The 72,089-nt window shown below is 38.2% G+C and overlaps 4 protein-coding genes and 1 pseudogene across 4 annotated transcripts; 3 read left to right on the forward strand and 2 right to left on the reverse strand.

Annotated features, from left to right (window-relative positions):
• The first annotated feature begins 404 nt into the window (after positions 1-404).
• LOC102415690 (olfactory receptor 51V1-like) lies at positions 405-1,346 on the forward strand. Its single transcript, XM_006039761.4, has one exon. It carries the CDS (start codon positions 405-407, stop codon positions 1,344-1,346), a length of 942 nt encoding a protein of 313 aa, XP_006039823.3.
• Positions 1,347-23,764: 22,418 nt separating this feature from the next.
• LOC123329604 (olfactory receptor 52A5-like) lies at positions 23,765-25,063 on the forward strand. The gene has a single exon (XM_044928979.2). The coding sequence runs from the start codon at positions 23,765-23,767 to the stop codon at positions 24,713-24,715; it is 951 nt and encodes a 316-aa protein (XP_044784914.1). The 3' UTR covers positions 24,716-25,063.
• A 4,998-nt stretch (positions 25,064-30,061) lies between these two features.
• On the forward strand, positions 30,062-31,010 carry LOC112579348 (annotated as a pseudogene).
• Positions 31,011-49,264: 18,254 nt separating this feature from the next.
• On the reverse strand, positions 49,265-50,218 carry LOC123329605 (putative olfactory receptor 52P1). Its single transcript, XM_044928980.2, has one exon. The coding sequence runs from the start codon at positions 50,216-50,218 to the stop codon at positions 49,265-49,267; it is 954 nt and encodes a 317-aa protein (XP_044784915.2).
• Positions 50,219-68,232: 18,014 nt separating this feature from the next.
• On the reverse strand, positions 68,233-69,195 carry LOC112579349 (putative olfactory receptor 52P1). Its single transcript, XM_025265709.3, has one exon. The coding sequence runs from the start codon at positions 69,193-69,195 to the stop codon at positions 68,233-68,235; it is 963 nt and encodes a 320-aa protein (XP_025121494.3).
• Positions 69,196-72,089: the final 2,894 nt, after the last annotated feature.

Consider the following 72,089-nt stretch of genomic DNA (forward strand, 5'->3'; position numbering starts at 1 on the left):
CTCTGACTGCCTTGGCTCAAGGACTTGGGATGGAGAGAGTGTGCATAGGCTTCTCAGGAGCAGCAGAACAGACAGCACTGTGCTCTCACTAACTGCAGTCACTGTCATCTGCCTTGTGTGCTGCTAGTCTCTCAGAGACTGAAAGGGAATGAAGTTTATGACTCACTCTGCCTAAAATCATCAGGATCTTGATTATCTTCTCTAACTTCTCAGACTAATACCAAGGAGGTTCCCTATGAAGTCATCTTGTGCTGTAACTTCTAATACAGAGTTGACACTCCCTGGGATTCTACAATCAGCTTTCCCTGGGTGATAATCCAAGAGGGTGTGTTATATCTGACTATTCTTAAACAAAATTGTGAATAAATATTTATTTTAACTTGGAAATTATTTTTCAAATATTCATGTCTGCTTCTTCTGCTTCCAATATCAACTCTTCGATATTCATTCTCACGGGGTTCCCTGGCCTAGAACAATACTATCCCTGGTTTTCAGTTCCCTTTTCTTCGATCTATGCTGTGGTTTTCCTGGGAAAATGCCTGGTGCTGCATGTGGTTCATACTGAGCCGAGCCTGCATGAGCCCATGTTCTACTTCCTGGCCATGCTGGCCCTCACTGACCTGTTCATGGGGTTGTCCACAGTATACACGGTGCTGGGGACGATGTGGGGGCTCAGCCAGGAGATTGGTCTAGATGCCTGCATTTCCCAGACTTATTTTGTTCATGGACTATCTTTCATGGAGTCTGGAGTCCTTCTTGCCATGGCTTTTGATCGCTTTATAGCAATTTGCAATCCTCTGAGATATACATCCATTCTGACTAATAGCAGGATCATTTACTTCATGATGACCATTTTGACAAGAAGCTCTTTGTCTATTCTTCCTGTCATCATCCGTTTGAAGTCCTTTCCTTACTGCAGACCCCACATTCTCTCTCATTCCTTCTGCCTGCACCAGGATCTACTCCGACTGGCCTGCTCTGACATTCGCTTTAATAGCTTCTATGCCCTGGCTCTGGTGATTTGTACCTTGTTGTTGGATGCTGTCCTTATTCTCATCTCCTATGTTTTCATCTTGCATACAGTGCTGGCAATTGCATCTCGAAAAGAGAGACTCAAGGCTCTGGAGACCTGTGTCTCCCACCTCTGTGCAGTTCTGGTTTTCTACATTCCCATCATTGGTCTCACTATGGTACACCGCTTTGGAAAGCATCTCTCACCTTTGGTTCATGTCCTTATGGGAAATATCTATATTCTCTTTCCTCCCATGATGAATCCAATAATCTATAGTGTAAAGACCCAACAGATTCGAAGCAGGATGAAGAAGTGGTTTTCTCTGAAAATGTAGTGCAACTCTTTGTTTTTATCAGTAAGAATACTATAATGTCAACACAATATGCTAGTTCCTATTTGTGCAACCATTTACACGTTGAGTATTATTTTCTATAACTTTTTGTTCTTTTTGAGGGCTTGAATATAAAGAACTTATGTCTTGCTAATCATAAAGGTGAGAATTGAGTTTTTCTAATCTACGTTCCATGATAGTCTTCTGAAATTTGCTGTAGAATAATCATAGTTCTTATGAACATGACAATGAATGTCTCTACATTTTATGGACATATTCTTTAAGCATGATTATCATATAAAAATTGTGTTACCCTGAATTCATCAATATTTTAATCATCTAGACCTATTTCTAATTAATTAAAATTTTGAAAATACATCTATGGCTTAGACTTTTATGTAATGTTCATGTCAAAACCAGAGAAGGCAATGGCAACCCACTCCAGTACTCTTGCCTGGAAAATCCCATGGACAGAGGTGCCTGGTAGGCTGCAGTCCATGGGGGGTCACTAAGAGTCGGACACAACAGAGCAACTTCACTTTCACTTTTCACTTTCATGCTTTGGAGAAGGAAATGGCAACCCACTCCAGTGCTCTTGTCTGGAGAATGCCAGGGACAGTGGAGCCTGGTGGGCTGCCGTCTATAGGGTCACACAGAGTTGGACACAACTGAAGCGACTTAGCAGCAGCAGCAGCATGTCAAAACATATGATGCAGTAAAATTGGGTTTCCCTCATTTCTAGTGGTGATGTAAATATCATCTGAAACTGATGCAGAACCTTCCCTTTCATCTAGTTATTTTTCCCCATTAGTGACCTTGTAGAAGTCTATTGAAGGAATTTTGACAAGAAAATTGATAATTTCTCTATTGCAAAGATTGTCTTCTTAATCTCTCTCTATGCTCTTAAGATGACATTATTGCATGAATAAATTTCTACATTTTTACTAAATATTTTTTTGAAAGTTAGTTCAGTTCAGTTCAGTCACTTAGTCGTGTCTGACTCTTTGTGGCCCCATGGACTGCAGCATGGCAGGCTTCCCTGTCCATCACCAACTTCTGGAGTTTATTCAAACTCATGTCCATTGAGTCGGTGATGTCATCCAACCATCTTATCCTCTGTCATTGCCTTCTCCTCCTGTCTTCAGTCTTTGCCAGCATCAGGGTCTTTTCAAATGATTCAGCTCTTCACATCATGTGGCCAAAGTATTGGAGTTTCAGCTTCAACATCAGTCCTTCCAATGAATATTCAGGACTGATTTCCTTTAGGATGGACTGGTTGGATCTCCTTGCAGTCCAAGGGACTCTCAAGAGTCTTCTCCAACACCACAGTTCAAAAGCATTAATTCTTCAGCACTCAGCTTTCTTTATGAAAGTTAGTAAGTGGTTTTATTTTTGAAATTAAAAAAATTATTTAAAATTTTTATTGGAAGATAATTGCTTTTCAATGTTGTGTTGGTTTGTGCTATTGAACAACATGAATCAGATATAAGTATACATATATCCCTCCATCTTAAGCCTCTGTCTCACCCCTCAAGGTCATTGTAGATCACTGAGCAGAGTTCCCTGTGCTGAAAAGATGCTTCCAGCTAGCTATCATTAGGATTTCTGTATGGCATTGTATTTTTAAGATATTTAAAATGTACATCATGATGATTTGATGAATTCATTTTTAGTGATTATCTTATATTTTATTTTATTTTTTAAGAGATCGAGTATTCTTCTTTTTTTTTTTTTTTTTTTTTTTTTTACTTTACAATATTGTATTGGTTCTGCCACACATCATCCTCAATACTACAGTTAGCCATGAGTCAGAGGCTACTGTCAATACAAGTTTTATTTAAAAAACAAATGAATAAATGAATTCTGAATAAATCTACTGGCACAGTTACATATTTCTTCCCATGCCTTTTTGTATTTCTAGGAAGAAAATGAGCTTCATATTTGTGGTGAATGAATCAAGTCCATCCTTGTTTATGGGGCACAAAAGCACTAAGTTGGCATGGGCTTATCCAGAATAGTCTGCATTTTGACACATATGGAATTTTCTTTCAATTCATATAAGCAGTGGAATACATGATTGCAATTTTTATCTACATAGACAAATAATTGGCTAACTGCTTTTCAATGAGTGTATTATTTTTTTTCCTTCTAGATAAGGACTATGCTAAATAATGCTCTCATCATCTGCCAAGCAAACCCTAAATATCATCCCATTGCAGAGAGAATTTGAGTCAGTAAAATCATAGCACCATAGGTCCATAAGGGTTTCTAGTCCCATTATATAACAACATTGAATATATTATTTGAATTATTTATTTTTTTCAAATTGAATCTTTAAGATTATGCAGAAATATTCTATATGTTTCTTTCATCCTTCTGCAACCTTTAGCCATTTCCTGTAGAAGACATTTCTGATTCATTTCTATGTTTCCAGTGCTTTAGAATCCAGTTACCAAGATCTCTGAAAATACCCACTTCACCAATGGTCCTATGTTGATATTACACCCACAGACAGACTGCTACCAGGATTTAAGTCATCAAATTCAAAGTGGTGGTGGTTTAGTTGCTAAGTCGTGTCTGACTCTTGCAACCCCATGGACTGTAGCCTGCCAGGCTCCTTTGTCTGTGGGATTCTCCAGGCACGAATACTAGAGTGGGTTGCCATTGCTTTCTGCATAGGTCATCAATATAATTTCTACAGGATTAATCTTGCCCTGTTTTCAAAACAGCAACTATTTCTTCAACTGACTGTAAGATATCTCTGTATTAGTTTTCTAGTATCACTGTAACAAATTACTGAAAATCTGTTGGGCTGAAGCATAGATTTATTACCTTACTGATTTGGAGGTTAGAAGTCTTAAATGGGTTACCAGGTCCCTGTTCTGCTGAAGAGTCTAAGTAGGAAGCTGTTTCTTTGCCTGTTTCAGCTTTCAGAGACTGTCTACATTCCTTAGATTGTATTCCCAATATGATTCTGCTTCTGTTGACCCATTACCTTCTCTGATTTTGACCTTCAAAAGTTTCACTATTAATCTCATCTGGATAATGCATAAACTTCTCTATATGTCAAGATGCTTAACTTAATCACATTTGCAAATTCCCTTTCAATATGTAAACTGATATATTCACAGGTTCTAGAGATTAGGACATAAACATCTTTCAGTTCAGTTCAGTCGCTCAGTCATGTCTGACTCTTTGCGACCCCATGAATTGCAGCACGCCAGGCCTCCCTGTCCATCACCAACTCCCGAAGTTCACTCAGACTCACATCCATCCAGTCAGTGATGCCATCCAGCCATCTCATCCTCTGTCGTCCCCTTCTCCTCCTGCCCCCAATCCCTCTCAGCATCCGAGTCTTTTCCAGTGAGTCAGCTCTTCGCATGAGGTGGCCAAAGTACTGGAGTTTTAACTTTAGCATCATTCCTTCCAAAGAAATCCCAGGGCTGATCTCCTTTAGAATGGACTGGTTGGATCTCCTTGCAGTCCAAGGGACTCTGAAGAGTCTTTTCCAACACCACAGTTCAAAAGTATCAATTCTTCGGTGCTCAGCTTTCTTCACAGTCCAACTTTCACATCCATACATGACCACTGGAAAAACCATAGCCTTAACTAGATGGACATTTGTTGGCAAAGTAATGTCTCTGCTTTTGAATATGCTATCTAGGTTGGTCATAACTTTCCTTCCAAGGAGTGTCTTTTAATAATAATAAATAATAATGACTGTGTCATGGCTGCAGTCACCATCTGCAGTGATTTTGGAGCCCAAAAAATAAAGTCTGACACTGTTTCCACTGTTTCCCCATCTATTTGCCATGAAGTGATGGGACCGGATGCCATGGTCTTCATTTTCTGAATGTTGAGTTTTAAGCCAACTTTTTCACTCTCTTCTTTCACCTTCATCAAGAGGCTTTTTAGTTCCTCTTCACTTTCTGCCATAAGGGTGGTGTCATCGGCATATCTGAGGTTATTGGTATTTCTACTGGCAATCTTGATTCCAGCTTGTGCTTCTTCCAGTCCAGCGTTTCTCATGATGTACTCTGCATATACGTTAAATAAACAGGGTGACAATATACATCCTTGACGTACTCCTTTTCCTATTTGGAATCAGTCTGTTGTTCCATGTCCAGTTCTAACTGTTGCTTCCTGACCTGCATACAAATTTCTCAAGAGGCAGGTCAGGTGGTCTGGTATTCCCATCTCTTTCAGATTTTTCCAGTTTCTTGTGAGCCACACAGTCAAAGGCTTTGGCATAGTCAATAAAGCAGAAATAGATGTTTTTCTGGAATTCTCTTGCCTTTTCTATGATCCAGTGATTGCTGGCAATTTGGTCTCTGGTTCCTCTGCCTTAAACATCTTTCGTGGGTCATTATTCAGCCTATTAGAATCTCCATTTTGAAATGTCTACATTGAAATTATTTTGATTTGGAATCCATAGGGTTTCCTTGATTGCAGTTTAATAAAGTATGTGATAAAGAATTTTTTTGTGATGGTAAAATATCCATAAGACAAAACTTACAATTTTAGCTATTTTTCAATATACAGTTCAGTGTCATTAGAATAATCACATTTTTTATGTAACCATAACCACAACTTAGCTCCAGAACTTTTTCATTATCCTACACTGAAATTCTGTTCAGTTCAGTCACTCAGTCATGTCCGACTCTTTGCGACCCCTGCAGCACTCCAGGATTCACTGACCATTACTAACTCCCGGAGCTTGCTCAAACTCATGTCCAGAGAGTTGGTGATGCCATCCAACCATCTCATGCTCTGTCGTCCCCTTCTCCTCCCACCTTCAATCTTTCCCAACATTAGAGTCTTTTCCAATGAGTCAGTTCTTCACATCAGCAGGCCAAAATATTGGAGTTTTAGCTTCAGCATCAATCCTTCCAATGAATATTCAGGACTGATTTCCTTTAGGATTAACTGGTAGGATCTCCTGGCAATCCTAGGGACACTCAAGAGTCTTCTCCAACACCACAGTTCAAAAGCATCAATACTTTGTAACACAGCTTTCTTTACAGTCAAAATATCACATGCCGGGGTCCACCCCCAGCGGATCCAGGGTATTCGAAGCGGGGACGGCGTTGGCGAGGGTAAGGATACAATAGCTTCAATTAGATATTAATTAAAGATATAAAGAGTAATAGAATGAGGATAGCTCAGTAGGAAAATTCAGTGGAGAAAAGAGGCTGAGTAGCTTGGTTTACACGGGAGACCAATAAAACTTCAAGACAAGAAGTTTGCACCACTTACGTAGGCCGCAGGCATCCTTCCGTTCTCCCAAAGGAGAGGAGACGCTGAGGCCTCCCCGGTCGGATCTCAGAATCCCAGGCATAATTAGCAAGCATGGCGGGTTCCGCACTCCAGATGGAGACTCAGCCAGAATTTGAAAGAGAGAGCGACATGGGGAGACCAAGTTTCGGTGAACAAGGCCCGCACTTTACTTTCCAAAGTAGTTTTTATACCTTAAGTTGTGCATAGAGGATAATGGGGGAAGGGGTGGAGTCATGCAAGGACAGCAGTTCCTGGTCCTAATCGAAGCCAGGCTTTCAAACTTATCATATGCAAAAGTTCAGGTGAATTACATCATCTTCTGGCCCGGAGGCCTGTTAACATTTTAAGAAACTTATTTTTCTCTAAAGGTAATTATTCCAAAGTCAGGCACCAGCCTCCAAAAAAGCATTGGACAAAGCTGCATTTTACATTTCTGTACACCCATTATATCAATCAATACACCGCCAAGGACACAGTAGGTAAGGAGTATGGAGACTTAGCAGCAAACATTGGCTCAATAAGTGAAAAACCCTTCACCAATACAATTTCTAATCAATCTTTTAACTACTCAAAAGAATCTGTGTTTAGACAGTTTAGAACATCTCCTGCCTCTCACAGTTGGGAGGCTCTGAACAATCACGTGTGGCCGGAAAAACCTATTCAGGCAGGCTAGAGGATTTCCAAAGGAGTTTGTAGGTTGAAACAGTCACACCCAGGAATTATTAACTGGAGCTGTAAGCTAACTCTTTTTTCAGAGATAGGTAGTGGGGGACAGCCCCCATAAAGTCAGAGGTGTAGGTGAGAGCACAAAGCCGAAAGTAGGCAGACTCTGGTTTTGGGGGTAGATGCTCGAGAATTTCCAGGGGGACTCCTGAGGCTCGATCCCGCCTTTGTGTATGCCGAGCCTCCTTCCTCATGACCTTTGCCATGGGCGGAGCTCCTTCTCCTGGCAGTGATAGAATTCCAGTTGAGCTATTCCAGATCCTGAAAGATGATGCTGTGGAAAGTGCTGCACTCAATATGCAATATGCCGACTCCCGGCAATCACATCCATACATGAATACTGGAAAAACCATAGCTTTGACTAGACGGATCTTTGTTGGCAAGGTAATGTCTCTGCTTTATAATATGTTGCCTAGGTTTGTCATAGCTTTTCTTCCAAGGAGCAAGCAAGTGTCTTTAAATTTTATGGTTGCTGTCATCATCTTCAGTGATTTTGGAGCCCAAGAAAATGAAATCTGCCACTATTTCTATTGTATCACCATCTATTTCCCATGAAGTGATGGGACAGGATGCCATGATATTAGGTTTCTGAATGTTGAGTTTTAAGCCAACTTTTCACTCTCCTCATTCACTTTCATCAAGATGTTCTTTAGTTCTTCACTTTCTGCCATAAGAGTGGTAATTATCTGCATATCGGAGATTATTGATATTTGTCCTGGCAAACTTAATTCCAGCTTATGCTTCATCTAGCCTGGCATTTTGCATCATGTGCTCTTCATGTTTAACTTATATGATATACTTTGCATATTTAACTCTTGAGAGTCCCTTGGACTGCAAGGAGATCCAACCAGTCCATCCTAAAAGAAATCAGTCCTGAATATTCATTAGAAGAACTGATGTTGAAACTGAAACTCCAATATTTTGGCCACCTGATGTAAGGAACTGATTTATTTGAAAAGACCCTGATGCTGGGAAAAATTGAAAGTGGGAGGAGAAGGGGATGACAGAGGATGAGATGGTTGGATGGCATCACCAACTTAATGGACATGAGTTTGAGTAAACTCCTGGAGTTGGTGATGGACAGGGAAGCCTGGTGTATTGCAGTCCTTGGGGTCACAAAGAGTCAGACACGACTGAGTAACTGAACTTAACTGAACTCTACATATAAGTTAAATAAGCAGGGTGACAATATACAGCCTTGATGTACTCCTTTCCTGATTTGGAATCAGTCTGTTGTTCCATGTCCATTTCTTTCTTTTTTTTTTTAATTTAATTTTATTTTTAACTTTACAATATTGTATTGGTTTTGCCATATATCAACATGAATCCGCCACAGGTATACATGCATTCCCCATCCTGAACCCTCCTCCTTCCTCCCTCCCCATACCATCCCTCTGGGTCGTCCCAGTGCACCAGCCCCAAGCATCCAGTATCATGCATAGAACCTGGACTGGTGTCCATGTCCATTTCTAATTGTTGTTTCTTGACCTGCATACAGATTTCTTAGAGGCATGTAAAGTGGTCTGGTATTTCCATCTCTTGAAGAATTTTCCACAGTTTGTTGTGATCCACACAATCAAAGGCTTTGGTATAGTCAATAAAGCAGTTGTTTTTCTGGAACTCTCTTACTTTTTTGATGATCCAACAGATGTTGGCATTGTGATCTCTGGCTCTTCTGCCTTTTCTAAATACAGTTTGAACATCTGGAAGTTCATGGTTCACATACCATTGAAGCCTAGCTTGGAGAATTTTGAGCATTACTTTGCTAGTGTATGAGATGAGTTCAACTGTGCAGTAGTTTGAGCATTTTTGGCATTTCCTTTCTTTGGGATTGGAATGAAAACCGACCTTTTCCAGTCATGTGGCCACTGCTGAATTTTCCAAATTTGCTGGCATAATGAGTGCAACACTTTCACAGCATCATCTTTTAGGATAGCTCAACTGGAATTCCATCACCACCTCCACTAGCTTTGTTCACAATGATGCTTCCTAAGGCCCACTCGACTTCACATTCCAGGATGTCTGGCTCTGGGCGAGTGATCACACCATCATCATTATGTGGGTCGTGAAGATCTTTTTTGTATAGTTCTTCTATGTACCCTTGCCACCTCTTCTTAATATCTTCTGCTTCTGTTAAGTCTCTACTATTTCTGTCCTTTATTGCATCAATCTTTGCATGAAATGTTCCCTTGGTATCTTTAATTTTCTTGAAGATATCACTAGTCTTTCCCATTCTGTTGTTTTCCTCTATTTCTTTGCATTGACTCCTGAGGAAGGCTTTCTCATCCCTCCTTGCTATTCTTTGGAACTCTGTATTCATATGGGTATATCTTTCCTTTTCTCCCTTGCTTTTAGCTACTCTTCTTTTCTCAGCTATTTGTAAGACCTCCTCAGACAAACATTTTGCCTTTTGCTTTTCTTTTTCTGGGGGATAATCTTGATTATTACCTCCTGTACAATGACTCGAACCTCCATCCATAGTTCTTCAGGCATTATGTCTATCATATCTTCCCTTGAATCTATTTGTCACTTTCACTGTATAATCATAAGGGATTTGATTTAGGTCATACCTGAATGGCCCAGTGGTTTTACCTACTTTCTTCAATTTAAGTCTGAAGTTTGTACTAAGGAGTCATGATCTGAGCTACAATCAGCTCCAGGTCTTGTTTTTGCTGACTATATAGATCTTCTCCATCTTGGCTGCAAACAATACAGAAAATTCAATTAAAGACTTACTGATCATGGCCCCACCCATCAGATCAAGAGCCAGTTTCCCCCATAGACAGTCTTTCCCATCAGGAAGCTTCCATAAGCCTCTTATCCTTATCTCTCAGAGGGCAGACCAAAGGAAAACCACAGTCACAGAAAACTAATCAAATTGACCACATGGACCACAGCCTTGTCTAAATCAATGAAACTGTGAACCATGCCATGTAGGACCATCCTAGACAGACGGGTCCTGGTGGAGAGTTCTGATAAAATGTGGCCCACTGGAGATGGGAATGGCAAACCACTTCATTATTCTTGCTTTGAGAACCCTAAGAACGGTATGAAAATGTACAAAGATATGACACTGAAAGATGAACTCCCAAGGTCGGTAGGTGCCTAATATGCTACTGGAGAAGATTGGAGAAATAACTCCAGTAAGAATGAAGAGACAGAGCTAAAGCAAAAACAGCGCCCACTTGTGGATGTGACTGGTGATGGAATTAAAGTCCAATGCTTAAGAACAATATTGGATAGGAATCTGTAATGTTAGGTCCATGAGTCAAGGTAAATTGGAAGTGGTTAAGCAGGAGATGGCAAGAGTGAACATCCACATTTTAGGAATCAGTGTCTTAAAATGGGATGGAGTGGGCAAATTTAACTCACATGACCACTATATCTACTACTGTGGACAAGATTCTCTTAGAAGAAATGGAGTAGCCATCATAATCAACAAAAGAGTCTGAAATGCAGTTCTTGGATGCAATCTCAAAAATGACAAAATGATCTCTGTTCGTTTCCAAGGCAAACCATTCAATATCATAATTATCAAAATCTATGCCCCAACCAGTAATGCTGAAGACAATGAATATGAACGGTTCTATGAAAACCTACAATACACCCCAAAAGATATCCTTTTCATTATAGGAGACTGGAATGCAAAAGTAGGAAGTCAAGAGATACCTGGAGTAACAGGCAAATTTGGCCTTGAAGAAGAAAATAAAGCAGGGCAAAGACTAACAGAGTTTTGCCAAGAGAATATACTGGCCATAGCAAACATCCTCTTCCAACAACACAAGTGACGACTCTACACATGTATATCATTAACTACATTGCTTTCAGACAAAACTGATTTAAGATCAATGAAAACTATCACAGATGAATAGGAGCACAACATAGTTCAATTTGTTACCCAAAATTAATATTCAGAGCTTTTTATGGTCATGTGTGGACATGCTCAGAGTATGAGAAACTGTACGTGTCCCAGCTGGGGTCAAGCAAGGTAATATTCTTCCTTTAAGTTTCACCTCAAATACTGTAAATAAATGTCCTCTTCATGATGTATTTTGTACCATGATTTAAACATTCTTGTACTTTTGGTGATAATTTGCTGTTTAAAATGCCTCCAAACATAGTGCTGTCTAGTGTTCCTAGGATCAAGAAGCTGGATGCACATGACAGACACAGTGTATGTGGTACACAAGTTCTTTCAGGTGTAATTCATAGTGCTGTTGTGAGTGCAGGGTCAGTGAATCCATGATATGGTATATCCAGAAAAAAAGAAAAAGAAAATTCCTGCATCCTTATGTGAGGACCCTCTAGAAGGTGCTAGAATAACATCTATCATACATGATGAAGCTTAAAGAAAAGGAACAGAAACTAAACTTATGAATTCATGAGATGACAACTGACAAGAACTACATAGTGGAATCACTGTTATGTGGTTGAAAGCCAAAAAAATTAATGCAAATCTCAGATTCTAGTGATTGGTATGAAAAAGAGCCAAAACTTCTTCAGAAAATGGATGACTCCAAGGCCAGGTTAGTGAAAGTACATTGAATATACTGTTGTACCAAAAAGCAAAGAAATTATCAAAGAATACCAAGCACATGTCAAAAATATGCCAAAGCTAGATTATGGTGCTCCCACAGGCCTAATCTGGAACAAAATGAATGTTAAAGGGATGATAGTGGCTACTTATTACCTACTGAAAAAAAATATGGAACAAAGATAATGTAACAAATCTGTATAATTTCAAAGTTTCTCCCACGAAATACTAAATACCAAAGGAAAATATATAACTTAACTGGGACAAACTCTGGCAGGCCCTATCTTAGTTAAATTATCAGTGACAGTGATCAGTAATAAGGCAAATTCATACCAGGAATAACCTGAACAGATACATGGGAGGGAAAGAGCCTTACTTCCATGGCATTCCCAGATAATCTGATATAACCATGAGGACTCATCAAACAAACCTCACTCAGGGATATTCTACAAAATAATTGGACTGTAATGGTCAAGTTTGTGTCGTACAAGAGAAGAGAAAAGTGAAAGTGAAAATCATGTTCGATTCTTTGTGACCTCATGGACTATGGAGAGCCTTTCCTCTAATCTAATTATTTCCCCACTAGTGACCTAATGAACAATTATTAAAGGATTTGGGGATAAAAAATTTATAACCCCTATGTTGCAAAGATTGTCTTCTTAATTTCCTTTTATGCTATTAAGATACAATGTTATTACAAAAAGACTTATTATTCTACATTTTCACTAAGTATTTTATTATTCAGTTCAGTTCAGTTGCTCAGTCATGTTCGAATCTTTGCGACCCCATGAATTGCAGCATTCCAGGTCTCCCTGTCCATCACCATCTCCCGGAGTTCACTCAAACTCATGTCCATCAAGGCGGAGATGCCATCCAGCCATCTCACCATCTGTCACCCCTTTTCCCCCTGCCTCCAATCCCTCCCAGCATCAGAGACTTTTCCAATGAGTCAACTCTTTGCATGAAGTGGCCAAGTACTGGAGTTTCAGCTTTAGCATCATTCCTTCCAAAGAACTCCCAGGGCTGATCTCCTTTAGAATGGACTGGTGGATCTCCTTGCAGCCCAAGGGACTCTCAAGAGTCTTCTCCAACACCACAGTTCAAAAGCATCGATTCTTCAGTGCTCAGCTTTCTTCACAGTCCAACTCTCACATCCATACATGACCACTGGAAAAACCATAGCCTTGACTAGAGGGACCTTTGTTGGCAAAGTAATGTCTCTGCTTTTCAACATGCTATCTAAGTTGGTCATAACCTTTCTTCCAAAGAGTAAGCGTCTTATTTTTAGGATTTCTTTATGACATTTTTTATGCTTTTGAACTATGGTATTGGAGAAACTCTTGAGAGTCCCTTGGACTGCAAGGAGATCCAAACAGTCCATCCTAAAGGAGATCAATTGGGTGCTTTATGGAGGGACTAATGTTGAAGCTGAAGCTCCAATACTTTGGCCACCTCATGCAAAAAGTTGACTCATTTGAAAAGACCCTGATGCTGGGAAAGATTGGGGGCAGGAGGAGAAGGGAACGACAGAGGATGAGATGATTGGGTGATATCACCACTCAATGGACATGAGTTTGGGTAAACTCTGGGAGTTGATGATGGACAGGGAGGTCTGGCGGGCTGTGGTTTATGGGGTCGCAAAGACTTGGACACGACTGAGTGACTGAACTGAACTGAACTGGTGGCATTTTTGTTCCTCATAAAATGTTCTGGAAAAGAGTTTAGTTTAGGCCCTGTGGCAAAAGCACAATAGGGAAATGATGGTGGCCTCAAAGTAGTGATTTTAGAATAGGAATGTGATAACAAATACGATTATTATTTAAGATATGTGAGTAAAAATAACTGACTGTGTATTGGTGAACAGATGGAGCAGTTTCATAAAAGTACACCAAATGATAAATCTATTTTATCAGTTTGAGAAATCATGAAACTTTCCCAAAGCTGCTGCAATATTTACGTGCCTAACAACAACATCTGATGGTTGACATTTCTCCAGAATCATATCACCACTCATTCTCCGTCTGTTAAATTTAGCCATTCTAGTAGATGTAAGTTATTTTGTGGTTTGGATTTGCATTTCCTTAGTACTCTTGCCTGGAAAATCCCATGGTGGAGGAGCCTGGTGGGCTGCAGTCCATGGGGTTGCTAAGAGTTGGACACGACTGAGCGACTTCAATTTGACTTTTCACTTTCATGCATTGGAGAATGAAATGGCAACCCACTCCAGTGTTCTTGCCTAGAGAATCCTAGGGATGGGGGAGCCTGGTGGGCTGCCATCTATGGGGTCTCACAGAGTCAGACACGACTGAGGTGACTTAGCAGCAGACTAATATCTAGCTTGGAGCTGGTTTGTCAGTTGTTCCCTGGCAAGGAAACTAATTCACAACCCCGCACAGTGGTGAAAACAACATTCAGTCTGCCTGACCAAGAAACCTCACGAGAAATCATAGGTAGCTGCATAGGCCATCCAAAAGCCCTGCTTACAATGGCACTTGGTCAGAGAGCACAGCCCCATCTGCAGAGCAAAACTGGTAACCTTCATCTAACCAGGGAATTCAGGGCATAGTCTTGCCTGATTCTGCCCCCAAACCATGAACTACACAGATCCTCTGCTCCAATCCTGCTGCCCCACCAGGGTAGAGAAGCTAATTCATAATTCTACCTATTGATAAATATAGTTCACAGTCCTGATTGTCTAGTAAGCCACATCGCCCTCCCTTAGCTCCTGACTATGACTTATCCATCATCTTTTCATTTGTAAGTTTTGCCCTTCAACCCAGTTTACAATTAATTTTTGTTCAAAAAGCCCTTCCCATGCAGACACATGAAAGTTATCATATGGTGTTTCAACATGTAATATCTAAGAACCAGGATTCAAATGAACATTCTAAAATTTCCAAACAAGTAACCTGGATCACTTTATTTTCTCTCTGTATTTCTTTCCACATTTGTGTGCTGGAGATAATAAATAACTAAATGAAATGATATAGCCCTGAAGTTTTTATCCAGAAAAATCACTCAGCAAGCACCAGCTTTTATAGATCAGGGGCTTGTTAGAATTCCCATTGGAATTGAGAACTTGAACTTGGTATTCAACAGAACTTGAAGTTGGTATTCAAACTTTTTAGTTATTTCTAAGGTGTGTTTCTTTTTCCAAAATTATTAAGAATTTTACTGAAATTTCAGGTGAATAGATATATACTGTGCAATGTGTCTTGGAACAAATGTGACTTTCCAGTAAGAAACAATATATTAAATCAAGTTGTTCAATAGCCTTTTGTTTCTCTTAAGCTAAAGTCTAAACTCATTTATGAAGGTTTTGAGAGTCAGTTCCTAGGCAGTTTAATAAGAAGCCCAGGGTCCCTGAAGAGGAGAAAGGGGTCTGGGGCTCTTGAAGAGGAGATAGAGGTCTGGACTTCTCAAGGAGGAGGAAAGGACAAAGGCCTTTTTTTTTTCTTCTACATTCCTTAGTCTTGCTTGCTTGCTAAGTCGCTTCAGTCGTGTCCGACTCTATGCAACCCCATAGACGGCAGCCCACCAGGCTCCTCCGTCCATGGGATTTTCCAGGCAAGAGTACTGGAGTGGGGTGCCACTGCCTTCTCTGGCCTTAGTCTTAGTCACATAAAACAGTTTTTTTCCTTAAACCTGAAGCTGATGATTACACAACAAAACAACTTAATTTAAACTCTGTACTAAGAATTCTATAGCAACAATATATCCTGCTTGAGGACAGTTTCTCCTTCCTGAAAACCTCCTGAATGATCTTGTTATTTTAAAATGTATATTATGGAAGTGGATCTGGTAAGATCTTTCTAGTGTTACTTCTAACCCTGTCACCTTAAAATGTAACTTGTGGGAGCGTGTCTAGTAAAATCTTTACAAACTTGAGACATTTTTTGATTTATTATAATAACCAATTAAAAAAGTATATAGCTCCCTTGCTAAGACTAGCAAGGGGGGCACTCTCCGGCACCCTTTTTATGTCTATTCTCTGTCCCTTTTCGTATTTTAATAAAACTCTGCTACACAAAAGCTCTTGAGTGATCAAGCGTGGTCCCTGGTCCTGAAGTTAAATCTTCTTTGGAGATCACAATTCCGACATCATTCACCATAAGCTATCATCCTGGGGGCTCGTCTGGGATCTTCAGGACAAGGTAAGAACACTCAGAGTTCTAGTCTCTCTGCTTTCTCAGTATACATGCCTTCTGCTTTACTTTACTAACTCTCCAGTGTGCTTATGTGAATGAATGACATGCCCTGTGTGAAGCAAGTAATGAGCCCTGATTTGTGGGGTCACGGTGCCTCATAATGACTGAAGGCAGCCCCAGAAAGGAGAGCCTTCTCAGGGGTTTATACCAACCTGCCAATGCCAAGAGATACCCAATGTCCCTGTGAGGGGAGCAGCCAGAAATGGGCAAAGGATGTGGACCAAACTTTCCTTTCTCGGTCATCTTTTCCTGGTCTCTTTGACCATTTTGTAATTGAGTGGGGAAAAAGAACTACTAACCTAATCTGTCGGATCATAGACTTTCAAGGGACTTGTGATCCATGCTGTTACTATGTTCTTTTACTTAGACCCCATATATGGAAGCACCTAGCCCTGCTAGGAGCTGAAAGTTACATAAGCATGTTTGGAAGCGAGGCGGAACTCTAGCTCTAGGAACATCTCTCAGGCTAGAAGTCACTCTCCTGGCTGCCTACCTCAGGGGCCAGCAACCTGAAAATGAGTCTTTGTCATGGCTGTGCCTCAAATCTATAGGGATAAAAACACTGCTGATGACCATGAGGTTTCTGAGGACACAGATAGAGAATTGCAGGATTTGGCCAGATTGAAAGTGCAATGGGCTTCTTCCTCTGGTAGCACTAGCTCTTAGTGGACCGGAGGAGGCTCTCTGGTGGCTTTTGTCTCAATTCCTTAGATATTCCTTCTGTGGAATCTGTAGAAATAAACTATAAGGATTGGCCCTAATAGCTCAGGGACAAAAATCACTTTTTCCTCACTGGCTGACCCTCCACCACGTCTTTTGCTATCACATACACTAGCATGGTGGAGCTCGGGAGGGACATCTTGGTTGTTGTTTGCCTCTTTATGACTCATTGCTTTTACTCCAGTCAGGACTATTCTCAGGAATGTGCATAGGCACACATAAAATGGATGCTTCCCCTGGCAGTCCCAGCTTGGGAATTATTTCAGGAAACTACTGTTACACCCTGGGTGGCATCAAAGGAAAAGGACAAATGAAATCAAAGGCCTTGGTGGTAAGGAAATAAATCACTTTGGGATGACATCAGGTCTACCCCTGGTGCATCTTCACCCCACCTCAGTGGTAGAACTGGGAGGGACGAGTAAGGTGCCTGCATCAGTAAGGGACAGATTAAGTCTGACCAGGGAAGGAAAGCTTCGGTGGAAAATCTGTCTACACCCCCAACTAGAGCAGGGAGGGACGCCTCTGGTGGAAAGAAGTTGTGGCTGTGGATGCCACTTTTTTCTCTTACAGATGGGCACAAGCAGTTCCAGAACCACTCCTTTAAAATGTATTTTTTAAAAATCTGGGACCAGTTTGATCCCCAGAATTTAAGAAAGACACGGCTGATCTTCTGTGATACTGAATGTCTATAATATCCTTTGGAAGATGGGGAATGCTGGCAGTTTGAAGGATTTCTCAATTACAGTACTGTTTTATAATTAGATCAGTTCTGTAGAAAACAAGAGAAATGGATAGAAGTGCCATATGTGTTGTTCTTTATCTGTCTGCGAGACATACCAGACTTGGGTGTGAAACCTTCAGCTCTTTCCTGTCCTCTAACTTCTTACTTTGCCCCTGTGTCTGGGGTTTCCAACTGAACAGGCTGAGAATCAGGGAACTCTTCCTGGAGGGGCTGCCTCAGTCTTGATAAAAATTAAAACAGTACTGTTGGATGAGTGTGTAATGTCCTCAGTTCTGTCTTGCCACAACAAAGATTCGAAATGATGGACCAGTGTTACAGCTTGGTTACAACTCAGTTTTATTAAGCAAAGGATAGTATACCCTCAAGCCGTGAGGGTGGGCCAACCCCAGAGGATAGGCCTCAATCCATCTTGGCTTCCTCCTTTTGTGTATTTGTCTCCTCCCTGCCTTGAGCCTGCCCTGAGCCTGCCCTATGCAAATTGGGCTGGCCAAAAAGGAGAGGAATTTATTTCACCTGAAGTTCTCACTCTGGTCCGTGGGTTTTCTTTTGTTCAGCTTTCGTGGGTTTTTTCCTTTCTTTGTCTTTTAGCCACTGACATTTTGGACTCCTTTTTCCTATTCTAACTACCTAACAGTACCAATTGCAGTTGAGACTATTTAGAGGATCCAAAAGTACATAGAAAGCTTTATGGGACTAACTGTACTTAATGAGCTTACTTGGAGAGATGTAATGTATGTCTTGGGACAAACACTGACCCCTGATTCAAAAAGCTTGAGTTTTGGAGGAAGCTACTACTTTTGGAGATGAATGGCTTGAACGTGAGACAAGGGGGAAGAGGGAACATGAAATAGCCCTCCTTCCTACTGGAAGCCAAGCAAATCCCCTAACAGTACCAGACTGAGATGATAACATGGCTAAAGGAAGGTGGGATTAGAGCAACTTTGCTGGATGTATTCTTGAAGGACTCAAGCAAACACGTGCTAAGACTTTGAACTATGCTAAGTTGACTAACTCCTTGGAAGGAAAGTTATGACCAACCTAGATAGCATATTAAACAGCGGAGATATTACATTGCCAACAAAGGTCCGTCTATTCAAGGCTATGGTTTTTCCAGTGGTCATATATGGATGCGAGAGTTGGACTGTGAAGAAAGCTGAGCACTGAAGAATTGATGCTTTTGAACTGTGATGCTGGAAAAGACTCTTGAGAGTCCCTTGAATTGCAAGGAGATCAAACCAGTCCATCCTAAAGGAGATCAGTCCTGGGTGTTCACTGGAAGGACTGATGCTGAGGCCGAAACTCCAATACTTTGTCCACCTCATGCAAAGTGTTGACTCATTGGAAAAGACCCTGATGCTGGGAGGGATTGGGGGCAGGATGAAAAGAGGATGACAGAGGATGAGATGTCTGGATGGTATCACCGACTCAATGAACATGAGTTTGGGTAAACTCCATGAGTTGCTGGTGGACAGGGAGGTCTGGCATGCTGTGATTCATGAGGTCACAAAGACTCGGACACAACTGAGTGACTGAACTGAAATGAACTGAACTGAAAGTTTAATTTTTAAAAAAATGCCTGTAAGGCCCAGTTTATTTGACATGTTGGGTAGCTGATCCCGTATATTGGGAGTTACCTAATATTGACTGGTCAAAATTGATTACCACCAAGGTGGTTTCTAGAAATAAGAAATTTATATGCATTAAAAAAAAAAAAATCCATGGAATCTCCTAAAGATTTCAAAAGTATTAGGGTCAGCTCTTATCACTATTTTCACTTCTCTCAGGCTTGTGAAATGAAATTATGAGTCTCAGAATATACTGGAAATAGAGTCCTAGAATTGACACTTACTACTTTGTCCAATATTCATGCATTTAGAAGCCATTGAAAGCTGGAAAAATTACGCTATTGTTTATGATTTGTTATTAACCCCATTCCTCAGGAGAATTACATCATGCCCTTGCTGAACTGCTGATATAATATGTGTCCTTCGTTTGTCTCACTGGAAACAGTTTCTTTATAACTGCATGTGCAATTGTATTACCATCCCAGTACATGCATGTAAGAAGACTGAAGAGTTGAGCTTGTGAGTATGTGTTCTTCTAGGTGCCTCCGAGATCTACACAGAGAAAGGATCTAAGGAGACTGTGGGAAATTGGACTCTATAACTATGTATAAAGAGATTCTCTGATGAAATCGCAAGAAGAGAATAATAAATACTTTAGTTGTCAGGATTTCACCTAAGACATGAGGAGAATAATAAATAGTACTGAGTTCCTCTTGGTCAGGTTAGCATTTTTCACATTTCTTTCCCCTTCTTACCCCTGATGAATTTCTTTATATCTGCAACTAAAGCAAGTACATATCCTACCTTATGTATTAAAAATAATACTGAAATAAAAACAGAGGAAACTTATATACTAAGGTAATTAGCTTCCTAATATTTTTCTTTGACTAGTTATTTACCTTTCCTAATTCATCCCCTTCTCCTTGCAGATATACATCTGAAAACAGGGCAAATGAATTTGCAAATGCATTGTTTGGTACATTTTTGTTATTAAACTTATCTGAGGAAAATAAAATACTATTGCATTTCTCCTAGATTTTTCAATAAATAGTCACATGTTGAGGCCAGAAACAAATACTTTTGAATTTTAAATAGAATATCATGAGACTCTTCATAGAAGAGGTAATGCTTGGGTTGAACGTTTAATAATCAATGGTATTTGTCTGATGGGAAAGACAAAGAAATGGTAGGAGGAAACCTAAAGGAAATATAACAAGCAGAGGAAAGCCTAGTAAGTACAAATAGAATTCTAAATTAGCTTGCAGAATTCTAGCATATATTTCATTATAGCTGATAAATTTGTTAGGATGATAATGTATTAAAATAGGCTTACTATTAATATATATATGAAAATTGTTTCTCTTATTGCTAAGTATTTAGTCACTAAATGTGTGATTGGGTCTGATGGAATGAATGGTTTTCCAGTTTTCTTCTAGAGGAACTGAGGGGGGTTTTCCTCCTGTATGTAATTATGTATAATAAAAGACCTTTGTGTACATCCTATTGAAGTATATTGACTACAGGACAGGCAAAGCTGGATCAAATAAAGATAACTGAATTTAAAGACCAAATCCAATTTGGCTTCTCCCTGATCCCTGAAATAGACTTCACCAACTTGAAATTCCTTGCATGAACATTTAGTCTCTCAGTAGCATCCAACTCTTTGCAACCCCATGGACTGTGGCTGGCAAGGCTCTTGTCTCCATGGAGTTCTCCAGGCAAGAATACCGGAGTGGGTAACCATTTCCGTCTTCAGGGGATCTTCCCGACCCAGGGATCAACCTGGCTTTCCTGCATTGCAGGCAGATTCTGTAGCTTCTGAGCCACCATGGAAGCCTGTGGAGCTGCTTAAGAGGTGGTTAAGCATATGTATCCTGTGTTCAGGTTAGATTTATTGAAGTATGATTATTTATTTAGGCATAGTCAGTTGTAAGTGAAATTCTGAGGTTGGACAGAATGTCTGGGTGAAGAGCCATATATAATGAGAAGAAAAAGAACCATGGGGAAGAATATGGGTTTCAATGGAATTCAGGGCATCAACAAAATAAAGGGAGTCAGAAAAAGCAACAAAGGAGAAGAGTGTCTTGAGACTGAAGGAAAAAAGAAAGATAGACTGTGTTTATAGAAACAAAATTTTTATTTTAAAGATAAAATAGTTTTAAGCACTGCACAAATAAACAACATAGAAGAGTCCTTTAAAAAGTTCATTGTATTTGGACAGAGTATAATTTTGAATTTTCTTCAAACATATGAACTTTCAAGAATAATGGAGACAAAGTCTCATGACAATGGTTTAAAAAATCACTTAAATTGATTTAAAAATATATAGCAAGTCATGGGGATTCATTTAGGATTATAGCATATTTCATAATGAGATCACAGCACCTATTAAAACAAATGTGTATAAACCTGAAATATATTTTATCATAAGGGAAATAACTGCTAAATTAATGCATGATTAAAATACATGTTTTGAGGGAAAACTGATAAACCTATATATGTATATATATACATATATAGGTTTATTTATATATATGCAATTTACCAGAGAAAAGGTAAAGGAATGATAATGAGCTGTACTGAGCTCAGTCACTTCAGTTGTTTCCAGCTCTTTGCAAACCCCATGCAAACCCCAGAAGCAGGGAGATTGTGTCAGGGTAAAAGGCGTAGCTAATATGAATATAAAGTTTGAGAAGAATGTGAATCAGGAAAAGGTAGTAAAAGCAGCAATGGTAAACTAAGACAATATGGGCCTTGTATTAAACTTTTGTGAGTGTATAGGGAATTGAAAACGAAAGTTTAATGAGGGACAGAGAAATGGCCAGAGAGACTCTTGTATTCCTTCTTCAACAAAGTTGGGTAGTGATTTAGAAAAGCAAGCAAATAAGCATTTGAATTGCAGCTCTAAGGGACTAAGGGAATAGTGTAATAATAGACTGCATTTTGGGCTCATTTACAAGTGGATTTCCATGATCCTGCAGATAAGTTTGCACAACCCTATTGGAAGAAGGGAATCTGTGATCAACCAGTATGAGTAAAAGGTAAACGTCATACTGAGTTGATTTTCAGGGTTCTAGGAAATATTTGGAGAAACAGTGATATGAATGATGTGCCTATTTTCAATCTGTGAGAGAAAAATAAACCTCCAAGGAATTCAAATAATGCTTACATATGGAAATTGCCAGCAAATATCTTTTATAACATACGCTAATACTTTCATGAACTTCCCTGGTGGCTCAGTGTAAAGAATCCACCTGCCAATGAAGGAGATGCAGGTTTGATTCCTGGGATGGGAGGATCCTCTAGAGAAGAAAATGGCAACCCACTCCAGTATTCTTGCCCGGGAAATCTCATGTACAGAGGCACCTGGTGCGCTACACTCCAAAAGGCTGCAAAAGAGTCAGATATGACTTAATGACTAGAACAATAGCAAATGATTTCCATAGCAGAATGAATGGAGCAGACAGAAAACAGAGCTGTATGACAGTGTCCAAAGGTGGTTTGTAATAAATATATTAAAACTGGTTATTTCTCATTGGGAATCACATGATAAACTGAATTCCACTGAACAAATATAGTTACTTATTCAATATATAGTATATTTTAAGTTTTATGTTCATGGTTTTGATACTTTCTGATTTATTTTCCTAGAATAATATTGATAAAATAAATTTTGGTATATATTTGCAATATAGATATTATTAATTGTTCAGATTTTGATAACTTGAGAAATAATCATAGCAGCTTTCCGTTTTTGGATATTATTGAATCAGGTAAAAATTTTCCCAATTTAAATTTGCAGAAATAAATTTGCATGTGATTCATGTATCACATTTTATCCCAATATAAGTTCGCCTATTTCTCTATTGTCATGTTGCATTTTATTTTATGTTATTGTCTCTAAAATACCTAATTTTATCCATATTTCTTAAAAAATTTACCTAGGTTCCAACTTGGGGATAAAGCCAGATTCTAAATACTTGTTACAACCTTATATGTAACATATGCATACTTAGCATACTAACTGTCTTATATGATTGTCACATTTAGATCATTGCCTATGTCTTCTTTGACTATGCCACTTTATAACTTATTTTCCCAAGATCTAGAGCAACTTCTAAAAGTCTCTTATTATCATTACTATTATTTTACCTCTACTAGACTGTCCAAATGAATTATAAGTTATTTGATTGAAAAACAAACAAAAAAAAAAAACCTGTTATGTTACACAGAATTTATGTTCTCAGAACTTGTTAACTTAGCAGAACAAACTGTATTCAATGCGATAGTGTTTAACTAATTATGTAAAAACCAGAAGAATTCACATTGACTAGAAGGAGTGCTTCTTCTCTCTATGGTGAGTATTTGTATGCCTCTGAGAGTGTATATGTTTCTATATACAGAAAATAAGAGAGAGAAATAGAAAACAGAAGCAGAAATTTGAGATACATTATCCAGGGAGACTGTATCTGTATTCCTGGACAAATTGAATTGTTACATTAAAAAAATGTATATGTCTTTCAAAATGCCATTTTAAACCACATTTAACCACTGACGATATGAATTTAGGTAAAAACAGAAAATAAGAAAGACAGTCAATACAAACTGCCATCTTGAATCAGAATCTCTAAACCCGGCAGTTCCAAGCCAACATGCTCCAGCTCAATGGTACAGTCTTCCTGCCCTCAGTGCTGACACTGATTGGGATCCCTGGCCTGGAGTCTGTGCAGTTCTGGATCGGCATTCCCTTCTGTGCCATGTACATCATTGCTCTGTTTGGAAATTTCCTAATCTTGGTCATCATCAAATCTGAGCACAGCCTCCATGAACCCATGTATCTCTTCCTGGCAATGCTTGGAGTGACAGACATTGCTCTCAGCACCTTTATCCTACCAAAACTGTTAGGGATATTCTGGTTCCATTCAGCAGAAATATATTTTGATGTCTGTCTCTTTCAGATGTGGCTCATCCATACCTTCCAGTGTACTGAGTCAGGTATTCTGCTGGCCATGGCCTTGGACCGCTATGTGGCAATCCGTGATCCTCTGAGACATGCAGCCATTTTTATCCACAAACTCTTCGCTCAGATTGGCGTTGGAGTGACACTCAGAGCAGGTGTCCTTATAGCTCTGTGTCTCATCCTCATCAAATGCCGGCTGAAACACTATCAGACCACTGTGGTCTCCCATTCATTCTGTGAGCACATGGCCATTGTGAAGCTGGCAGCAGAAGATACTCGAATCAACAAGATTTATGGTCTTTTTGTGGCTTTCATTATACTTGGATTTGACATAATCTTCATCACACTCTCTTACATTCGAATATTTGTAACTGTCTTCAAACTGCCTCAAAAGGAAGCTAGACTCAAAGCTTTTAACACTTGCATTGCCCACATTTGCGTCTTCCTTGTGTTTTATCTCCTGGGTTTCTTCTCCTCCTTTACACACAGATTTGGGTTCCATATTCCATCTTACATTCACATTCTTCTGTCCAATCTTTACCTGCTCATTCCACCTTTTCTCAATCCTATTGTTTATGGTGTAAAGACCAAACAGATTCGAGATCGAGTGTTCAAGATTTTTCACTTGAAGGATGCATCTTGAGCTCTCATCTATCTTATTTCAAATAATACAAATTCAGCCTGAGAAACACTAATTTTTAATGTGATTGTTTGCTTTCTTATTTTCATTTGTTTCCTGAAATAGAGAGCTCTAGATTTTACATTTGCAACACTGAAGCTCTGATTCCTATTCAAATAGTTTCACTTGTATGGATACAGAATTACTTGGAGCATACATTTAGCCAGTAGATACCACAAAAGAAGAACTTATGAAGACTTTGTTTTTAATTAAATAAAATTTTAAGGACTTCTTTTAAAAGTGCAACTAAATATTAATACTTTTTTGCTTCTCCTGTTTAAAAATATGAAGTGGCATCAATGCTACTATGTAAAAATATCAGTGTAATGAATTATAATATATTGTGTATGAAACAAAATCTATGCTGTTGTTTATAAATATACTTATTATCATCATTATTTTTGTATTTAAGGCCCTAAAGTTCTTTGTTCTGCAATTATGTGTTGAACATTAAGTCTACTTATACCTTATACATTGAAACATATTTATATTTTATATTTATAATATTAAGCAATGTAAGCATATTTATATTATTAAAATATTAAAATCATACTAAAATGTGTAATAGAGTTATAACTGAAGTTAATGGAAGCATTAAGTAAATATAAAAAACTGCACATTTAATATACTTGTTTTGACCTATGATATGATATATTAGTAATATTTTTAGGTAAAAGCAAGTTCTATAACTATATCTGAAGAAGAAGCAACTAATTCTATAAAAGGAGATTATACATATTCTATATATATATAGAATCCTTATGTTTACATATATATACATATACACACACACACACACACATATATATATATACACACACATATGACTTCCATCACACTTGTTCATGGAAGGCTCTTACTCTGGTTCTGTCTCTGTGTGCGAAGCATTCATGATTAGCCCATATACTTGTGGAAAGTTTAGGTTAACGCCAGTGCAGGTTAAGGTTTTTGATGACAAAGAACACCAAATCCTTCACTTTACAGATAGGGGAAGTAAGCTCAAAGTGGTCATACATAACGGTCATGAGTAATGAGAAATATGTTTACCCAAGATTTTACCTAAATTAGCTCTGAATATATATATACTTTTTCAAATTGTTTTCTTGTTAATTTTGTGTTTCCCAGTAAATACCCAGGAATGAGATAGCTGGATATTGTGGATAATGGTTCTTTTCATATTCCATATAAACTTTAGATTTTTTTTGTTTTATTTCTGTGAAAAATATTCCTTGGAGTTTGATAGGAATAGCACTGAATAGGTAGATGGCTTTAGGTGATAAGGACGTTTGACAGTGTTAATTCTCCCAAGCCATGAACACAGAATGCCTTTCCATTTATTTGTGTATTCATCAATTTCTTTCAAAAATGTCTGTACAGGTCTTTTACTTCCTTGGTTATATTTATTCCCAAACTTATTTTATTATTTTTGTTGAGACTGCTAATAGGGTGGTTGTTTTAATTTCTCTTTCTGCTAAGGCCCTGTTAGCATACAGAAATGCAACAAATTTTTAAACATCCAATTTGTATTCTTAAATGTTACTATATTCATACATCATGGTGAAGTTGATAGAATAATTTATGTATAAAATCATGTCACCCACAAATAGTGACTGTTTCAATTCTTTCCAATATGAATGAACTTTATTTCTTCTTCTCGCCTAATTGCTCTGGCTAGGACTTCCAATATTTTGTTTACTAGGAGTGCCAAGAGTGGACATCCTTATCTTGTTCTTGTTCTTACACGAATGACTTACAGTTTCTCACTATGGAGTGTGTTACCTGTGGGTTTGTCACAAATGTCTTTTTTATTATGTTGAAGTACTTTCTATTCATACTTTAGTGAAAGGAAATATAGTTATAGACTTAAATACTGTGTTTCAGTTCAGTTCAGTTCAGTCATTCAGTCATGTCTGACTCTTTGAGACCCCATGAATTGCAGCACACCAGGCCACCCTGTCCATCACCAACTCCCGGAGTTCACTCAAACTCATGTCCATCGAGTCAGTGATGCCATCCAGTCATCTCATCCTCTGTCGGCCCCTTCTCCTCCTGCTCCCAGTCCCTCCCAGCATGAGGGTCTTTTCCAATGAGTCAACTCTTCGCATGAGGTTGCCAAAGTACTGGAGTTGCAGCTTTAGCATCATTTCTTCCAATGAACACCCGGGACTGATCTCCTTTAGAATGGACAGGTTGGATCTCCTTGCAGTCCAAGGGACTCTCAAGAATCTTCTCCAACACCACAGCTCAAAAGAAGCAAATCTTTGGCGCTCAGCTTTCTTCACAGTCCAACTCTCACATCCATACATGATTACTGGAAAAACCATAGCCTTGACTAGATGGACCTTTGTTGACAAAGTAATACCTCTGCTCTTTAATATACTATCTAGAATGGTCATGAAAGTGAAAGTGAAGTCACTCAGTCGTATCCAACTCTTAGTGACCCCATGGACTGCAGCCTACCAGGCTCCTCCGTCCATGGGATTTTCCAGGCAAGAGTACTGGAGTGGGGTGCCATTGCCTTCTGAGTCGGATAAAACTGAGGGACTTCACTTTCACTTTTCACTTTCATTCACTGGATAAGGAAATGGCAACCCACTCCAGTGTTCTTGCCTGGAGAATCCCAAGGATGGGGGAGCCTGGTGAGCTGCCATCTATGGGGTCACACAGAGTCGGACATGACTGAAGTGACTTAGCAGATTGGTCATAACATTCCTTCCAAGGAGTAAGAATCTTTTAATTTCATGGCCATCTTTTAATTTCATCACCATCTGCACTGATTTTGGAGCCCAAAAAAATAAAGTCTGACACTGTTTCCACTGTTCCCCATCTATTTCTCAGGAAGAGATAGGACCAGATGCCATGACCTTAGTTTACTGAATGCCACGCTCTAAGCCAACTTTTTCACTCTCCTCTTTCACTTTCATCAAGAGGCTTTTTAGTTCCTCTTCACTTTCTGCCATAAGGGTGGTGTCATCTGCATATCTGAGGTTATTGATATTTCTCCCAGCAATCTTGATTCCAGCTTGTGCTTCTTCCAGCCCAGCATTTCTCATGATATACTCTGCATATAAGTTAAACACTGTGCTTAGTGTCATACAAAAAGAGAACTGTCATACATCAGTTTTGACAGATTACAATTCTTTTAATTTAGTACATTGTCTCCAGAAATCTGATACTATGAAAAGAATAATTCTAGCTTAGAGGTTTGTTTTTTTTTTTTTTTTTCCCTGCAATTAAACTTAATTTCAAAGTTGTTTACTTCATCCGCTCCTGCCTTCTAAAGTGAAGATGAAGAGCCTTGCCTGAAGGCTTCCATCACACTTGTTCATGAAAGACTCTTACTCTGATTCTGTCTCTCTGTATGTGAAACATTCATGATTAGCTCATACAGTTGTGCAAACTTATGCCAGGCAGGCTAATTTTTATCTGCCTGCCTTTTTAATGACAAAGAAGACCAAATCCTTTACTTTACCGATGAGGGGAGTAAGCTCAAAGTGGTCTTACATAATGGTCATGAGTAATGAGAAGTATGTTTACCCAAGATTTTTCCTGAATTGGCTCTGAACACACAGACTAGGTTAGCACACTTGAAGCAAGCAAGAAGACAGAAATATGAGTACAAACTAATTGTACGTTTATCTGGACTATCCCATAGAAAGGATTGTGATAGTTTCAGAGCTCCTTACTTCTTGTTGTGACTGACTTTGTAATGAAAATAATAATAATTTCAATGCATCTATGTGGAAATCTTACTTCACAAACCAATAAGTATCTTCCCAAAGTCAACAATCTTTCCTTATGTAAAACATAAGATGAAATATTATTCAGCCATATAAAGGAATGAAATAATGCCATTTGCAGCAACATGGATGGACCTAGAAATTGTCATACTGAATGAAGTAAGCCAGACAGAGAAAGACAATTATCACATGATATGACTTACATGTGGAATCTGAAAAATTGATACAAATTAACTTATACACAAAAGAGAAATAGACCCAAAATCATATGAAACAATGGAGAAAGGGCCAGAGAGAGGGATAGATGAGAAGTTTGGGATTAACAGATACACACTACTCTATGTAAAATAGATAACCAATAAGAATCTACTATACTGCTCAGGTTATTATATTCAATATTTTGTAATAACCTATAAAGGAAAATAATCTAGCAAAATAGACATATACATATGTATAACTGGATCACTTTGCTATATACATGAAACTGCTGCTGCTGCTGCTAAGTCACTTCAGTTGTGTCCAGCTCTGTGCTACCCCATAGACGGTAGCCCAGCAGGCTCCCCGGTCCCTGGGATTCTCCAGGAAAGAACACTGGACCACTCCATTTCCTTCTCCAATGCATAAAAGTGAAAAGTCAAAGTGAAGCTGGTCAGTCCTGTGGGACTCCTAGCGACCCCATGGACAGCAGCCTACCAGGCTCCTCCGTCCATGGGATTCTCCAGGCAAGAGTACTGGAGTGGGGTGCCATTGCTTTCTCCAGTACCTGAAACTAGCACATTTTAAATCAATTATACCTCATTTTTTTTTAAATGCCTATATGGCCATGTCTGACTCTTTTCAACCCCATGAATTGCAGCACACCAGGCCTCCCTGTCCATCACCAACTCCCGGAGTTCACTCAGATTCACACCCATTGAGTTGGTGATGCCATCCAGCCATCTCATCCTCTGTTGTCCCCTTCTCCTCCTGCCCCCAATCCCTCCCAGCATCAGAGTCTTTTCCAATGAGTCAAGTCTTTGCATGAGGTGGCCAAAGTACTGGAGTTTCAGCTTTAGTATCATTCCTTCCAAAGAAATCCCAGGGCTGATCTCCTTCAGAATAGACTTGTTGGATCTCCTTGCAGTCCAAGGGACTCTCAAGAGTCTTCTCCAACACCACAGTTCAATAACTTAGAAGACTTAACTACATTCAAATAGATAGTTTTCAACTAATTTTGCAAAAACCATAGGAATTCACATTGACTGGAAGGAGTGCTTCCTCTCTCTATAGTGAATATTTGTAAGTTTGTGTATGTGTTTATATCTATCTGTATACGTAACAAAAAAAGAGACAGAGAAATAGAGAACAGAAGGAAAATTCAAAATAGATTATTCAGGGAAACTCTATATGCATTCACAACCAAATTTAACTGCAATATATAAAAAAATGAGTATGTGTGTCAAACTGCCATTTGAAACCACATTTAACTACTGATGGTATGAACATAAGTAAAAACATAAAACAAGAAAGATACTCAGCGAAAACCACCATCTTGAATCAGACTCTCTAAACCAGAGAGTTCAAAACAAACATGCTCCAGCACAACGGTACAGTCTTCATGCCCTCGGTGCTGACACTGATTGGGATCCCTGGCCTGGATTCTATGTGGTTCTGAATCAGCATTTCTTTCTATGCCATGTACATCACTGCTCCGTTTGGGAATTTCCTGCTACTGGTCATTATCAAATCTGAGCCCAGCCTCCATGAACCCATATATCTTTTCCTGGCAATGCTTTGAGTGACAGACATTACTCTCAATACCTGCACCCTGCCAAAAATGTTAGGAATATTCTGGTTCCATTCACCAGAAATATATTTTGATGCCTATCTTTCAGATGTGGCTCATCCATACCTTCCAGTGTATTGAGTCAGGTATTCTGCTGGCCATGGCCTTGGATTGCTACATGGCAATCTGTGATCCTCTGATACATGCAATCATTTTTACCCAGAAACTCCTCACTCAGATTGGTGTTGGAGAGATACTCCGAGCAGCCCTCTTTGCAGCTCCCTGTCTAATCCTCATCAAATGCTGGCAGAAACACTATTGGACCACTGTGGTTCCCCATTCATACTGTGAACACATGGCCATTGTGAAGCTGGCAGCAGAAGATATTTGAATCAACAAGATCTATGGTCTCTTTGTGGTTTTCATTATACTCTAATTTGACATAATCTTCATCATTTTCTCTTACATTCGAATATTTATAACTGTCTTCAGTCTGACTCAAAAAGAAGCTAGACTCAAAGTTTTTAACACTTGCATTGCCCACATTTGTGTCTTCCTTGAGTTTTATCCCCTCGGTTTATTCTTGTTTTTTGCACACAGGTTTGGGTTCCATATTCCGCCTTACGTTCACATTCTTCTACCCAATCTCTATCTGCTTGTCCCATCTTTGCCAAATCCTATTGTTTATGGTGTGAAGACCAAACAGATTCGAGATCAAATATCCAAGATTTTTCACTCTAAGGATGCATATTGAGTTCTCATTTATCTTATTTCAAACCATAGCAGAAACAAGTACTGAGAAAATGTTCTTGAGAGTTTGTGCTTTCTCAGATTCATTGTGTGCTGAAGAGCAATGTTCTGGTTTTGCATTCAAGTCAATAAGGCTTTGACTCATATTTAAACATCTTAGCTTGTTTTGGATACAAAGTTTGTTGAAACACACAGAATTAGTCACATCTACTCTGAGAAATCTGTATGCAGGTCAGGAAGCAACAGTTAGAACTGGACATGGAACAACAGACTGGTTCCAAATAGGAAAAGGAGTACATCAAGGCTGTATATTATCACCCTGTTTATATAACTGATATACAGAGTACCTCATGAGAAATGCTGGACTGGAAGAAACACAAGCTGGAATCAAGATTGCCGGGAGAAATATCAATAAATTCAGATTTGCAGATGACACCACCCTTATGGCAGAAAGTGAAGAGGAACTAAAAAGCCTCTTGATGAAAGTGAAAGAGGAGAGTGAAAAAGTTGGCTTAAAGCTCAACATTCAGAAAACTAAGGTCATGGCATCCGGTCCCATCACTTCATGGCATATAGATGGAGAAACAGTGGAAACAGTGCCAGACTTTATTTTGGGGGGCTCCAAAACCACTGCAGATGGTGACTGCAGCCATGAAATTAAAAGATGCTTACTCCTTGGAAGGAAAGTTATGACCAACCTAGAAAGCATATTGAAAAGCAGAGACATTACTTTGCCAACAAAGGTCCGTCTAGTCAAGGCTGTGGTTTTTCCTGTGGTCATGTATGGATGTAAGAATTGGACTGTGAAGAAGACTGAGCACTGAAGAATTGATGCTTTTGAACTGTGGTGTTGGAGAAGACTCTTGAGAGTCCCTTGGACTGCAAGGAGATCCAACCAGTTTCTGAAGGAGCTCAGCCCTGGGATTTCTTTGGAGGGAATGATGCTGAAGCTGAAACTTCAGTACTTTGGCCACCTCATGCGAAGAGTTGACTCATTGGAAAAGACTCTGATGCTGGGAGGGATTGGGGGCAGGAGGAGAAGGGGATGACAGAGGATGAGATGGCTGGATGGCATCACTGACTTGATGGACGTGAGTCTGAGTGAACTCTGGGAGTTGGTGATGGACAGGGAGGCCTGGCGTGCTGCGATTCATGGGGTTGAAAAGAGTCGGACAAGACCGAGCGACTGAACTGAACTGAACTGAACTGAATCTACACATGATATAAAGTACAAAAATTAAACTCAATTGACTCTTGGTGACAGGTGTTTCTTAAAAGCAAAATTAAATGATAGTATTTTAGCCTATGTTAAAATATATCAAGTGTCATTTTGGGGACTGCAAAAAAAATTCAGTATAATACATTATAATTCTAGTATATATGAAAATAAATTTGTCCTTTTCCTATATCATTTATTGAAACACTTCATTATCCTAAAGTTCCTTACTGAATGATCATGAATTAATCATTAAGTGGGGAATTAGGGTTTTACTATATGCATCAAATGTAGTAATATTTTCTTATTTCCTGAAAAAAAATCACACAGCTTACTACAGGAGCATATATAGTGGAGTTCTTATATATTAAACTCAAATGGAAAAATTTGAATTGATAGTAACTAAAGTCAGTGTGGAATGATTAGCAATGTACTTCCTTGTTTTATGTTATGGTCTTACAAATAAGTAAAATAAAGTTTTAAATAATGTGTTTTATTACTATAGCTGAAAAGGAAAATAAGTTCTGCAAGTGAAGCTATATATATTTTTAAATTATGCTCATGGTTTTATTATTTTTATGTTTCCATGAATCTAATTTTCAAAATAACTACTGCAGTTGGATTCACACATTTGAACTTGCATTAGCTTTTGTTAACTTAAAATTGCTTTTACTGTAAATGTTTTTGTGGATTGGTGAACAGTGGTTCCTATAGAAACTTATAGAAATTTTAAATAGTAAAGATCAGATGTAAGTTGATAAAAGCAACTATAAAGGAAGAGTAGTGAGTATGGCCTAAAGAAACAGCCAACTGGTGGCCAAGGCCAGCACATGGAATATTTAGAGATGTGAATTTGGATCCTCTCCCTTATTCTACATTCTACCTTCTGATTAACATATATTCACTTCATATTCTTTGTTATGATCCTGAAATCTTCACATTCCATGTAGTTTGTGAAGTATAATCTCATACTCTACCAGGGCTAAAAGTAACATTTTCATTATATTTATGTGTTCAAGTTTTGGACTAAATTTGTTTTTAATGGAGTTATGGTTGTCTATCTTACAAAATTATGTGTGGTCTTCACCATTAACACTTCATTGTCCTTTAATTCCAAAAGATGACCAATAATATGCATAGTGCCAAAAGTCAGAATTTTTCCAATTGGACTTTTTGCTCTTAAGACATTTTTATACTTAAGAGATGTATCTATTTCTATTATTTTCACTCTCATTAATTGTGATATATCCTCTACCTAGAGACCCTGACCCTGATTCCTGAATTGATAAAATAGTCTTCATTCTATAACACTAGGCTCAGACTTTTTTTTTGGTATCTTCTTTCTCAAGATTCCTTAACTGAGGTTTCCTTTTGGGGTCAGAGTTGTTTTGTAATCCACAGTGATCTGTGCAGTTCAAACCATATTATATTGAAATGCATCAGTACTTTAGGGAATTATGTGTGGGTGTGCTTAGTCCATGGGGTCACACAGAGTCAGACATGACTGAAGCGACTTAGCAGCAGCAGTAGCAGCACTTAGTTGATCAGTCACGTCCAACTCTTTGCGACCCCATGGACTATAGCTTGCCAGGCTCCTCTGTCCATGGGATTCTCCAGCAAGAATACTGGAGTGGGTAGCCATTCCCTACTCCAGGGTATCTTCCTGACCCCAAGGATTGAATCTGGGTCTCCTGTATTGCTGGCAGATTATTGAATAAACATAATAATGAAATTCCCCTCAGCATCTAATTGCATCTTTACAGCAGCCTAAAAAATATTTAGTCCGTGTTAGATTTGATGAACCTGAAAACTGAGATTAATGGGAGGTCTGTTTCTCATTGTGGGGTGGAAGTTACAAATATCAAAAAGGAGAAAAGTTGAATGATTATCTGTAGTTCGGTATTTGTTAAAGATATCCATCAGTGAACCTGGAAGTTTACAATGTGTGTTGATATAATTTATCAAAATGAATGTAGATGTAATTTATGTAAGGTGAGTAAAACTGATCCATGTGTCAACATGCTTGTGTGTGATTGTGTTTTCTAATATTTTGTCTTCTGCAATGGCCTTTGTGCAGTGAATTTCCAGTATAAATAAGCCCAAAAGGTCACAAGCAAATTCTAAGCTACATAACAAGATAGAACTTTTGATTCTATGGATCTATTTTGTTGATGTTCAGTCACTCAGTCATATCAACTGTTTGCAACCCCATGGACTGCAGCATGTCAGGATACCATGTCCATCACCAACTCCTGGAGCTTGCTCAAACTCATGTCCATTGAGTCAGTGATGCCATCCAACCATCTCATCCTCTGCTGTCCCCTTCTCCTCCTGCCTTCAATCTTTCCCAGTATCAGGGTCTTTTCTAAAGAGCTGGCTCTCCAAATTAGGTGGCCAAAGTATTGGAGCATCAGCCTCAGTATCAGTCCTTCTAATGAATACTCAGGATTGATTTCTTTTAGGATTGACTGGTTTGATCTCCTTGCAATCCAAGGGACTCTCGAGAGTCTTCTCCAACATCACAGTTCAAAAGCATCAATACTTTGGCACTCAGCCTTCCTTATGGTCCAACTCTCACATCCATGCATGACTACTGGAAAAACCATAGCCTTGACTAGATGGACCTTTGTTGGCAAAGTAATGTCTCTGCTTTTCAATATGCTATCTAGTTTGGTCATAACTTTCCTTCCAAGGAGTAAGCGTCTTTTAATTTCATGTCTGCAATCACCATCTGCAGTGATTTTGGAGCCCCCCAAAATAAAGTCTGACACTGTTTCCACTGTTTCTCCATCTATTTACTATGAAGTGATGGGACCGGATGCCATGATCTTAGTTTTCTGAATGTGGAGCTTTAAGCCAACTTTTTCACTCTCCTCTTTCACTTTCATCAAGAGGCTCTATAGTTCTTCCTCGCTTTCTGCCATAAGGGTAGTGTCCTCTGCATATCTGAGGTTATTGATATTTCTCCTGGCAATCTTGATTCCAGCTTGTGCTTCATCTAGCCCAGCATTTTGTAGGATGTACTCTGCATGTAATTTAAATGAACAAGGTGACAACATATAGCCTTGACGTACTCCTTTCCTGATTTTTAACCAGTCCATTGTTCTATGTCCAGTTCTAACTGTTGCTTCTTGGCCTGCATACAGGTTTCACAGGAGGCAGGTAAAACCTCTGGATCTGTAGGTTTGTCAAATTCCATTCCAGTGATCTTGACTTTATCACATGAGCTATGTTTTTATAATTACAGAGTTAATGCCATAAACTTTGTGTGCACATCATTTTTATCCAGCTAGAATTAAATTGCTTTGAAAGTAGGAAAGGATTTCACTAATCTATATTTTTCCAATACTGTAGAACCCACTGAAACTCCCTACTTCTCTGACCATGAGTCCTATTGATGTTGCACACCAGTAGAGTGTGATGCAAAGTCTTTACAACTCTAATTTCCCAAACCTGACAGTATCTTTAAGTGATATCACAAATCCTATAGGGCTAAGCTTTACAGTGCTGAAATTGCCCCAAACTATCCAATTGTGTCTTTCTCAGATGACTTTAGGAAGACAGCACCTTGCAAATTCTAGATTATACTAAATTAATCTCATTTGACATCCTTACTTTTATTCTTATATCGTTAATGTTTTTAATGCTACTTTATCTAAATTTATTACAAATTTCTTTTTTTTAACATCATTTTCCCTTATGCAAAATTCTATCTGAATACAATAATGAACTGAAAAATGTCCTAAAGTTATCTTTTCTACAGTGGTCAGCATGATATCATGAGGACACTCTGAGAGAGGTACTGATTATAGCATTAACAGTTCTTTACCAAGTTGTTACTTAGTGGTTTGTGATGACATTCCTTAACTGTAAATTGCATGGTTTTAATGAGGGAAATTTAACAAATTGTATTTTTTCATATTTTACTTTATGGTAGTTCAGTATGAGGTCAAAAGGAAAAGAAAGAATGATATTGTGGATATTTTGTTAGAATTTTAAGTCTAAGGGAAATTAAGTTTTTATTAATGAAATAGAGGAATGCCGCTTAAGTTAGATAAATAATTTGGGTTGAAAAAATAGCACCATTAAGTTGCATACTGACTTTGGGAAAAAAATAGTACGAAGAATGTTTCCTAACCTATATCCATTTAACAGAAAAAGTAGATTCATGGATGTCCATGTTGCACTTGAGACATGTGTCTTTTAGTGTATTTACTATCATATCCACACACTTCACACAATTCTTTCAGTTCAACTCTAGGTTCAACAAGAAGCACATAATGTATACTTTTTGGTATTTATGATTTAACTCTTCTTTTTGTAAGATGCCATTTAGGTAAATTTAGGCTTCCCAGGTGGTGCTAGTGGTAAAGAACTTGCCAATGCAGGAGACATAAGAGTTGCAGGTTTGACCCCTGGGTCAGGAAAATTCCCTGGAGGAGGGCTTGGCAACTCACTCCAGCATCTTGCCTGGAGAATCCTATGGATAGAGAAGCCTGGAAGGCTACAGTCCTTAAGGTCACAAGGAGTCCAACACGATGGAAGCGACTTTAGTACACACACATGCATTTAAGTAAATAGGATGCTATATGCAAAAATAATCGGGATTAGACTATAAAAGTCCTATTCTTAAACCTATAGAACATAAATATTCAGTATTTTTGAGAACCTTAAATACAGAATAACACTGCTTTTATATGTTCAATTACATTTATTTATAATATATTAATGTAAGTGAGTGTAAATGTGGACTTTCTTGGGGGCTCAGTGGTGTAGAATCCGCCTTTCAATGCAGGAGAAGTGAGAGTTTGATCCTTGGATCAAGAAGATCCTCTGGAGAAGGAAATGGCAACTCATTCCAGTACTCTTGAATGGGAAAACCCATGGATAGAAGAACATGCCAGGTTATAGTCCATGGGGTCACAAAAGAGTCAGACACAACTTAGCCACTAAACAACAATACAATGTGATTGGGGGAAAATTCAATATGCTCTTGAAGGATTCTTTTTCACAGTTTGCTTAATTTCTTATTTCACTATAAGAAAGTAAAGACAAAAATTTTGGAAAGTGTCTTTTTGGTTTGGTTAATGAAAAAAACCATTTCAAGAATAAATTTTGACTGGGCTTACACTAAAAAATGAGAAATGATTGTAATTTTGGTCTCAAATTAAAATAAATGTTATTAGTCATATATATATTATATATAAGATATATATAATTCTATTGATTCCCTTTATTTATAAAAGTTTAGCATAACATATAAGTTGGTGAAACATTTGTAGAAATGTGAAATCAGTGCTAAATATACAGCTGAAAAATTTTGCCTAATGATAAAAAGTTTGAATTACATACACACATTAGCTCTCATTTATTTAGTGCTATATGTCCTGCACTTTTCGTACACCATATATCATTGTTTTGATGATTTCAAGAATTGTAGTTTCCATAAATGTTATTACAGATTTAAATAATGTGTTTAATAACATGCAAGAGAGAAAAGGTCTAGGATAAACCAGTTTCAATGGGTTAAAAATCCATAGATTTATTTTACCATAGGCCTCTAACAAAGTAGATCATGTTTACACTGTTAAGGAGTAAGTCCAGCCTTAGAGTAATCTTCTTGTCTTCTTTATTTAATTGCAAAAGTACTTTTCCTTTTCCTCCAATCTCCTCACTCCATTCAGAGAATAAAATACAGGCACCTCATTAGAACTGACTCAAAGGTGTTTCTTTTTATGGCTGAGTAATATTACGTTGTGTATATGCACCACAACTTCAGAGTTCCAGAAAAGCATCTACTTTTGCTTTATTGACTACGTCAAAGCCTTTGACTATGTGGATCACAACGAACTGGAAAATTCTGAAAGAGATGCAAATACCAGACCACCAAACCTGCCTCCTGAGAAATCTGTATGCAGGTCAAGAAGCAATAATTAAAACTCGACATGGAACAACAGACTGGTTCCAAATCGGGAAAGGAGTATGTCAAGGCGGTATATTGTCACCCTGCTTATTTAACATAAACAGATTCAGTATTGTGAAAATGACTAAACTACCAAATACAATCCAAAGATTCAATAGGTTTGTGGGTTTATTTCTGGGCTTTCTATCTTGTTCTATTGGTCTATGTTTCTGTTTTTGTGCCAATACCATATTGTGTCGATGATGTAGCTTTGTAGTATAATCTGAAGTCAGGAAGGTTGAATCCTCCAGCTCCATTCTTCTTTCTCAAGACTGCTTTGGCTATTTGGGGTCTTTTGTGTTTCCATATGAGTTGTGAAACTTTTCCTCTAATTCTGTGAAAAATTTCATTGGTAATTTGAAAGGAATCACATTGACTCTTTGGATTGTATTTGGTAGTTTAGTCATTTTCACAATATTGATTCTTCCTACTCAGGAACACGGAATATCTCTCCATCTGTTTATGTTATCTTTGATTTCTTTGATTAGTGTCTTATACTTTACTGTGTACTGTTCTTTTGTCTCCTTAGGTAAGATTATTCCTAGGTATTTAACCCTTTTTTTTTTTTTGCAATGGTGAATGGGATTGATTCCCGAATTTTTCTTTCTGATTTTTCATTGTTAGTGTATAGAAATGCAAGTGATTTCTGTGTATTGATTTTGTATCCTTCACCTTTGCTGAATTCACTGATTAGCTCTAGTAATATTCTGATACTATTTTTAGGGTTTTCCATGTACAGTATCATGTCATCTGCAAACAGTGAGAGCTTTACTTCTTTTCCAATCTGGATTCCTTTTATTACTTTTTCTTTTCTGATTTCTGTAGCTAAGACTTCCAGAACTATGTGGAATAATAGTGGGGAAAGTGTGCATCCTTGTCTTGTTCCTGATCTTAGGGTGAATGCTTTCAATTTTTCACCATTGAGAATAAGGTTTGTTTCCCTTTAGTACGTTGAGGTATGTTCCTTCCATGCCCATTTTTTGAAGAGTTTTAATCATAAATGGGTGCTGAATTTTGTCAGAGGCTTTTTCTACATCTATTGAGATGATCATATTGTTTTTATCTTTCCATTTGTTAATATGCTGTATCTCATTGATTGATTTGTGTATATTGAAGAATCCTTGCATCCTTAAAATAAACTCAATTTGATCATGGTGTATGAGCTTTTTGATGTGCTGCTGAATTCCGTTTGCTGACATTTTGTTGAGGATTTTTGCATCTATGTTCATCAGTGATATTGGCCTGTAGTTGTCTTTTTTTGTGTGTTGTCTTTGTCTGGTTTTGTTTTCAGGGTGATGGTGGCCTCGTAGAATGAGTTTGGAAGTGTTCCTTCCTCTGAAATTTTTTGAAAGAGTTTTAGAAGGATAGGCATTAGCTCTTCTCTAAATGTTTGCTAGAATTCTCCTGTGAAGCCATCTGGTCTTGGGCTTTTGTTTTTTGGGAGATTTTGATGACAGCTTCAATTTCAGTGCTTGTAATTGGGTTGTTGAAATATTGAACTTTTCTAAGAATCTGTCCATTTCTTCCAGGTGATCCTTTTTTTTTTTTGCTATATAGTTGTTCATAATAGTCTCTTATACTCCTTTGTATTTCTGCATTGTCTGTTGTAACGTCTCCTTTTTCAATTCTATTCTTGTTGATATGATTCTTCTCTCTTTTTTCCTTGATAAGTCTGGCTAAAGGTTTATCATTTTTGTTCATCTTCTCAAAGAACCAGCTTTTAGTTTTATTAGTCTTTACTCTTATTTCTTTGATTTTTTTTTCATTTATTTCTGATAGGATCTGTATGATTTCTTTCCTTCCACTAACTTTGGGTATTTTTTTGTTCCTCTTTTTCTAGTTATTTTAGGTGTAAAGTTAGGTTGTCTATTCGATGTTTTTCTTGCTTCTTGAGGTAGGATTGTATTGCTATAAACTTCCCTCTTAGAACTGCTTTTGCTGCATACCTTAGGGTTTGAGTTGTGTTTTCACTGTCATTTGTTTCTAGAATTTTTTTTGCTTTCCCTTTGATTTCTTCAGTAACCTGTTATTTAGAAACATGTTTTCTAATCTCCATGTGTTTGTGTTTCTTACAGTTTTTATTTTCTTTCTTTTAATTGATATCTAGTCTCATAGTGTTGTGGCTGGAGAAGATGCTTGATATGATTTCCATGTTTTTAAATTCACTGAGGCTTGATTTGTGATCCAAGATGTGGTCTATCCTGGAGAATGTTCCATGTGCACTTGAGAAGAAGGCGTATTCTTCTGCATTTGGATGGAATGTCCTGAAGACATCAAAGAGATCCAGATCATCTAATGGCTCATTTGAGACTTGTGTTTCCTTATTAATTTTCTGTTTTGATGATCTGTCCATTGGTGTGAGTGGGGTGTTAAAGTCTCCTACTATTACTGTGTTACTGTCCATTTCTCCTTTTATGTCTGTTAGTGTTTGTCTTATGTATTGAGGTGCTTCTATGATGGGTGCATAGATACTTAAAATTGTTATGTCTTCCTCTTGGATTGATCCCTTGATCATTATGTAGTGTCCTTCCTTATCTCCTGTAATCTTTATTTTAATGTTTATTTTGTCTGATATGAGGCTTGCTACTCGAGCTTTCTTTTGCTTCCCATTTTCATGGAATATATTTTCCCATGCTCTCACTTGCAGTCTCAGAGAAGGCAATGGCACCCCACTCCAGTACTCTTTCCTGGAAAATCCCATGGATGGAGGAGCCTGGTAGGCTGCAGTCCATGGGGTCGCTAAGAGACGGAGATGACTGAAGGACTTCACTTTCACTTTTCACTTTCATGCATTGGAGAAGGACATGGCAACCCACTCCAGTGTTCTTGCCTGGAGAATCCCAGGGATGGGGGAACCTGGTAGGCTGCCATCTATGCGGTTGCACAGAGTCAGACTCGAGTGAAGCGACTTAGCAGCAGCAGCAACAGCAGCACTTGCAGCCTATATGTGTCTTTAGGTCCGAATTGGGTTTCTTGTAGACAACATATTTATGGGTCTTGTTTTTGTATACATTCAGCCAGTCTGTATCTTTTGGTTGGAGTATTTAGTCCATTTACTTTTAAAGTAATCATTGAGATATATATATATATATATATATATACTGAGCTGATGTTCCTATAGCCATTTTCTTAATTATTTGGGGTTGATTTTGTAGATCTTTTTTTTCTTCTTCTCTTGTGTTTCTTGACTATATAAGTGCCTTGAACATTTGTTGCAAAGCTGGTTTGGTGGCACTGAATTTTTTTAACTTTTTCTTGTCTGAAAACCTTTTTATTTCTCCCTTAATTCTGAAGGAGATCTTTGCCGGGTACAGTAATCTTGGTTGTAGAATTTTCCCTTTCAGTACTTAAAATATATCCTGCCATTCCCTTCTGGCCTACAGAGTTTCTGCTGAATGATCTTCTATTAAGAGTACGAGGTGTCCCTTGTACGTTACTTGTTGCTTCTCCCTTGCTGCTTTTAATATTCTTTCTTTGAATTTAGTCTTTGTTAGTTTGATTAGTATGTGTCTTGGTATGTTTCTCCTTGGCTTTATTCTGTATGGGGCTCTTTGTGCCTCTTGGACTTGACTGGCTATTTCTTTTTCCATGTTAGGGAAATTTTCAATTATAATCTCTTCAAAAATTTTCCCATACCCTTTCTCTTTTCTTCTTCTGGGACCCCTATAATTTGAATGTTGATGAATTTGGTATTGTCCCAGCAGTCTCTGAAGCCATTCACAGTTCTTTTCATTCTTTTTACTTTATTCTGCTCTTCAGAATCTATTTCCACCGTTTTATCTTTCAAGTCACTGATTAATTCTTCTGCTTCAGGTATTCTGCTATTAATTCCTTCTAGAGTATTTTTAATTTCAGTAATTGTGTTTGTCTCTCTATGCTTATTCTTTAATTCTTCTATGTCTTTGTTAATTGATTCTTGTATTTTCTCCCTTTTGTTTTCAAGGTTTTTGATCATCTTTACTATCGTTATTCTGAATTCTTTTTGAGGTAGTTTGCCTATTTCCTCTCCCCTCTCAAGTTTGGCCCAGTTGTTTGTGTAAGCTTCTTGTGGGATGAGATTTGTGCTGAGTTATATGTTTGTTTGTTTATTTGTTTGTTTGTTTTTCCTCTGATGGACAAGGCTAAGTGAAGTGGTAATCCTGTCTGCTGATGATTGGGTTGGTATTTTTGTTTTGTTTGTTTAGATGAGATGTCCTACACAGTGTACTATTGGTGGTTGGGTGATGCCCAAACCACTTGTATTAAAGTGGTTTCCTTTGTGTGAGTTCTTACTACCTGATACTCCCTGACATTAGTTCTCTGGTTGTTTAGGATTTTGGAGTCAGGGCTCCCTCTCCCAAGGCTAAGGGCTTGATCCTTGGTCAGGAACGAAGATTCTACAAATAGTTTGTCATGTCAATAGTGAGATTAAAACAAATACCCCAAAATGAGAAACCAAAGATGAACCCCAGGCAAATGGCAGTTACAAAATCAGGCAAATAAAGTTAAAATAATGGAATATACACATATACATATACACCCATGAGCAAAGTCAAAACAGTCCAACAAAAATAAAATATATTGACCTGGTGCACAACGGAAAGAAAAAATTTTATTTACCACTTCCCTGGTGGCTCAGACGGTAAAGCGCCTGTCTACAATGTGGGATCCCTGGGTCAGGAAGATCCCCTGGAGAAGGAAATGGAAATCCACTCCAGTACTATTGCCTGGAAAATCCCATGGACAGAGGAGACTGGTAGGCTACAGTCCATGGGGTCGCAAAGAGTCGGACACGACTGAGCGACTTCACTTTCACTTTCAAGAACAAAACTAACTAATGAACAAACTGGAAAACCAAACTAAAGCAAGGTGCCAAGTGGGGAATAAAGCAATGAAAACAAAACTAACACATATGTTGAAAGGAAAGGAAAGAAAGAAAGAAAAGATATATAAAGTTAAATAGAGGTAGGTGAAGAAGTTTATGTACATTAAAGATTACCTGCAAGGGGAAAAGAAGAGTAGGAAAGGCAGTATCTTCTTGTTTCCATGGCTGCCCAGCTTTCCTCCACAGGCATTTCCCACCACAATCTCCTCCCTCACATCCCCTTGATCCATCTCTCCACAGATAGCAGCCCTCACCCTGAGATTGTGGAGCAATCCTTAAGCTCCAGCTCCTAGCCTCTGCACCTTCCAGGGGACCAGCGTCCCTGTCTGAAGTATGTATGGCTGTACAAGGACTGTCTGTTTTTCACTCCATTTAGGCTGCCACAGATCAGCTGTCTCACTCTGACATTAAAATGTTTCTTCTCTGACTCAGACTTTTGCCCCAATGTGGGGATTGGACCCCTGCTTCAGTTTCCCCACCCACTGAGGGCACTTCCAGTCCTACTAACATGCCTAATTTTTTCCCCTAGTTACTTGGTCCTACTGAGTTTTGGGTGTTTCTGTATATTCTTTTCTGCCGGTCAGGTACTCCTGTCCACTCTCAGCTGGTGTTCTGCATGCATTTCTGTGTCTGAAGGTGTATTCATGATGCATCCATAGAGAGAGAGGTACTCCATGTCCACTTTCTCCTCTGCCATCTTGTTTTCCTCCTGGCTGTTGGATTTTTATCCCTCCCTCACACACAAATAGTTTTTACTGCATCAATTCATATCATCATATGATTTAGCTTCAAGATGTGATGGGTAACATTCATTGATTTTGAAATAGTGAACCAATCTTGCACACAATCTTACTCACTTGGATGTAATGTAATATTTTTAGTATATTATTAGATTTTATTTGTTAACAGTTGGTTGAAGATTTATGTATCTATATTCATGAGAGATATTAATCTAATTGGTCTTTTCTGTTAAAGTTTTATCTGTTTCTGTTACTAGGGTTATACAAACTTAAATATCTAGACAGATTACTACATATATTTATTCTTATATAAAACTATGGACAGAGGTTCATGACACTGGACAGGAGGCAGGGATCAAGACCATCCCCAGTGGAAAAAAAATGCAAAAAGGCAAAATGGTTGTCTGAGGAGGCCTTACAAACAGCTGTGAAAAGAAGAGAAGTGAAAAAAAAAAAAAAAGAGAGAGAGAGAGAAAAGGAAAGATATACCCATTTAAATGCAGAATTCCAAAGAATAGCAAGGAGAGATAAGAAAGCCTTCCACAGTGATCAATGGAAAGAAATAGAGGAAAGCAATATAATGGAAAAGACTAGAGATCTCTTCAAGAAAATAAGAGACACCAAGGGAACAGTTCATGCAAAGATGGGCTCAATAAAGGACAGTAATGGTATGGACCTAACAGAAGCAGAAGATACTAAGAAGAGGTGGCAAGAATACACAGAAGAACTATACAAAAAAGATTTTCATGACCCAGATAACCACGATGGTGTGATCATTCACCTAGAGCCAGACATCCTGGAATGTCAAGTCAAGTGGGCCTTAGGAAGCATCAGTAGGAACAAAGCTAGTGGTGGTGATAGAATTCCAGTTGAGCTATTTCAAATCCTAAAAGATGATACTGTGAAAATGCTACATTCAATATGACAGCAAATTTGGAAAACTCAGCAGTGGCCACAGGATTGGAAAAGGTCAGTTTTCATTCCAATCCCTAAGAATGCTCAATTCATTCAATTGCATTCAATTCATTCCATTCAATTGCATTCAATTCATTCAATGCCAAATAATGCTCAAACTACCACACAGTTGCACTCATCTCACACACTAGTAAAATAATGCTCCAAATTATCCAAGTCAGGCTTCAACAGTACATGAAGCATGCACTTCTAGATGTTCAACTGGTTTTAGAAAAGACAAAGGAATCAGAGATCAAATTGCCAACATCCATTGGATCATCAAAAAAGCAAGAGAGTTCCAGAAAACCATCTATTTCTGCTTATTGACTATGCCAAAGACTTTGACTGTGTGGACCACAACAAACTCTGGAAAATTCCGAAAAAGTTGAGAATACCTGAGAGAAATGTGTACACAGGTCAGGAAGCAGCAGTTAGAATTGAACATGGAACAGCAGACTGGTTCCAAATCAGGAAGGGAGTATGTCAAGGCTATATATTGTTACCCTGCTTATTTAACTTATATGCAGAGTACATCATGAGAAATGCTGGGCTGGATGAATAGCAAGCTGGTTTCAAGATTGCTGGGAGAAATATCAATAACCTCAGATATGCAGATGATGCCCCTTATGGCAGAAAGTGAAGAAGAACTAAAGAGCATCTTGATGAAAGTGAAAGAGGAGAGTGAAAATGTTGGCTGAAAGCTCAACATCCAGAGAACCAGATCATGGCATCTGGTCCCATCACTTCATGGTAAATAGATTGGGAAACAGTGGAAACTTTGACAGACTTTACTTTTGGGGGTTCCAAAATAACTGCAGATGGTGACTGCAGCCAAAAAATTTAAAGATCTTGCTCCTTGGAAGGAAAGTTATGACCAATTAGACAGCATATTAAAAAGTAGAGACATTACTTTGCCAGCAAAGGTCAGTCAAAGCTATTGTTTTTCTAGTAGTCTTGTATGGATGTGAGAGTTGTACAATAGAGAAAGCTGAGCACCAAAGAATTGATGCTTTTGAACTGTGATGTTGGAGAAGACTCTTGAGAGTCCCTTGGACTGCAAGGAGATCCAACCAGTCCATCCTAAAGGAAATCAGTCCTGAATATTCATTGGAAGACTGATGCTGAAGCTGAAACTCTGATACTTTGGCCTTCTGATGGGAAGAACTGACTCATTTAAAAAGACCCTGATGCTGGCAAAGATTAAAGGCAGGAGGAGAAGGGGATGACAGAGGATGGGGTTGGATGGCATCACCGACTCAATGGATATGAGTTTGGGTAAACTCGGGGAGTTTGTGATGGATAGCGAGGTCTGGTCTGCTGTAGTCCTTGGGGTTGCAAGGAGTCGGACACAAGTGAGTGAATGAACTGAACTGATAGCTATTATTAAAAATGGAAATCTATTAATCTCTCAAAGGATACTGTTTTTTTTCTGTATTATATATGCACATTTTGGTCATTGAAATCTGTTGTTGTTCCTGGAACTAAACTAAATTAAATTACGCACATGTGGGGAGGGAGGAGGGAGGAGGGTTCAGGATGGGGAACACATGTATACCTGTGGTGGATTCATTTTGATATTTGGCAAAACTAATACAATTATGTAAAAAAAATAAAATAAAATAAAAGATAAAATAATGCACACACAAAAAATAAATAAATAAATTACACACATGAATGTGTGTATATAGGAAGCAATGAATGAAAAAACAGACCTATATCTGATCAAAAATTTGTTGTTTTTAGGTCACTAAGTCATGTCTGACTCTTATGCGACCCCAAGGACTGTTGCCCAAAAGACTTCTCTGTCCATGGAATTTTCCAGGCAAGGATACTGGAGTGGGTAGCCATTTCTTTCTCCAGGGTATCTTCTCGACCCAGGAATCAAACCTGCATCACCTGCATTGGCAGGCAGATTCTTTACCCCTGAGTCACTGGGGAATCTCAACTAACACTTTATGATGTAGTGGGTTGTTGCTCTAAATTATAGATTAGCAAACTTTTTATATAAAGAGATTGACAGTGAATATTTTAAACTTTTTGTATGATCTCTGTCCTAATTATTCAACTTTGCCCCTATATTGTCAAAGCTTCCATCAACAATACATTGATCAATGGATATGATGATGATCCAATAAATTTTTTTTTTTTTAAAAGATGCAGCAAGATGGATTTAGCCTGTATGCTACAGATTGCCCCATGAATCTGACAAAGTCATATTCTGTGAAGTAGGTCAAAAGTAGTATTAGGCTCTATAAGTGCAAAGTATAATGTAGTGTTTAATTAAATAAATTCCGATTTTTGGCTAGATTTATCACCTGGAGACAAGGTCATTCACTGCATACAAGATTGCATGGCCCTTTCACCATTCCCATTGTACAACTCTATTTCTCACGGTGACCTATGACCATCACAGTGCCCCAAATTAGATATTTTCTTATAGGATGCCCCTCCTGCTTTTCTAATTATGCTTTTTTCTTTAAGTTTTATCCTCCTTTTTTAGTATGCCATGACTCTCTTCTGGATGTATTTTTACTTTCCATACAGTGTCTATTCACCTCCATTGTGATGTTGCCTCTTGGAAAACCTTTGACACCCTTACTACCTGGATATGTTATCATTACTCTTCAAGATTCAAGTCATCCTTTTCCTAGCATCTCCTCCAATATACCTTAGAAAATTGTCTCCTCGTGGTAGTTTTGGTATTCCATTATTACCTGAACATTTTTTAAACTGTTACTTTGAATTTATCTTTTTTTTTAATTATCTGGGATATATGCTGATTTTTTAAAATAAAAATTAGTTCATTTTTTACTACTTTGTTTCTCATATATTTGGACAAATATTTGACACCTAATAAATGCTTTATGACATTAACTGATTCTCCCACTGACTTAAGTGACTTGATGTGTTACTTATTGAGACTATAAATTTTTTAGGATGGTTTGGGTGGGTGAATAAGTGTGAAATGTCCATTTTGGAGAATGTTGAATAACTAAGAGGATATCTTTGTAGAGCTATCTATTTCAGAACTCTATTGGTATTTGGAAAAACATCTTTTCTAACAGATCTTCCAAATTTCAGTACCTATCTTGGCACTATTCATGATAATATGGAAGAAGATTATTTATTACTGTGATAACTGTGTTTCAGTCATCATTTAATTTAATCCTTGCTCTGACACTATAAAGTATAAAAACTATTTCCTCTGTTTAATCAATGATGAAACTCAGAATTTATACAGTCAAAAATGAAACACAGCCAGTCATTAGTAACAGAAGCAACATAAGAGCCACTCAGCGTATACTCATTGAAAAAAAAAAAAAAAGGAAGACTTACATTATTGTAAGGAATCAAGCTATTTGCAGTGTAATTCATACAAAAGTTAATGCAATACGAATACAGTTATAAATAGGTAAGATTAGGGCTACAGCAGAAAAAAAAGTCAGAGGCTAGGAAGCTCATTCATTTGAAAACATACTTTGGCCAATAAGTATTTGAAAAATACATTCCAATCTTTGTCAAGAATCAACAATTTCCAATTCAATGAACATTCATCCCATAAAATAATCCTAAAAGTAAAAGGATATTTTGCACAGAGCATTTATAGATGGGTCTTAAGTAGGACCTTCTGTATTACATGCATAGTAAAATTAATGTTCCTAATTAGGAAGCAAATTGTTTGCAAGCAGCACTGGATGAATGTGACTGAAAAATTGATATTCTCTGAAGCCAAAGAAAAGGGAACTGAACATGGATAAATAGCATTTTCACAAGTGTGAAGTGAAAGTGTTTAAGTATTTCAAGTGTTACTGAGAATCCATAATCATGTTACCAGGTTACCCTGATTGGACATTTCCTTAGTAAAATAGAAGTGACTCTTGCCTAGGAGGTTGACAAAATATTATAATATTGATCAGGCATAAGGAGACTGAAAAATCTATCATGATACCTAAAAGAAGAGCAAATGTATTGGAATAAATATAAAACATTGAGAGAAATGTGCTACATTTTTGACATGCTGATTCATCATTGCTACTAAAATAATAAGTAAAAAGACACTTGAAAATGATTTTTACTCAACAGTTTTTAAACAAAGTATGTAACAATTAAAAATGGAAAAAAATATTTTCAAGAATGGCAATGTCCAGTATGTTGAGAAGTTTTAAATTGTTACAAAAACTAACCTAGTCATTTCACGAGTGGATATTACTAAATATTATGAATAAATATAGAAGGTGAAGTAATATTAACAACAGATAACAATTGTTGCTAACATTTATTTAAATGCTAAGTATTTCAATAATTTAATATTTGTGAATGTGAAGAAACACACTTTTAGTTCTAAAAGAAAGAAAGCATAAAAATTGAAAATAGAGAAAAAAATAAATGTACAGCATCAACTATCACTGATTAAAACCATAGATGAATCAAAAAATATGTTGGGGACAAGGTTGTAACTATTATTAACGTATTATGACTTCATGAAACAGATTCTACCACCATGGGTTTGTTTTTAAATATCTTAGTTTTCAGAAATTTTTTTGTTTGGGGAAAAGAGACCAATCACTCGGTCACGAATCTGCTTGGTCTTGACACCATATACAAGGGGATTGACTGTGGGCGGCACCAGAAGGTACAAACTTGCAAAAATGATATGGACGCTTGGAGGCACCTTCTTGCCAATGCGGTGAGTTAGAAAGCTAAAGAGTGCAGGTGTGTAGGTGAAAAGGATAGTGCACACATGGGCAGCACAGGTGCCCAGTGCTTTTGAGTGGGCATGCTGAGAGGAGAGCTGGAACACCACCTGGAGGATTTTGAGATAGGATGTGGCTATGAGCCCAAGGTCCAATACCATCACTGAAAGGGCCACAGAGATTCCATATGTTCTGTTAACATGGGTGTTTGCACTAGCCAATTTCACCACAGCCATGTGCTCACAATAGGCATGATTGATGACATATTTGGTATAATATGGTAGTCTTCTAATGAGAAAGGGACCTGGCAAAACCAGGAAGATAGCTCGGACCACACTAGCTAGACCCATTTTAATGACCATTGTTGTTGTCAGGAGGGTTGTATATTGTAGTGGGATGCAAATAGCTACATAGCGATCAAAGGCCATGGCAACTAAGAGGGCTGACTCAGTTATGCAAAATGTGTGGATGAAATACAACTGTGCTAGGCAGATATCAAAGTCAATCCAATGTGCATCCAACCAAAAGATGCCAAGCATCTTGGGGGCTGTGGAAGAGGCAAGGGCCATATCATTCATTGCCAGCATGCCAAGGAAGAAATACATAGGCTGGTGGAGGCTTGGCTCTAGTTTGATGGTAATGATGATTATGCTGTTCCCCAGCAGGGTCAGGGAAAACAGGAGGCAGACAGGAATGCCGATCCAGCAGTGAAAATCTTCCAACCCAGGAATACCAACCAAGAAGAAAGATGAAATGTAGTGATGAGTAGCATTGTCTGCCATGTTAAAAGTCAATACATTGCGTGCTTAGACAGAAAGTAGCTGGTCAAATCCCTCTGTGCAGAAAGTAGGATGACAGACTGTTTTGCCGAAGGCCCTATATGTGTGGAATCCAGGCACACTGCAAATGACCTGCTTGAAGGGCTGACTCTTCTTCTAAACCTCTGCCAATCATCAGATTAACCACATCCCCATTCTTAGTCCTGGAATCTTCACCTGCAAATGAAAAGATTTAGTTTATTTATTTCAGATATTTTTTCCTGAGTTTTCAATTTTTTTTTTCCAATTCTCCCTGTAGCATGTATTTCTTGTTAGAGGATCAATTAGCAACATAATAACTTCATCATTGTGCAAAAGGCAATGTTGGATTCTGATATAAACAGTTTTAGAAAAGAAGTAAGTCAAGTCTTTTTAAGAAAATTGAGATCAAGTATGAATACACATACATAAACACACACAAAAATTAACAGGGATTTCAAAATGCAATCATTATTTTAATAATACTCATATCCATAGAGCACATAATAGAACAAGACCTAACTCTAAAGCATAAAAACAAAGCTTATGAAAATAAGGACAATAAGGGCTTAATCATCAACCAAATACAAATTTTTCCTATTTTAGATTAACTCCTTAAGAAGATCTGAAGATGGACAGCATATCACAACCATGTAAAAAGGGGAAAAAATGGATACTTTATTTCTTTATGCTATCAAATGATCTATACATGCTGCAAATAAGCACAGAAGTGTTGCTAAGCTCAGCCTTGTTTCTGGAACGCCAACAATCCCTGCTGAAGGCAGCCCTACCTCTGACTCTGGCATCCATCCTTCCTGATGAGAGGGAAGAGCAAGGAAAATACAAATTCAGCTTTTTTGGTCTTAGCAGCAAAAGTAGTTTCTGATGACTCCTGTTCTGACCATCTTCATTAGTTATGATAACTGGGCCCTATCCTTCCTAAGATCCAGTTTCTACCTAGTACTGTAATTCTGGAATATGCACCCCACTTTTCTTATGCTTTTTAGTATATAATTGTTCCCAATATCTTGCTTTCTGAACCTGAATTCTATTTACATGAAAGTCAATATATATTGAGAAATATACCTAATGGAAATGATTCCTTGTATAGTTGTTTTCATAATATCTGTATGAAAAAAAAAAAAAACTTGCCTGGTTATGTGTCTTCCTCTATTAAACATATGATACACTCAACCTATGTGAGTAAGCATTTGAAGTGTATTATTGTAAGAAATTGAAAATGTAAAATCAGTCATAAATATTTGCAAAAAATTCAAAACTTAACTTTAGCTAAAATTTAGAATCCTAGAATTTTGGAAATTACTATGTAAGTTACAAAGTCTGTAACCTAGACAGAGAAAAAAAAAATTAAGACAAAATCTACAATAGTGAACATTCAAGTATGGAAGGTTTTCAAGTATTATTAAACTTCTGCTCTTTGAAAATCCTTAAATGATTGTTTTCTTCTTGGAAATTTTGCCAGGTTCCATTCTTACACCTGCCTCTGGGAGAATCAAACATACAAGAGGTTAACCCACTTCGAAATAAACCCATACCTTTTAGCTAGAAAAAATCACATTACAAACGAGAATAATTTATCTTGATAAATATAAAATAATATTGGAAAAACAGTCTTTTAGTTTCCAATAAATTTACTTATAAGATGATAGCATGTCTAATCAATACCAAGAAAAATTGACTTCCCCTTGCTTTAAACAACAGAGGCTTCCTGTCAGAGCCCTAGAACGTGGCACACAGATGAGGAAATTATGGAGAACTACCCCTAAATCATAGTCTGCTTGTACAGTCACCCTTCCCACCTAGAAGTTCTTCTGTCTTCTCTCATGCTTATGTTGAAAGAAATTTTGGAGAAATTCACTGGTTTCAATAAAGTCATTCTTTATATTAGCCTCAGCAGACGATCTGCTTAGGTAGTCAGAATATCTGCTCAAGACCTCTCTAACATTCTGCTGTCACGTTCATTCCATCTGCTTCTAAACCATATAAGTATCTAATTCCTTCTGACACTCTGGGCTTTGATATTTTGCCTGTTTCTCAGTCAGTCAGCGTTGCCCTTGGCTGAAATCTGCCACTCCAGTAGAGCTGACTCTTTTGGAATGCCATTGTATTTTCTAAACAGTCTTTGTTGAATGCATTATAAACTTTATATTAAGGTATTTTAATAATTACACACAAAGATACTCCAAACTTAATTCAATAAGTTTTCCCCTCCTCTTCTATGTAATGTATCTTATTTTGCTGACAACAATAGCCACCCAGCCATTAAATTAGGAATTATCAGAATTATCCTTGCCTCCTCTGTTTATCTCTAGTACCTCAGTCACGCAGCTATTAAGTCTCTATTTCTATTAGATCTCTTACCTTACGCTTTATGTGCATTTATTTTCAAGTGAATCTCCTCCATCAGACTATGCATATCCAAGAAATTTGCACAATCTCAGTAAACTCTCAGTAGATTCTGAGGAATGGTTGATGTAATGTTTCTCTACATCCTTTACAGTCTCTTAAGAATTTCACAGACTATTATCTTGCTCTCAAGGCTTCTGACTCACCAGAGATGGTTTGTTTATTCACAGTCATTAACTACCCTTCATTTATTTCAACTGTCTTCTTAGAATATGTGCTTTCAAAATTGTTTCTGGTTATGAGTTACATAACCAGAAACTTCCCTGTAGCAGAAATTTCCAAAGACAGTTACGCTCTTCCATAAACAATAGTGATACAGTATGCATAGATTTATATATGCAATTTTATTTGGTTCCTCTTTTCTACTACCAAATCACATTACTGACATCACTCAGTTGTTTCTTATAAATGTGTAACATCATTTATAAATTTATAAATCCTCCTTTCCTGCTTTACTTTCACCTGCTTTATCTTGAATTCTATCTCACAGCCCATGATATATCATAGATGATAACAAAAGATAACTGCTGTTCTCTGCAAATCCTCAAATGATAGTCTTGCATTGTAGCATGTAGGCCAATATGCATATGTGGGAATGGTTTAAAAATATGACAGTGGTTACCACTGGAACAGTGAGGACTCTGTGGTTAATTTGATAGTTATGGCTACTTTTTAATGGGCTATTCCAATGCTCAGGAGGCCCCTCTGTTTGAGAGGCTGATGGATCCCTTAGGAGACATAAAGTTGAAAGAGGACTGGGCCAAGAATAAACACAATGCAATAACAACGTGCTTCTGGAATGTGTGTGTACTACGTCACTTCAGTTGTGTCTGACTCTTTGCAACCCTATGGACTATAGTCCACCAGGCTCCTCTGTCCAGGGGATTCTCCAGGCAAAAATACTAGAGTGAGTTTTCATGCCATCCCAACGCAGGGATGGAACCATGTCTCCTGCACTGGTGGGTGGGCTCTTTACCACTAGGGCCACCTGGGAAGCCCCATGCTTCTGAAATAGCTATGTTAATATTCTAAACTCCCCAGAGCTTGTATTGATAGCTCTTATGTGTTTCTCCATTGCAGAATGTAGTATTTTTTTTTTAAATGAATTACGATTAACACACAATATTATACTAGTTTTGTTAATGAATTAGGTCATATGGACCCTTATTTGGGCCTTAGCCCAGCTGAGGCCCCCTGTTTAGGCAAGGAAGGTTCTTTTCCACTTCCAGGTTTGCATAGTCAAAATTAAACCTAAGCTGAGACTGAAGCAGCACAAGTTTTATTCAACTGCCAGAGAATGGAGAAGCAGGAACTTAGTTCACAAATCAAATTGGCACCTAGGGGATGATTGAAAGTGAAGTGAAAGTGAAAGTCACTCAGTCGTGTCCGACTCTTTGTAATCCCATAGACTATACAATCCATGGAATTCTCCAGGCCAGAATACTGGAGTGGGTAGCCTTTTGCTTTTCCAGGGGATCTCCCCAACCCAGGAATTGATCCCAGGTCTCCCACATTGCAGGCAGATTTTTTACCAGCTGAGTCACAAAGGAGGTCCAAGAATACTGGAGTAGATAGTGTATCCCTTCTCCAGCATATCTTCCCAACTCAGGAATCGAACTGAGGTCTCCTGCATGCCAGGCTGATTCTTTACCAACTGAGCTATCAGGGAAGCCCAGGGGATGATTAAGGCAAGACTTTAAGATCAAGGTGAATGGAGGAGGGTGTAGGTATACGTCTTAGTTTTCCAGGAACAAGTGGGGTTCTTCCTAGAACTCTGGTGCCACTGCTCTTTTGCCCTTGTATGATCATTTTGCATCTGAGTTGTAAGAGGGTAGAACCAATGTGGTGTGGATAGGCAGAGATCTCAATGTAATTGGTTGGTGGTGCGTTAATCCAGAGTCAACATCATCAACCTGATTTCAAAGAGTCTGGGATCTTTGTGCTTGTGATCAGCATATAGTTAACTTCTTCTTCCTAGTGGTGGTTTCAGTATCTGCAAAACAGCTCAAAGGACATGGCTCACGATATTATCGATAGCCGTTGAGGAGGAAGTGAAAGGTCCTTGACTTTGTTTAGTGGCTAAACTATTATTATCTTGTCTTGCTTCATAGTTTTCCTTTCTTTCTGCATTTTCTCTCATGAAATTTATTCTTTGTAACTAGAGAAAGACCTGTGAAGCTAACGTTTTTCTAGAAACAAAAGACAGGTGGAGGACAGGATGGGCTCTGTCCTTGGAAGATGCTATAGGTTCCTACTTGGTTATGGTTTCAAGTATACAACATAGTGATTTAATATTTTTATGCATTTGAAAAAGATAGGACACTGAAAGATGAACTCCCGTGGTTGGTAGTTGCCCAATATACTACTGGAGATCAGTGGATAAACAACTCCAGAAAGAATAAAGAGACAGAGCTGAAGCAAAAACAACACTCAGTTGTGGCTGTGACTGGTGATAGAAGCAAAGCCCAATGCTGTAAAGAGCAAAATTGCATAGGAACCTGGAATGCTAGGTTCATGAATCAAGGCAAATTGAAAGTGGTCAAACAGGAGATGGCAAGAGTGAGTGTCAACATTTTAGGAATCAGTGAACTAAAATGGACTGGAATGGGTGAATTTAACTCAGATGAACATTATATTTACTACCGTGGGCAAGAATCCCTTAGAAGAAATAGAGTAGCCATTATAGTCAACAAAAGAGTCAGATGTGCAGTATTTGGATTCAATCTCAAAAACGACAGAAAGATCTCTGTTCATTTCCTAGGCAAACCATTCAATATCACGGTAATCCAAGTCTATGCCCCGACAAGTAATTACTGAAGAAGCAGAGTTGAATAGTTCTAAGAAGACCTACAAGACCTTCCAGAACTAACACCCAAAAAAGATGTCCATTTCATTTTAGGTGACTGGAATGCAAAAGGAGGAAGAAACACCTTATTCCCAGAAACACCTGGAATAAGAGGCAAATTTGGCCTCAGAGTACAGAATGAAGCAGGGCAAAGGCTAATAGAGTTTTGCCAAGGGAACCCACTGGTCATAGCAAACACCCTCTTCCAACAAAATAAGAGAAGACTCTACACATGGACATCACCAGATGGCCAATACTGAAATCAGATTGATTATATTCTTTGTAGCCAAAGATGGGGAAGCTCCATCTTGTCAGCGAAAACAAGACCAGGAGCTGACTGTGGCTCTCAGATCATGAACTCCTTATTGCCAAATTCAGACTTAAATTGAAGAAAGTAGGGAAAACCACTAGACCATTCAGGTATGACCTAAATCAAATCTCTTATGATTATACAGTGGAAGTGAGAAATAGATTGAGGGATTAGATCTGATAGAGCGCCCGATGAACTATGGATGCAGGTTCCTGATATTGTACAGGAGACAGGGATCAAGACCATCTCCAAGAAAAAGAAACACAGAAGAGGAAATGGCTGTCTGGGGAGGCCTTACAAAATAGCTGTGAAAAGAAAAGAAGCAAAAAGCAAAGGAGAAAAGGAAAGATATACCCATTTGAATGCAGAGTTCCAAAGAATAGCAAGGAGAGATAAGAAAACCTTTCTCAGCGATCAGTGCAAATAGAGGAAAACAACAGAATGGGAAAGACTAAAGATCTCTTCAAGAAAATTAGAGCTACCAAGGGAACAGTTCATGCAAAGATGGGCTCAAAAAGGACAGAAATGGTATGGTCCTAACAGAAGCAGAAGATATTAAGAAGAGACAGCAAGAATACATGGAAGAACTATATAAAAAAGATCTTCATGGCCAAGACAATCACGATGGTGTGATCACTCACCTAGAGTCACACATCCTGGAATGTGAACTCATGGGCCTTAGGAAGCATCACTACGAACAAAGCTAGTGGAGGTGATGGAATTCCAGTTGAGCTATTTCAAATCCTAAAAGATGATGCTGTGAAAGTGCTGCACTCAATAGGCCAGCAAATTTGGAAAACTCAGCAGTGGCTACAGGACTGGAAAAGGTCAGTTTTCATTCCATTCACAAGGAAAGGCAATGTCAGAGAATGCTCAAACTACCACACACTAGCACTCATCTCACATGTTAGGAAAGTAATGCTCAAAATTCTTCAAGCCAGGCTTCAACAGTATGTGAACTATGAACTTCCAGATGTTCAAGCTGGTTTTAGAAAAGGCAGAGGAACCAGAGATCAAATTGCCAACATCAGCTGGATCACCGAAAAAGCAAGAGAGTTCCAGAAAATCATGTATTTCTGCCTTATTAATTATGCCAAAGCCTTTGACAGTGTGGATCACTACAATCTCTGGAAATTTCTGAAAGGGATGGGAATACCAGACTACCTGACCTGCCTCTTGAGAAATCTGTATGCAGGTCAGGAAGCAGCAGTTAGAACTGGACATGGAACAACAGACTGGTTCCAAATCGGGAAAGGAGTATGTCAAGGCTGTATATTGTCACCCTGCTTATTTTACTTATATGCAGAGTACATCATGAGAAGCGCTGGGCTGGATGAAACATAAGCTGGAATCAAGATTGCCAGAAGAAATATCAATAACGTCAGATATGCAGATGACACCACCCTTATGGCAGAAAATGAAGAAGAACTAAAGAGCCTCTTGATGAAAGTGAAAGAGGATGGTGGAAAAGTTGGCTTAAAGGTCAACATTCAGAAAACTACGATCATGGCATCTGGTCCCATGACTTCTTGGCAAATAGATGAGGAAACAGGGGAAATGGCGACAGACTTTATTTTTGGGGGCTCCAAAATCACCTCAGATGGTGACTGCAGCCATGAAATTAAGATTCTTGCTCCTTGAAAGAAAAGTTATGACCAACCTAGACAGCATGTTAAAAAGCAGAGACATTACTTTGCTAGCAAAGGTCCATCTAGTCAAAGCTATGGTTTTCCCAGTAGTCATGTATGGATGTGAGAGTTGGACTATAAAGAAAGCTGAGGGCTAAAGAATTGATACTTTTGAACTGTGGTGTTGGAGAAGACTCTTGAGAGTCCTTTGGATTGCAAGGCGATCCAACCAGTCCATCCTAAAGGAAATCAGTCCTGTATATTCATTGGAAGGACTGATGCCAAAGCTGAATTCCCAATACTTTGGCCACCTGATGCAAAGAACTTACTCTTTTGAAAAGACCCTGATGCTGAGAAAGATTGAAGGTGGGAGGAGAAGGGGATGGCAGAGGATGAGTTTGTTGGATGGAATCACCAAGTCAATGGACATGAGTGAGTAAACTCTGGGAATTAGTGACAGATAGGGAGGCCTGGTGTGCTGCAGTCCATGGGGTCACAAAGAGTCACACATGACTGAGCGACTGAACTGAACTGATACTGAACTGAAATTTTATTATAAGAATAATTATCATCCATCACCATCCAAAATCATTCCTGTATTATTGATTATACACCCCCCCCATGAATTGTTTTATGGCAGAAGTTTTTACTTCTTAATCTACTTCACCTATTTTGTCCTTCCCCCTATGGCCCTCCCCTCTGGCAACCACCAATTTGTCCCCTGTTTCTATGAGTCTATTTTTATTTTGTTTTGTTTGCTTTTTTTTTCGTTTTTAGATTCCATATATAAGTGAAATCATACAGTATTTGTTTTCCCTCTTTGACTTATTTCACTTAGTATATCACCCTCATATCCATCCCTGTTGTTGCAAATGATAAGATTTTATTCCTTTGTATGGCTGAGTAATATTCTATAATCTATCTTATAGATAGGCAGATGTACAGATACATGTACCACATCTATATAGACATGCATATATATGCATACCACATCTTTTTTATCCATTCATCTATGCATGGATGCTTAGCTTGCTTTCATATCCTGGCTGTTGTAAATTGGTGACACAATGAACATAGAGATTCATGTATCTTTTCAAATTAGCGTTTTCGTTTTCTTTGAACAATATCCAGAAGTAGAATTGCTGGATTGTATAGTAGTTCTATTCTTATTTTTTTGAAGATCTTCCATACTGTTTTCCATACACAATGGCTGAACCAATTTATATTCCCACCAACACTGTTCAGAGATTTCCTTTTGAAAACAGGATCTTGAAAGACTGTCCGATGAAGCTCAATCAAATGAGATTCCTGAGATGACAATCAAATATATATTAATAGTTCCCTGGAGAAATCTGTGAGAATACTAAGAGCAAATCAATTTATTGTGTGCAAACTATCTGAAAACTGAGAGCAGCAAATTACAAACCTTAACTCCAGGAAACTTTCATCAAATTCATACCTGCCCTCGGAAAAGATTAAGGTCATCTGAAAGTGTAAAGATAGTTCAAGATATTTTATGATCTGTGTTCTGTTATTCTTTTTCCCTAGTGTAATCTTACTGAGACAAAATTTCCACACATCCAAGCGCTCTAACTTTCTTCTTCCCTATTAATATGTGCTCACATGCATTTACGGGCTCATGTGTATTAAGTCCTTCACAGTTAGTGAGTCTGGATTATTCTCTATTATGGCCCAATTTGTCTCTTGTTTTTCCAACTGTGCAATACGTGATCATATTGCTTTACTTCTTTATATTCCTGGCAATTGTAATGTTTCTATTTTTTTATTAGCTAATATTGGGCCCATAAATTGTTTTTCTGTATCTTTAAAATTTTTACCTTCTTCATTACTACAGGGTTTGAATGTTTACTCATATATTGGAGAGTATTTTGTCATTTTTCTCTTCTGTAAATGGGTTGTTTATACTTTTCAGTTTTCTTTTGTAGATTCTGAGTTTTTCTTATGAATTTGTGGATGTTCTTGGATATTTTCACGTAAATCTTGCCCCAAACATTGCAAATATGTCCTACCAATTAATCTACTACCTTTGTCTAGAGTGTGTCAGATCTACAAAAATTCTATATTTTACTTGAAGTAATGAAAACCTTACAGTAGGTTTCATATTTTGGAATTTTCATACATATTTGTAGTTATCTTCCTGAATTAACTTTTACTAACATCACAGCAGAGGTGGCAAGAATATACAGAAGAACTGTACAAAAAAGAGCTTCACAACCAAGATAATCACGATGCTATGATCACTCACCTAGAGCCAGATATCCTGGAATGTGAAGTCAAGTGGGCCTTAGAAAGCATCACTACGAACAAAGCTAGTGGAGGTGATGGAATTCCAGTGAGCTCTTTCAAACCCTGGAAGATGATGCTGTGAATCTGCTGCACTCAAGATGCCAGCAAATTTGGAAAACTCAGCAGTGGCCACAGGACTGGAAAAGGTCAGTTTTCATTCCAATCCCAAAGAAAGGCAATGCCAAAGAATATTCAAACTACTGCCCAATTGCACTCATCTCACACGCTAGTAAAGTAATGCTCAAAATTCTCTAAGCCAGGCTTCAGCAATACGTGAATTTTGAAATTCCAGATGTTCAAGCTGGTTTTAGAAAAGGCAGGGGAACCAGAGATCAAATTGCCAACATCTGCTGGATCATCAAAAAAGCAAGAGAGTTTCAGAAAAACATCTATTTCTGCTTTATTGATTATGCCAAAGCCTTTGACTGTGTGGATTACAATAAACTGTGGAAAATTCTGTAAAATATGGGAATAGCAGACCACCTGACCTGCCTCTTGAGAAACCTATATGCAGGTCAGGAAGCAACAGGTAGAACTGGACATTGAACAATAGACTGGTTCTAAATAAGAAAAGGAGTACGTCAAGGATGTATATTGTCACCCTGCTTATTTAACTTACATGCAGAGTACATCATGAGAAACTCTGGACTGGAAGAAGCACAAGCTGGAATCAAGATTGCCGGGAGAAATATCAATACCCTCAGACATGCAGATGACACCACCCTTATGGCAGAAAGTGAAGAGGAACTAAAAAGCCTCTTGATGAAAGTGAAAGAGGAGAGTGAAAAGTTGGCTTAAAGCTCAACATTCAGAAAATGAAGATCATGGCACGTGGTCCCATTACTTCATGGGAAATAGATGGGGAAACAGTGGAAACAGTGACAGACTTTATTTTTGGGGGCTCCAAAATCACTGCAGATGGTGATTACAGCCATAAAATTAAAAGATGCTTACTCCTTGGAAGGAAAGTTATGACCAAACTAAATAGCTTATTCAAAAGCAGAGACATTACTTTCCAACAAAGGTCTGTCTAGTCAAGGCTATGGTTTTTCCATTGGTCATGTATTGATGTGAGAGTTGGACTGTGAAGAAAGCTGAGCACTGAAGAATTGATGCTTTTGAACTGTGGTGTTGGAGAAGACTCTTTAGAGTCCCTTGGACTGCAAGGAGATCCACCCAGTCCATTCTAAAGGAAATCAGTTCTGGGTGTTCTTTGGAACACTTCTTTGGAAGGAATGATGCTAAAGCTGAAACTCCAGTACTTTGGCCATCTCATGTGAAAAGTTGACTCATTGGAAAAGACTCTGATGCTGGGAGGGATTGGGGGCAGGAGGAAGAGGGGACGACAGAGGATGAGATGGCTGGACTGCATCACCGACTCGGTGGATGTGAGCTTCAGTGAACTCCAGGAGACAGTGATGGACAGGGAGGCCTGGCGTCCTGTGATTAATGGGGTGGCAAAGAGTCAGACACGACTGAGCAACTGAACTGAACTGAACTGAACTTCAGAGCTTTAACTTAAGATTTTGGTATTTTACTCAGTCAGAGAATGTCCTTCTGTCTATATGATATTAAGTAGAAATCCACTCTTATTTACTGATTTTATATAAAAAGTCAATTTTACCAGAGATATCAAAAATATATCTGGATTTTTTTTCATCTTTTTGTAGTGATTTATCATGTGAAAGTGAATGTGTCAGTCGCTTAGTCCTGTTAGACTCACTGTGACCCATGGACTGAGGCCCACCAGGCTCCCTTCTCTGTCTATGAAATTCCCCAGGCAAGAATTCTGGAGTGGGTAGTCATTTCCTTCTCTAGGGAATCTTCTTGTCCCATGGATCGAACCCGTGTACACTGCATTGCAGGCAGATTCTTTATAGTCTGAGCAAGTATGGAAGCCCTTATAAAATTATTTTAAATCCCTATATATAAATGGATGTATCTCTATTATACTTTGCAGTTGTTTTTATAGTTCTTTATATCTTTTTGAGACTATATATAACATTTTATTATCATGTTCTTGAGTTATAAAACATGTTTTTGAGTTTTAAAGCTCTGACTCTTACTTATAAAAAGTGACTATTTCATCCTGAACATTTAATTTTCCTTAGAGTAGGTTACCACATTCCCCAAAAAATGCAATTAAAAGAATGGTTTGTATTGCACTGAATTGTGAATGACAATGTATTTTAATAACTTCATTGATTAATTCAAGTCATTTCTGTTAGATTAAAATCAAAAGGTATATTTAATATATTGGGGCTGATTTCTAGTTCCTTAATAACATTTGTTTCTATAAAAGTGTAATCTTATTTTAAATCACATTTGAAACTATATATTCCTTATATATATGACCTGCCTCTTGAGAAATTTGTATGCAGGTCAGGAAGCAACAGGTAGAACTGGACATGGAACAACAGACTGGTTCCAAATAGGAGCATGAGTAGGTCAAGGATGTATATTGTCACCCTGTTATTTAACTTATATGCAGAGTACATCATGAGAAATTATGATGGGCTGGAAGAAGCACAAGCTGGAATCAAGATTGCTGGGAGAAATATCAGTAACCTCAGATATGTAGATGACACCACCCTTATGGCAGAAAGTGAAGAGGAACTAAAAAGCCTCTTGATGAAGGTGAAAGAGGAGAGTGAAAAAGTTGGCTTAAAACTCAACATTAAGAAAACGAAGATCATGGCATCTGGCCCCATCACTTCATGGGAAATAGATGGGGAAACAGTGGAAACAGTGTCAGACTTTATTTTGGGGGGCTCCAAAATCAGTGCAGATGGTGACTACAGCCATAAAATTAAAAGACGCTTACTCCTTGGAAAGAAAATTATGACCAACCTAGACAGCATATTCCAAAGCAGAGACATTACTTTGCCAACAAAGGTTCATCTAGTCAAGGCTATGGTTTTCCCAGTGGTCATGTATTGATGTGAGAGTTGGACTGTGAAGAAAGTTGAGCGCCAAAGAATTGATGCTTTTGATCTGTGGTGTTGGAGAAGATTCTTGAGAGTCCCTTGGACTGCAAGGAGATCCAACCAGTCCATTCTAGAGCAGATCAGCCCTGGGATTTCTTTGGAAGGAATGATGCTAAAGCTGAAAGTCCAGTACTTTGGCCATCTCATGCGAAGAGCTGACTCATTGGAAAAGACTCTGATGCTGGGAGGGGTTGGGGGCAGGAGGAGAAGGGGACGACAGAGGATGAGATAGCTGGATGGCATCACTGAATCGATGGACGTGAGTCTGAGTGAACTCCGGGAGTTGATGATGGACAGGGAGGCCTGGCGTGCTGTGATTCATGGGGTCGCAAAGAGTCGGACACGACTGAGTGACTGAACTGAACTGAACTGATCTGATTCCTTATGTATTTTTAAAGTTAATATTGTATCAAAAATAATTGCTTCATCTATGTATTAGCTTGTTTTGCTGGGAAAATTAATAAATTTTATATTTTATATGGCAATTTGATTTCTTCTTATCCAGTCTTTACATGTCACGGTTTTTTACAACATGGACAATTAATCTATTTTTGCAATATGAATGGTGGTGGTGGTTTAGTCTCTCAGTCATGTCAGAGTCTTGCAACTCTGCCAGGCTCTTGAGCCCTGCCAGGCTCTTCTGTCCATGGGATTCTACAGGTGAGAATAGTGGACTGGGTTGTCATTTCCTTCTCGAGGGGATCATCCTGATCCAGGAATTGAAGCAGGGTCCCCTGCATTGCAGGCAGATTCCTTATCTGACTGAGCTAGAGGAAAACCCCTTGCATATGAATACTAAACCTGAAACTCAAGTACTGTATGTGTTTCTTTTGTGTTCTCTAAATCTCCAATAAATTAAATTGATGAAGAATTTTGTTCAAAATTTTATATCATTCCTATTTTTTCCTGTTATATTAATTACTGAGAGAAGAACATTAAAATCTTCACTGATTTTGATACTTTTTTCTATTTTCTCCTTTATTTCTCTTTGTTTTGGTTTCATGAATTTTGAAAATCAAGTATTAAATATAAAACTTAAACAAAACTGTAAGAACTCTCTAGTTTCCTGTCTGGAAGTCCCATAAGAAACCCCAGTGACAGCCTGTCATCAAAAACTTAGAGTCAAATTGCAAAGACTTATGATCAGGCTGTAATGGACTTCAGTCCCCTTATGAGTATCTCAACTGTGGCTTCTAAGGTTTTTGCACTTAAAAAAAAATCCCTCACCCCCTCATCTGTCTCCTCACCAGGAGGATTCTTTTTTCCCTCTGTTGCCCAAGTCATGTGTCCTGGTTTGCAAACCTTGTGAACAATAAAGCCATCCTTTTGCTTCAAGGTAATTCTGATTCTTTTCTGAAATTTATTTCTAATTTAGGAAGATATTACCCAAGAGTGGGATTGTTGGATTATATGAAAAGAGTATATTTAATTTTAAAGGAACTGCCAAACTATTTTCTCACGTGCTTGTAGAATTTTGCATTTCTATTAGCAATCATAATGCTAATAATTCCAGCACCTCCACAAAATTGATACCACTTAGTATTTGTTTTTTGTTTGCTTTTTTATTTGGTCATTCTATTGGGTGCCTACTCTTATGTCATCATGGGTGTAATTTGCATTTCTTTTATAGATAATTATGTTGAAAATCTTTTTATGTGCTTACTTGTCATTCTTATATTCTCTTTGGGGAAATATCAGTTCAAGCTTTTAAAGTACTTTTTAAAGTTTTATTTGCTGTCAATTTGTTTAATTTTGACAATTCTTGATAGATTCTAGAAAATATGATCCATGAGTTTTATCTTAGGTTATAGTTAGTCTTTTCATTTATTTTTTTAACATTGTGTTTTCATACCAGAGATTTTTAATTTTTGTGAAGCCAAATGCACATACTTAAAGTCAAAGCTAGACAAATTGAAACTCAATGATCTTTTTTTTTTTTGTTTCTTTTGATCACAAACCTCTTCTTATACCTCTTGGTGGGGATCAATGCTAATAGGGCAATGACATCTCCCTGCTGCTCTGGCTCCCATGGCTCCTGCCTTTGCACCTGTACTTCTGCACCCAGAGCTCTTCTAACAGGTTCTGCCAACTTTGCTGGGCCCAGGAGCCCTCTCACAGCCTGGCCACCTGGGTCCTCTTGGGATCTGCTCCCTTAATGACTTTTCTTGAAGGCATCATAGAACTGAGATTACAGGGCAAATCACCGCCCCCAAATAGAAAGAGCTTTGAGTTTCTTCTTAAGGCCTTAGACAAGAATAAAAGGATAGACTGCAGAATGTAAAGGTATATTTAAATACCTTATCATCTTTATTGACTTTACCCCTCCTGCTGCTGCTGCTAAGTCACTTCAGTCGTGTCCGACTCTGTGCAACCCCATAGAAGGCAGCCCACCAGGCTCCTCTGTCCCTGGGATTCTCCAGGCAAGAATACTGGAGTGGGTTGCCATTTCCTTCTCCAACTTTACCCCTAATTTATTCTATTTGGATGGATTATTTTGTTTCCAGCTTTTTAATGTTGCTTCTCTCTCTCTCTTTTTTTTTGAATCTGTGTTTAAGTATTCTCAGTTTAAACACAAAAACTGACATTATTCATGGTATCCTCATATTTAATGGGCTTCCATTGTGGCTCAGCTGGTAAAAAATCCACCTCCAGTGCAGGGGACCTGGGTTCAGTCTCTGCATTGGGAAGATCCCCTGGAGACAGGAAAGGCTACCCACTCCAGTATTCTGGCCTAGAGAATTCCATGGACTGTATAGTCCATGGTGTCTCAAAGAGTTGTACACAACTGAATGACTTTCACTTTCATATTTAATAATTAGCAATACTATCTGAAAAAAATCTATTTTCAGAAGTAAAATACATTTAGCTCATACTGTACATACTAAATTCCAAAATCTGTTCTAAACACACTCTGTGCTAATCATTTACTCCTTGATTTAATCTTCTGAATTACATCCTTATAAACCTTTTATGGATGAAAGAACTGATGTACATCTATCAGTTTAAGAACATATCCAAAGACACAACTGATTCAAGCATTCTGTCAAGAGATTACACTCTTAACCACTATGCAATGTTTTTCTATCCAGGTGAAATGGTCCCTACTGGGAATAATTGTCAATATTCTGTGCAATAAAAGATATTGACCACAGGTCCTGTTAGTGACTTGAGTGTGCAAAGAATGAATTCTTTACTGTTTAAGTCCATTGTGTAGTATTAAGTTGGGTAAGTTATATGAACATATTAGGGACTGATTGAAATCATAACATATTGGTCAACTAATGGTTTGATTGAAGGAAATTTCTCTTCCTTATGATTAAATCATTTTGGTTTTGCCATAAGTCACCATAGTTATCCTAGCTTATATTGTGACACAGAAAGCTATTACCTTCCTTATCAGAAGTCTAGACTGCAAATAACTGTAGTTTTGGCTCATATATACATTTTAGGTAATAAAGGTAATTAAAGTTTGCCTAAAGGCATACAAATTAATAAAAACAAAACTGTGGTTAGTATGAATTGATAAAACATATATTCAAAAATCAACCTGAGCAAATGAACTGAGAGTTTTTATATTCTAAACTATGTATTTAGTTATATCACATTTGGGGATATGATGTAATATAATATTGAAACAATTGAATATTAAAATATATTATTTTCAATAATAAAAATTATTGGTGAAATATATTAAATATTTTCCAAGTGGCACTTTTTGATACCATTCTGATTTGGTTTTATTATAACAGAAGTTTATAAAGAACATTTTTTTAATGTAAAATATACAGCACCAAATATTGCTGCTATAAGGCATCAGTTCAGTTCAGTCAGTCATGTCCAACTCTTTGTGACTTCATAGGCTGCAGCATGCCAGGTTCCTTGTCCATCACCAACTTGCAGAGCTTGCTCAAATTCATGTCCACCGAGGCAGTGATGGAATCCAACCATCTCATCCTCTGTTGTTGCCTTCTTTTCCTGCCTTCAATCTTTCCCAGCATCAGGGTCTTTTCCAATGAGTCAGTTCTTCACATCAATCAAATCACATTTGATTTGACCTAAATCAAATCCCTTATGATTATACAGCGGAAGTGAGGAATAGATTTAAGGGACTAGAACTGATAGACAGAGTGCTTGATGAACTAAGGACGGAGGAAAAGGAGTACGTCAAGGCTGTATATTGTCACCCTGCTTATTTAACGTCTATGCAAAGTACATCATGAGAAACGTTGGGCTGGAAGAAGCACAAGCTGGAATCAAGATTGCCGGGAGGAACTAAAAAGCCTCTTGATGAAAGTGAAAGAGGAGAGTGAAAAAGTTGGCTTAAACCTCAACATCCAGAAAATGAAGATCATGGCATCTGGTCCCATCACTTCATGACAGATAGATGGGGAAACAGTGGAAACAGTGTCAGACTTTATTTTTTGGGGCTCCAAAATCACTGCAGATGGTGACTGCAGCCATGAAATTAAAAGACGCTTATTCCTTGGAAGGAAAGTTATGACCAACCTAGGCAGCATATTGAAAAGCAGAGATATTACTTTGACAACAAAGGTCCATCTAGTCAAGGCTATGGTTTTTCCAGTGGTCGTGTATGGATGTGAGATTTGGACTGCAAAGAAAGCTGATGGCCAAAGAATTGATGCTTTTGAACTGTGGTGTTGGAGAATACTCTTCAGAGTCTCTTGGACTGCAAAGAGATCCAACCAGTCCATCCTAAAGGAGAACAGTTCTGGGTATTCATTGGAGGGACTGATGCTGAAACTCCAATATTTTGGCCACCTCATAAAAAGAGTTGACTCTTTGGAAAAGACCCTTATGCTGGGAGGGATTGCAGGCAGGAGGAGAAGGGGACAACAGATGATAAGATGGCTGGATGGCATCATCGACTCGATGGACATGTGTTTGGGTGAACTCCGAGAGTTGGTGATGGAAAGGGAGGCCTGGCGTGCTGTGATTCATGGGGTTGCAAAGAGTCAGACACGACTTAGCGACTGAACATGATCTTATTTTTCTGAATGTTGAGTTTTAAGCCAAATTTTTCACTCTCCTCTTTCACTTTCACCAAGAAGTTCTTTAGTTCTTCTTCCCTTTCTGCCATAAGGGTGGTGTCATCTCCATATCTTACGTTATTGATATTTCTCCTGGCAATCTTGATTCCAACTTGTGCTTCATCCAGCCTGGCATTTTGCATTATGTACTCTGCATATAAGTTAAATAAGTAGTTGACAATATTTAGCCTTGACATACTCCTTTCCCTTTTTGGAACCAGTCTGTTGTTCCATGTCCAGTTCTAACTGTTGCTTCTTGACTTGCATACAGGTTTCTCAGGAGGCAGGAAAGGTGGTCTGATGTTCCCATCTCTTGAAGAATTTTCCACAGTTTGTCATAAGTAAGGCATAGAAAACCCCAGAAAATATAGTTGAAGACTAGAGCTGTGTTATTCATCACTGTAGCCCTGACTTTGAGGATCATATTCTACAAATTTGGGCTGGAATTTATAAGTTTAAATTTTCAGAAACTTTTTTGTTTGGGAAAAAGAGACCAATCACTTGGTCACGAATCTGCTTGGTCTTGACACCATATTCAAGGGGATTGACTGTGGGCAGCACCAGAAGGTACAAACTTGCAAAAATGATATGGACGCTTGGAGGCACCTTCTTGCCAATGCGGTGAGTTAGAAAGCTAAAGAGTGCAGGTGTGTAGGAGACAAGGATAGTGCACACATGGGCAGCACAGGTGCCCAGTGCTTTTGAGCGGGCATGCTGAGAGGAGAGCCGGAAGACCGCCTGGAGGATTTTGAGATAGGATGTGGCTATGAGCCCAAGGTCCAATACCATCACTGAAAGGGCCACAGAGATTCCATATGTTCTGTTAACATGGGTGTTTGCACTAGCCAATTTCACCACAGCCATGTGCTCACAATAGGCATGATTGATGACATATTTGGTATAATATGGTAGTCTTCTAATGAGAAAGGGACCTGGCAAAACCAGGAAGATAGCTCGGACCACACTAGCTAGACCCATTTTAATGACCATTGTTGTTGTCAGGAGGGTTGTATATTGTAGTGGGATGCAAATAGCTACATAGCGATCAAAGGCCATGGCAACTAAGAGGGCTGACTCAGTTATGCAAAATGTGTGGATGAAATACAACTGTGCTAGGCAGATATCAAAGTCAATCCAATGTGCATCCAACCAAAAGATGCCAAGCATCTTGGGGGCTGTGGAAGAGCCAAGGGCCATATCATTCATTGCCAGCATGCCAAGGAAGAAATACATTGGCTGGTGGAGGCTTGGCTCTAGTTTGATGGTAATGATGATTATGCTGTTCCCCAGCAGGGTCAGGGAAAACAGGAGGCAGACAGGAATGCCGATCCAGCAGTGAAAATCTTCCAACCCAGGAATACCAACCAAGAAGAAAGATGAAATGTAGTGATGAGTAGCATTGTCAGCCATGTTAAAACTGGACAGTTCCCATGCTCCGATAAAAATAGGCAAGTGAATCTCCCTATGAGCCAAAAGAAGGATGACAGATTAATTCTTCCATGGTCCTGTATATGGAATTTTTAGAGACTTTATAATGGTCTTTCTGAGGAGCTGACTTTTCTTATAAACTTCTGTTATCCTGCTGCTGCTGCTAAGTTGCTTCAGTTGTGTACAACTCTGTGCGACCCCTTTGATGGCAGTTCACCAGGATCCACCGTCCCTAGTATTCTCCAGGCAAGAACACTGGAGTGGGTTGCCATTTCCTTCTCCAATGCATGAAAGTGAGAAGTGAAAGTGAATTTGCTCAGTAAATGTCTGACTCTTCATGATCCCATGGACTACAGCCTACCAGGCTCTTCTGTCCATGGGATTTTCCAGGCAAGAGTACTGGAGTGGGTTGCCATTGCCTTCTCCTGCTGCTGCTACTGCTAAGTTGCTTCAGTCATGTCCGACTCTGTGAGACCCCATAGACAGCAGCCCACCAGGCTCACCCGTCCCTGGAATTCTCCAGGGAAGAACACTGGAGTGGGTTGCCATTTCCTTCTCCAATGCATGTAAGTGAAAAATGGAAGTGAAGTTGCTCAGTCGTGTCTGACCCTCAACAACCCCATAGACTGCAGCCTTCCAGGCTCCTCCATCCATGGGATTTTCCAGGCAAGAGTACTGGAGTGGGGTGCCATTGCCTTCTCCTGCCTTCTCCTGTGGATAGGTAAATCACTTTACCATATTAAATTCCAATATTTGATCTGCAATTAAGAAGACTGAATTGTTATGTAAAATTTTTCTCCTGACTTACAGTTTTACTGTATTCCATCCTTTCAATTTTATTGTCTAATAAGTAAGTAGGTCATGATAAAATTCCTGCTTCTGTGTGCCTAGGTTGTGTGACATAAACAATCCAAAGAACTATTTTCTGGGTTGTGTGAAAGAACACAAAGCACTATTCTTAGGGCATTTTTGATCAAGTGTGAAGATGCATATAGAAATATACAGAGATACATTCATGCACACAATAATTAACAGGTTATACAAAAGGCAGTTGATCTTCCCAGATGGCTTAGTGGTAAAGAATTTTCCTGCCAGTGTAGGAGACATAAGAGACATGTGTTCGATCCCTGGGTTGGCAAGATCCCCTGGAGAAGGAAATGGCAATGCACTCCAGTGTTCTTGCTGGGAAAATCCCAAAGACAGAGGAGCCCAGAGGCTATAGTCCATGGGGTCACAAAGAGTCAGACATGACTGAGCACACACACAGAAGGCAATTGTAGTTTTAACAATATACTAGCTCACAGACAAACTAAAAATCAGGAAAGAAGAAAAAGAAATACAAACAATTTAAGTGGAACCAAAATTCTTATGAACACTAAAAATAAACTCCTACCCTCACTCTTGGTTAATGCATTTTTATTTCAGAAAATATCTTTAAAAGATATCGTGAGCGGGGGCAGACCCAGTGTGGCTGAGGCACTGCGAGCGCACGCCAGTGTTATCTGTTTGCAGCATCCCTCCCTCCCTCCCCACAGCGCGGCTGAACAAGTGAGCCTAAATTAAAAAAAAAAAAAAAAAAAAATAGTGTCCTCAACCATCCCCTTTGTGTCAGGGCGGGAACCAGACACTGAAGAGACCAGCAAACAGAAGAAGCTATAACAGAGGGAAACGCCTTGGAAGCTACAGGCCATAGATTAAAACCCTGTGGTTACTACGGATTACATAGGAAGGGGCCTATAGATCTTGAGAAATATAAGTCGGACTAAGGAACTGCCAAAAATGAACTGAACCCACAATACTCACAACAAAACCAGAGAAAGACCTAGATATATTTTTACTATTTTTACGATCAATCTTTCTTTTTTTTTAATTAAAAAAAAATTTAAGTCCTCTATTGTCCTTTAATTTTCACTTTTATAACTATTACTTTGCAAAAAAAAAAAAAAAAAAAAGACCCTATTTTTTTTTCTTCTTCAGCAAACTTCATATATATATTTTATAATTTTTTGACCGTGTTTTTTTTTTTTTTCTTTCTTCTTTTTCTTCTTTTCTTTAACATTGTATTTTTGAAATTCCAAACTCTACTCTAGATTTTTAATTTTAGCCTTTTGGTATATGTTATCAATTTTGTACCTATAGTTTTTTCCATAATTTCTGTGACTTTTTTTTCCCTCTGTTTCTTTCTCTTCTTCTTTTATATAACATTGTATATCTGCAATTCCAAACTCTACTCAAGATTTTTAATTTATGCTTTTTGGTATTTGATATCAATTTTGTACCTGTATTTTCTTTATAATTTTTGCAACATTGTTTTTGTTGGTTTGTTTGTTTTCTCTCTTTATTTTTCTTCTTTTTTTTTTTTAACGTTGTATTTTTGAAATTCCAAACTCTACTCTAGATTTTTAATTTTTGCTTTTTGGTATTAGTTATCAATTTTGTACCTGTAGTTTCTTTATAACTTTCACGATCTTGTTTGTTTTTCTTTGTTCATTTTTTCTCTCTTTCTTTTCCTTCTTCTTTTCATTAACATCACATTTTTGAAATTCCAAACTCTACTCTAGATTTCTAATTTTTGCTTTTATGTATTTGTTACCAATTTTGTACCTTTAAGAACCCATTCTTCAGGACCCATTTTTCACTAGTGTATGAGATTACTGGCTTGACTGCTCTCTCTCCCTTTGGACTCTCCATTTTCTCCACCAGTCACCTGTATCTCCTCCCTAACCCCTCTCTACTCTACCCAACTCTGTGAATTTCTGTGTGTTCCAGACGGTGAAGAACACTTAAGGAACTGATTACTGGCTGGATCTGTCTCCCTCCTTTTCATTTCCCCCTTTTATCCTTCTGGCCACCTCTGTCTCCTGCCTCCTTCTTCT

This window comes from Bubalus bubalis, chromosome 16 (genome assembly GCF_019923935.1).
Source record: "Bubalus bubalis isolate 160015118507 breed Murrah chromosome 16, NDDB_SH_1, whole genome shotgun sequence".
Lineage (NCBI taxonomy): Eukaryota > Metazoa > Chordata > Mammalia > Artiodactyla > Bovidae > Bubalus > Bubalus bubalis.

Excerpts from the sequence above, each read along its gene's own strand:
- LOC102415690 (XM_006039761.4), top strand. The coding sequence starts at position 405 with ATGTCTGCTTCTTCTGCTTCCAATATCAACTCTTCGATATTCATTCTC.
- LOC123329605 (XM_044928980.2), bottom strand. The coding sequence starts at position 50,218 with ATGGCAGACAATGCTACTCATCACTACATTTCATCTTTCTTCTTGGTT.
- LOC123329604 (XM_044928979.2), top strand. The coding sequence starts at position 23,765 with ATGCTCCAGCTCAATGGTACAGTCTTCCTGCCCTCAGTGCTGACACTG.
- LOC112579349 (XM_025265709.3), bottom strand. The coding sequence starts at position 69,195 with ATGGCTGACAATGCTACTCATCACTACATTTCATCTTTCTTCTTGGTT.